Source organism: Mobula birostris, chromosome 8, assembly GCF_030028105.1.
Source record: "Mobula birostris isolate sMobBir1 chromosome 8, sMobBir1.hap1, whole genome shotgun sequence".
NCBI lineage: Eukaryota > Metazoa > Chordata > Chondrichthyes > Myliobatiformes > Myliobatidae > Mobula > Mobula birostris.
In genome coordinates this window covers 3,719,951-3,792,039 of record NC_092377.1, presented here as the reverse complement: position 1 = coordinate 3,792,039, position 72,089 = coordinate 3,719,951, and the positions used below count along the sequence as shown (strand labels likewise).

General features: G+C 43.5%; 2 long non-coding RNA genes across 2 annotated transcripts; one reads left to right on the top strand and one right to left on the bottom strand.

Annotated features, from left to right (window-relative positions):
• Positions 1–43,147: 43,147 nt before the first annotated feature.
• On the top strand, positions 43,148–51,279 carry LOC140202113 (uncharacterized). Its single transcript, XR_011886999.1, has 3 exons — positions 43,148–43,278; positions 47,573–47,616; positions 51,220–51,279. It is a non-coding gene; the product is annotated as an uncharacterized lncRNA (long non-coding RNA).
• On the bottom strand, positions 47,475–60,648 carry LOC140202114 (uncharacterized). Its single transcript, XR_011887000.1, has 3 exons — positions 60,428–60,648; positions 59,111–59,241; positions 47,475–47,795 (listed from the first exon to the last, which is right to left on the bottom strand). It is a non-coding gene; the product is annotated as an uncharacterized lncRNA (long non-coding RNA).
• Between the last annotated feature and the right edge of the window lie 11,441 nt (positions 60,649–72,089).

The window sequence follows — 72,089 nt, the reverse complement described above, 5'->3', positions numbered from 1 at the left end:
GATAGGACCACTCAAGCATAGAGGGAGCACATTCATGGAGTCAGAGGATGTTGGTGAAGTTTTAAGTGAGTAAGTTAAGTGAATATTAATCAAGGAAAAAGACATAGAGGAAACCGAGATCAGTGTGGAATAATCTGACATGATGAAGATGTCTCCTAAAGAACCATAAGTCCCCAGGACATGACAGGATAGGTTTTTGAGGGAGGCAAGAGATGCGATTGTTGGGACCTCAACCAGTATCTTTCTGCCCTCTGCGGCCACTGGTGAGGCCCTGGACAACCGGCAAGTAGCTAATGTAGTTCCTTTGTTTAAAAAGGATAATGTTGGAAAATACTGTCTTTGCCGCAACCTGTGCACCCAATTTCAGGAAGCTTCGAATGGAAGGCATATGATATGCTTGCCATTATTGGTCAAGGAACTGAGGTCAAGGGTCAGGAATTTATGTTGCAGCTTTATATAATTCTAGTGAGGTCGTATGTGGAGTACCCATCCTTCATTTCTCTGTCTCCATCGCTGGATACTGACCATTTGCTGATATCTTTTATAAACCTCCTGACTCTCACAGCTATCTTGACTTTGCTTCCACCCACCCTGTCACTTGTAAAAATACAATTCCCTTCTCTCATTTCCTCTGACTCCATTGTATCTGTGCTCAGAATGAGATTTCTCATTGTTGAACACCTCAGATTTACTTCTTTTTGAAAGAACAGGGTTTATCTTCCTCTTTCATTGTCCTCACCTGCATCTCCTCTATTTCCTGCATATCTGCCCTCACCCCATTCTCCCACTGCCATAACAGGGATAGGATTCCTCTTCCCCTTACCCACCACCTCACAAACCTCGGTATCCAGCTCACCGTTCCCAATAACTTCTACCATTTACAAAGGGGTCCTACCTAAATACATCTTTCCTTCCAAAACACTCACAATCTCTGTTTTTGATAAGGATTGCTCACTATGTGACTCCATTGTCCACTCATCCTTCACCATTGATCTCCCTCCTGGCACTTATCTCTGAAAGCAAGACAAGTGATACACCTGCTCCTACACCTAAATGTGGTGACACATATTGTACTTTGACAATCAATTTACCTTGAACTTTGAAATCTTGGCTGACAATGATTCAGTTCAGACATTGCTAAACCCGTGAGTACTTCCTCTTTTACTGCGCTAACTCACACAGCTTCTCCAAATTGATGTCAACATCATTATCATCACTTTCAGGGAAGATCTGTAATATGCTGATGGAAGACGTTGTCTGAGTGACAGAGGAGTTCCCTCGGCTGCTCACAGCTCCAGTGACCTGAATCCAACTGGAATCTGGAAACCATCTTCGTGTGGAGTGTTTGTGTTCACCCCATCATCAGATTTCTGAATGGTCCATGAACACAACCTCACTATTCCCCTTTGTTCTGTTTATATTGAATTGAATTGTGCGCTGTACTGATTTGTGAGTGAAAGTAAAATGATCATCACATGTCTCCACAGTTGGAAATAATGCCAGACATATGAGCTCAATACATTCTATTCTCACTTTGACCACCAGAACAGGGAGGAACCACCACGTGCCCTCATGTCTCCAAATGATCTTTCGGTCCCACCATCTTAAGATAATGTGGAGGCTGGTCGAGGTTAAGTATTTGGTAGCTTTTTCTCTTTCTGTTATATTTGTTCATCCTTATCTATTTGGGTACAGTAGTGTTGTGGTAAATAACTCCAGGGCCAGTGTCTTGTTCTGTGTGAGGCATGTGGGAAGTCTGGGAGATCGCCCCTCTCCTACATAAACACATCTGCACCAGGTGCACTGAGCTGATGCACTTTGGTAGGACCATCCAGGTTAGGTCTTACACAGTGAACAGTAGGGCACTGAGGAGTGCAGCAGAACAAAGGAATCTTGGTATACAGGTCCATAATTCCAGTTAAAGTCTGGCACCACCATGTTTGTAAGTAGTTACTTCCTCTTAATGATTCAGTTGTTGAATGTTGGTAATATCAAAGGTTCAGAAATTCCTTTTATTATGAAAGTATGCTTGCAGTTTTCAACTCTGATATTCGTCTTTTCCAGATAATCATGAAGCAAAGAAAACCATGAAATCATTCAAAGAAAAACATAAATTGATTCTCCACCCTTCAAAAACACATCTAATTGCCTCAAATTACATTGTGCAATGACATCATTGTAATTAGAATTCATTTTTCATTTCATCTGCGCATACATGGACTTGTGCATATGACAATAAACTCCACTTTGACTTTGAGAAACATATGAGATTGACAAAAGAGTGGAAAGGCTTAGTGACCTGGACATGCAGATTTACCTAACAATACATAGTGACACAGTTATTGTAGCAAGAGGGAAAGAGACTGGGAGAATGAAATCACTGCTTAAATCATTGGAGTACTGAGTCTCAGTGGACAGAGAGACTGATTTTGAAGCAAGCAGGGTAAAATGACACCTCACTTCACCTCCTAACTTCTCCCCTCAGAATGGACAGGGAATTCTTCAGGGGGAGTTAAAAGGAAGAGATGTAGAATCTCTGAAAGACACAGTTTGGAAATGGGACTTTTAAGTTGTGGAATATAGGTAGGAAGGAGAGGACATCAGAGAAATTGAAAGCTCCAGCCATCACTGGAGCAGGTGAGATTATTACACCTTTGCTGATTGATGCGAAGTAATAGAGCAGGGGCCCTATGGACATAGTGTTGGGTAATGAGTTTGGCCATAAAACTGACCTTTCAGTAGGAGACCACCTGCTTCCCTTCACCAGCATCTCCTCCATTTCCTGCACATCCGCTTTCAGGGACCACTGATCACAGCTCGTTAAGTTGTAAAATAGCCACTGAAAAGGATAAGCTTAATGTCTGAAGAAACACATTTTATTGAAAGGACAGGCAGAAAGGCAGAGGGGGCAGCGTTGCTCTATTGATGAAAAAATGAAATCAAATCATTAGAAAGAGGTGAGATAGGGTTGGGGGGTATTAAATCATTGTGGTTAGAGCAAGGAACTGTAGGGGTAAAAAGAGCCTGATGGGAGTTGTATACAGACCCCCAAAGAGTAGTAAACTGCATGCCAAATGGCAATGTTACATTCATCAGGAGATATTTCAACATGCACGTAGATTAGGAAACTCAATTTGGTGCTGGATTCCAAAACGGGGATTTTATAGAATATCTCCAAGGTGGCTTTTTAGAACAGTTCATGATTGAGCCCACTAGGGGAGCAACTATTCTATAAGAGACTTGGATGGCTCAGGGGCAGGAATGATTACTTCGAATGCCAGCGTTTAGACGTTTCAGGAAGGTCAGAGAGGGAGGCAAAAGAGGTGGGGGCATGGCGCTGTTTATCAGAGAGAGTGTCACGGCTGCAGAAAAGGAGGAAGTTATGGAGAGATTGTCTACGGAGTCTCTGTGGGTGGAAGTTAGGAATGGGAAGGGGTCAATAACTCTACTGGATGTTTTTTATTGACCACCCAATAGTAACAGGGACATCGAGGAGTACATGGGGAGGCAGATTCTGGAAAGGTGTAATAATAACAGGGTTGTCATGGTGGGAGATTTTAATTTCCCAAGTAACGATTAGCATGTCTCTGGAGTGAAAGGTTTAGCTGGTGTGGAGTTTGTTAGGTGTGCTCAAGAAGGTTTCTTGACACAATATGTAGATAAGCCGACAAGAGGAGAGGCTGTACTTCATCTGATATTGGGAAATGAACCTGGTCAGGTGTAAGGTCTCTTCAGTGGGAGAGCATTTTGGAGATCGTGATCACAACTCTTATCTCCTTTACCATAGCATTGGAGAGGGATAGGAACAGACAAGTTAGGAAAGTGTTTAATTGAGTAAGGGGAAATATGAGGCTATCAGGCAGGAACTTGGAAGCATAAATTGGAAACAGATTTTCTCAGGGAAATGTTTGGAAGAAATGTGGCAAATGTTCAGGGAATATTTGCGTGGAGTTCTGCACAGGTACATTCCACTGAGACAGGGAAAAGGATGGTAGGGTACAGGAACCATGGTCTACAAATGAAGAAGAGACTACAAACAGTTCAAAAAACTAGGTAATGATAGAGAGCTAGAAGATTATAAGGTTAGCAGAAGGGAGCTCAAGAAAGAAATTAGGAGAGCCAGAACAGGCCTTGAGAAGGCCTTGGCGGACAGGATTAAGGAAAATCCCAAGGCATTCTACGAGTATGTGAAGAGCAGGAGGATAAGACGTGAGAGGATAGGACCAATCAAGTGTGACAGTGGAAAAGTGTGTATGGAACCGGAGGAGATAGCAGAGGTTCTTAATGAGTACTTTGCTTCAGTATTCACTATGGAAAAGGATCTTGGCGATTGTAGACAAACAACAGGAATTCTGCAGATGCTGGAAATTCAAGCAACACTCATCAAAGTTGCTGGTGATCGCAGCAGGCCAGGCAGCATCTCTAGGAAGAGGTACAGTTGACTTTCGGGCCCAGACCCTTCATCAGGACAAACGGAAGCAAGAGTTAGTAAGAGATTTGAAAGTTGGAGGGGGAGGGGGAGATCCAAAATGATAGGAGAAGACAGGAGGGGGAGGGATGGAGCCAAGAGCTGGATGGGTGATTGGCAAAAGGGATATGAGAGGTTCATTGGACAGGAGGTCCGGGGACAAAAACAGGGGTGGGGGGGGAACCCAGAGGATGGGCAAGGGGTATAGTCAGAGGGACAGAGGGAGAAAAAGGGGAGTGAGAGAAAGAATGTGAGTACATAAATAAATAATGGATGGGGTACGAGGGGGAGGTGGGGCATTAGCGGAAGTTAGAGAAGTCGATGTTCATGCCATCAGGTTGGAGGCTACCCAGACGGAATATAAGGTGTTATTCCTCCAACTTGAGTGTGGCTTCATCTTTACAGTAGAGGAAGCCGTGGGTAGACATATCAGAATGGGAATGGGATGTGGAATGCACTGCCTAGGGTGGTGATACAGACAGAGGCATTAGGTATTTTTAAGAGACATTTAGATTGGTATATGGATGTGAGGAAAATAATTAGGCCTCACCAACATCTCACAAAACTTCAACATCTTAGAAAACTTCTTACTTCAGCAGATGGTAAGTTGAAAGAGAAGATCCTGAGAGGCAGGATTAACATTTGGAGAAGTATAATATGATTAGGACGGGCGCCTTGGTCGAGTGGTCGGCGATGTGGCCGGCTCCCCGACTGGACTTAGTCTGGTGAGGAGGGTGTGAGGACACCCAGCAGGACTGAAAAAAACAAGACCTGACAAAGGGTGGATGAGCTCCTTGTGAGCCAACGGCCATCTTCCGTGGAAGAGATTAAAACCTCACCACGTATCTACGAATTGTATGCATTGAAAAGGATAGAATCAGAGAGGACAGGAAAATTTTTAATTGGGGAAGGGCAAATTATGAGGCTATAAGGCTAGAACTTGTGGCTGTGAATTGGGATGATGTTTTTGCAGGGAAATGTACTATGGACATGTAGTTGATGTTTAGAGATCTCTTGCAGGATGTTAGGGATAAATTTGTCCCGGTGAGGAAGATAAAGAATGGTAGGATGAAGGAACAATAGACAATAGACAATAGGTGCAGGAGTAGGCCATTCGGCCCTTTGAGCCAGCACTGCCATTCACTGTGATCATGGCTGATCATCCACTATCAGTATCCAGTTCCTGCCTTATTCCCATAGCCTTTGATTCCGCTATCATTCAGAGCTCTATCCATCTCTTTTTTGAAAGCATCCAGAGACTTGGCCTCCACGGCCTTCTGGGGCAGAGCATTCCATAAATCTACCACTCTCTGGGTGAAAAAGTTTTTCAACTCCGTTCTAAAGGACCTACCCCTAATTCTTAAACTGTGGCCTCTGGTTCTGGACCCACCCATCAGTGGGAACATGCTTCCTGCCTGCAGCGTGTCCAATCCCTTAATAGTCTTATATGTTTCAATAAGATCCCCTCTCAGCCTTCTAAATTCCAGAGAATACAAGCTCAGTCGCTCCAATCTTTCGATATATGACAGTCCCGCCATCCTGGGAATTAACCTTGTGAACCTACGCTGCATTCCCTCAATAGCAAGAATATCCTTCCTCAAATTTGAAGACCAAAACTGCACACAATACTCCAGGTGTGGTCTCACCAGGGCCCTGTACAGCTGCAGAAGGACTTCTTTGCTCTTATACTTAATTTCCCTTGTTATGAAGGCCAGCATGCCATTAGCTTTTTTCACTGCCTGCTGTACTTGCATGCTTGCTTTCAGTGACTGATGTACAAGAACACCCAGATCTCATTGTGCTTCCCCTTTTCCTAACTTGATTCCATTTAGATAATAATGTCTTCCTGTTCTTACCACCAAAGTGGATAACCTCACACTTATCACACTTATCCACATTAAACGACATCTGCCCAGCCTGTCCAAGTCACCCTGCATTCTCATAACATCCTCCTCACATTTCACACTGCCTCCCAGCTTTGTGTCATCGGCAAATTTGCTAATGTTACTTTTAATTCCCTCATCTAAATCATTAATATATATTGTAAACAGCTGCGGTCCCAGCACTGAACCCTGCGGTACCCCACTGGTCACTGCCCGCCATTCCGAAAGGGACCCGTTAATCGCTACTCTTTGTTTTCTGTCAGCCAACCAATTTTCAATCCATGTCAGTACTCTGCCCCAATACCATGTGCCCTAATTTTTCCCACTAATCTCCTATGTGGGACTTTATCAGAGGTTTTCTGAAAGTCCAGGTACACTACATCTACAGGCTCTCCCTTGTCCATTTTCATAGTTACATCCTCAAAAAATTCCTGAAGATTAGTCAAGCACGATTTCCCTTTCATAATTCCATGCTGACTTGGACCAATCCTGTTACTACTATCCAGATGTGTCGTAATTTCATCTTTTATAATTGACTCCAGCATCTTTCCCACCAGCAACGTCAGGCTAACCGGTCTATAATTCCCTGTTTTCTCTCTTCCTCCCTTCTTGAAGAGAGGGACAACATTCGCCACTCTCCAATCCACAGGAACAGATCCCAAATCTATAGAACTTTGGAAAATGATTACCAATGCGTCCACGATTTCTAAAGCCACCTCCTTAAGTATCCTGGGATGCAGACCATCAGGTCCTGGGGACTTATCAGCCTTCAGACCCAACAGCTTATCCAACACCATTTCCTGCCTAATATAAATTCCCTTCAATTCATCCATTACCCTCGGTCCTTTGGCCACTATTACATCTGGGAGATTGTTTGTGTCTTCCCCAGTGAAGACAGATCCAAAGTACCTGTTCAACTCGTCTGTCACTTCCTTGTTCCCCATAATAAATTCACCCGCTTCTGTCTTCAAGGGCCCAATTTTGGTCTTAACTATTTTTTTTCCTTTTCACATACCTAAAGAAGCTTTTACTATCCTCCTTCATATTCTTGGCTCGTTTACCTTCGTACCTCATTTTTTCTCCACATATTGCCTTTTTAGTTACCTTCTGTTGCTCTTTAAAAGTTTCCCAATTCTCCGGCTTCCCACTCGTCTTTGCTATGTTATACTTCTTCTCTTTTATTTTTATACTGTCCATTACTTCCCTTGTCAGCCACAGTCACCCCTTACTCCCCTTAGGATCTATCTTCCTCTTTGGAATGAACTGATCCTGCACCTTCCGCCTTATTCCCAGAAACACTTGCCATTGTTGTTCCACTGTCATCCTGCTAGCATATTGTTCCATTGAACTTTGGCCAGCTCCTCCCTCATAGCACCATAGTTCCCTTTGTTCAACTGTAATACTGACTCTTCCGAGTTTCCCTTCTCCCTTCCAAATTGTAGATTAAAACTTATCATATTATGGTCACTACCTCCTAATGGCTCCTTTACCTCGAGGCCCCTGATCAAATCTGGTTCATTGCACAACACTAAATCTAGAATTGCGTTCTCTCTGGTAGGTTCCAGTACAAGCTGCTCTAAGAATCCATCTCAGGGGGACTCCACAAACTCCCTTTCTTGGGGTCCAGCACCAACCTGATTCCTCCAGTCTACCTGCATGTTGAAATCCCCCATAACAACTGTAGCATTACCTTTGCGACATGCCAATTTTAACTCTTGATTCAACTTACACTATACATCCAGACTACTGTTTGGGGGCCTGTACATAACCCATTTGGGTCTTTCTACACTTAGAATTTCTCAGTTCTATCCATACTGACTCTACGTCTCCTGATTCTATGTCCCCCCTCACAAGGGACTGAATATCATTCCTCACCAACAGAGCCACCCCACCCCCTCTGCCCATTAGTCTGTCCTTTTGATAGGACGTATACCCTTGAATATTCATTTCCCAGGTCCTGTCCACTTGAAACCATGTCTCTGTTATTCCAACAACATCATACTTACCAATTTCCAACTGTGCCTCAAGCCCATCCACTTTATTTCTTATACTCCGTGCATTCATATACAGTACTTTTAATTCATTACTCCCTCACCTCCCATATCAATTCCTATATCACTTGGCCATACTGTACGATCCCTTCTTGAGCTTTCCGCTCTGTTGATTCTGCTGTCATTCTGAACTTTTCTTATTCTCACTTTCCCTTTATCTCCATCCTTATGTTTCCAGTTCGTCCCCCCCCCCCCACTACTTAGTTTAAACACACCTGTGTTGCAGAGGCAAACCTGCTTGCCAGAATGCTGGTGCCCCGCTTATTAAGGTGCAACCCGTCCCTTTTGTACAATTCATCCTTACCCCGAAACATAACCCAATGGTCCAAGAATGTAAATCCTTGCTTCCTGCACCAGTTCCTCAGGCACACATTCAGATCCATTATCTCCCTGTTCTTGACCACTCCAGCACGGGGAACTGGAAGCAAACCGGAGATAACCAACCGGGAAGTCCTGCTTTTCAGCCTTCTTCCGAGTTCTCTGAAGTCGCGCTGTAGAATGTCTTTCCTCTTCTTCCCCACGTCATTTGTGCCGACATGCACCACCACTTCCGGAAGTTCACCTTCCCTCTTGAGGATTCCCTGCAATCGGTCCATGACGTCCTGGATCCTGGCACCAGGGAGGCAAAACACCATCCTTAAATCTCACTTGTTAGAGAGCCATAGAAACCATAGAAAAACTACAGCACAGAAACAGGCCTTTTGGCCCTTCCTGGCTGTGCTGAACCATTTTCTGCCTAGTCCCACTGACCTGCACACGGACCATATCCCTCCATACATCTCCCATCCATGTATCTGTCCAATTTATTCTTAAATGTTAAAAAAGAACCCGCATTTACCACCTCGTCTGGCAGCTCATTCCATACTCCCACCACTCTCTGAGTGAAGAAGCCCCCACTCATGTTCCCTTTAAACTTTTCCCCCCTCACCCTTAACCCATGTCCTCTGGTTTTTTTCTCCCCTTGCCTCAGTGGAAAAAGCCTGCTTGCATTCACTCTATCTATACCCATCATAATTTTATATACCTCTATCAAATCTCCCCTCATTCTTCTACGCTCCAGGGAATAAAGTCCTAACCTATTCAACCTTTCTCTGTAACTGAGTTTCTCAATAACCGGCAACATCTTTGTAAACCTTCTCTGCACTCTTTCAGCCTTATTAATATCCTTCCTGTAATTTGGTGACCAAAACTGAACACAATACTCCAGATTCGGCCTCACCAATGCCTTATACAACCTCATCATAACATCCCAGCTCTTATACTCAATACTTCGATTAATAAAGGCCAATGTACCAAAAGCTCTCTTTACAACCCTATCTACCTGTGATGCTACTTTTAGGGAATTTTGTATCTGTATTCCCAGATCCCTCTGTTCCACTGCACTCCTCAGTGCCTTACCATTAACCCTGTATATTCTACCTTGCTTTGTCCTTCCAATGTGCAATACCTCACACTTGTCTGTATTAAACTCCATCTGCCATTTTTCAGCCCATTTTTCCAGCTGGTCCAAGTCCCTCTGCAGGCTCTGAAAACCTTCCTCACTGTCTACTACACCTCCAATCTTTGTATCATCAGCAAATTTGCTGATCCAATTTACCACATTATCATCCAGATCATTGATATAGATGACAACTAACAATGGACCCAGCACTGATCCCTGTGGCACACCACTAGTCACAGGCCTCCACTCGGAGAAGCAATTCTCTACTACCACTCTTTGGCTTCTTCCATTGAGCCAATGTCTAATCCAATTTACCACCTGTCCATGTATACCTAGCGACTGAATTTTCCTAACTAACCTCCAGTGCTGGACCTTGTCAAAGGCCTTACTAAAGTCCATGTAGACAATGTCCACTGCCTTCCCTTCATCCACTTTCCAGGTAACCTCCTCGAAAAACTCCAATAGATTGGTCAAGCATGACCTACCACGCACAAAGCCATGTTGAATCTCCCTAATAAGTCCCTGTCTATCAAAACGCTTGTAGATTCTGTCTCTTAGTACTCCCGCCAATAACTTACCCACTACCGACGTTAAACTTACCGGCCTATAATTTCCCGAATTACTTTTCAATCCTTTTTTAAACAACGGAACAACATGAGTCACTCTCCAACCCTCCGGCACCTCACCCGTAGACAGCGACATTTTAAATATTTCTGCCAGGGCCCCTGCAATTTCAACACTAGTCTCCTTCAAGGTCCTAGGGAACACCCTGTCAGGTCCCGGGGATTTATCCACTTTAATTTTCCTCAAGACAGCAAGCACCTCCTCCTTTTCAATCTGTACAATTTCCATGATCTCACTAATTGTTTCCCTTAATTCCATAGACTTCCTGCCAGTTTCCTTAGTAAATACAGACGCAAAAAACCTAGTTAAGACCTCCCCCATTTCCTTTGGTTCCGCACACAGCCGACCACTCTGATCTTCAAGAGGACCAATTTTATCCCTTACAATCCTTTTGCTCTTAATATATCTGTAAAAGCTCTTTGGATTATCCTTCACTTTGACCGCCAAGGCAACCTCATGTCTTCTTTTGGCCCTCCTGATTTCTTTCTTAAGTGTTTTCTTGCACTTCTTATACTCCTCAAGCACCCTATTTACTCCCTGTTTCCTATACATTTCATACAACTCCCTCTTCTTCTTTATCAGAGTTGCAATATCCCTTGAGAACCAAGATTCCCTATTCCTATTCACTTTGCCTTTAATCCTGACAGGAACATACAAACTCTGCACTCTCAAAATTTCTCCTTTGAAGGCTTCCCAACTACCGATCACATCTTTACCAGAGAACAACCTGTCCCAATCCACGCTTTTTAGATCCTTTCTTATTTCTTCAAATTTGGCCTTCTTCCAGTTCAGAACCTCAACCCTAGGACCAGATCTATCCTTGTCCATGATCAAGTTGAAACTAATGGTGTTATGATCACTGGAACCAAAGTGCTCCCCTACACAGACTTCCGTCACTTGTCCTAACTCGTTTCCTAACAGGAGATCCAATATTGCAGCCCCCCTAGTTGGTCCTTCTATATATTGATTTAAAAAAACTCTCCTGAACACATGTTACAAACCCTAAACCATCTAGGCCCCTAACAGTATGGGAGTCCCAATCAATATATGGAAAATTAAAATCCGCTCCCACCACAACTTTATGTTTCCTGCCGTTGCCTGCCATCTCTCTGCAGATGTGCTCTTCCAATTCTCGCTGACTATTGGGTGGTCTGTAATTCAATCCCACCAATGTGGCCATACCTTTCCTGTTTCTCAGCTCCACCTATAAGGACTCAGTAGACAAGCCCTCTAATCTGTCCTGCCTGAGCACTGCTGCAATATTTTCCCTAACAAGCAATGCCACTCCCCCACCTTTCATTCCTCTGCCTCGATCACATCTGAAACATCGGAACCCTGGAATATTAAACTGCCAGTCCTGCCCCTCCTGTAGCCAAGTTTCACTAATTGCTATGACATCATAATTCCACGTGTCAGTCCAGGCTCTCAGCTGATCTGCCTTTCCCGCAATACTCCTAGCATTGAAATGTATACACCTCAGAAGATTTTTACCACAACTCACAACCTTTCTATCAGCGGATTTGCTTGAACTTTTAACATCATTTATTTTCACCCCAGCCACACTGTCAGCTCTGGCACTCTGGTTCCCATCCCCCTGCAAACCTAGTTTAAAGCTTTCCCAATAGCACTAACAAACCTCCCTGAAAGGATATTGGTCTCCCTGTAGTTCAAGTGTAACCCGTCTCTCTTGTACAGGTCCCACCTGCCCCAGAAGAGGTCCCAATGATCCTGAAATCTGAAACCCTGCCCCCTACACCAGTTCCTCAGCCACTTGTTCATCCTCCGGAGCATCCTATTCCTACCCTCACTGGCACTTAGCACAGGTAGCAATCCTGAGATTACCACCCTCGAGGTCCTGCTTTTCAACTTCCTACCAAGCTCTCTATACTCACTCTCCAGGACCTCCTCACTCTTCCTTGCTATGTCATTGGTACCGATGTGCACCACAACATCTGGCTGATCACCCTCCCACTTCAGAATGTCATGCAATCGATCAGAGACATCCTTGACCCTGGCACCCGGGAGGCAACAAACCATCCTGGATTCTCTGTCACGACTACAGAACCTCCTATCTGCACCTTTAACTATCGAGTCCCCTATCACTACCACTCTCCTCTTTTCCCCCCTCCCTTCTGCACTGCAGAGCCAGACTCAGTTCCAGAGATCCGGCTACTGCAGCTTGTCCCAGGTAAGTCATCCCCCCCCAACAGTAACCAATGCGGTATACTTGTTGTTGAGGGGAATGGCCACAGGGGAACCCTGTTCTGCCTGCCCTTTCCTCTTCCCTCGCCTGACAGTGACCCAATTTCCTGTCCTCTGCTCCTTTGGCGTAACTACCTCCCTATAGCTACTATCTATAATCTCCTCATTCTCCCGAATGATCCGCAGGTCATCCAGCTCCTGCTCCAGTTCCCTAACGTGGTTTGCTAGGAGCTGCAGCTGGATGCACTTCTTGCAGGTGTCGTTGTCAGGGACACTGGAGGGCTCCCTGACTTCCCACATCCTGCAAGAGGAGCATTCCAACATCCTGCCTGGCATTCTCTCTACTCTAAACAATCTGAACAAAAAACTTACTGGAAGCTACCCTGGCCTCTGCCGCAGAAACCCTTTTCCGTACCTGTCACTATGGAATCCCCTACTACCATGGCTCTGTACGAACCATGAACCATGGGGGACAAGTGAGGTGGAAAATCTAGTCAGGTGGAAGAAGGCAGCATACATGAGGTTTAGGAAGCAAGGATCAGATGGGTCTATTGAGGAATATAGAGAAGCAAGAAAGGAGCTTAAGAAGGGGCTGAGAAGAGCAAGAAGGGGGCATGAGAAGGCCTTGGCAAGTAGGGTAAAGGAAAACCCCAAGGTATTCTTCAATTATGTGAAGAAAAAAAGGATGACAGGAGTGAAGGTAGGACCGATTAGAGATAAAGGTGGGAAGATGTGCCTGGAGGCTGTGGAAGTGAGCGAGGTCCTCAATGAATACTTCTCTTCCGCATTCACCAGTGAGAGGGAACTTGATGATGGTGAGGACAATATGAGTGAGGTTGATGTTCTGGAGCATGTTGAAGTTAAGGGAGAGGAGGTGTTGGAGTTGTTAAAATACATCAGGACAGATAAGTCCCCGGGGCCTGACGGAATATTCCCCAGGCTGCTCCATGAGGCGAGGGAAGAGATTGCTGAGCCTCTGACTAGGATCGTTATGTCCTTGTTGTCCACGGGAATGGTACCGGAGGATTGGAGGGAGGCAAATGTTGTCCCCTTGTTCAAAAAAGGCAGTAGGGATAGTCCGGGTAATTATACACCAGTGAGCCTTACGTCTGTGGTGGGAAAGCTGTTGGAAAAGATTCTTAGAGATAGGATCTCTGGGCATTTAAAGAATTGTGGTCTGATCAGGGACAGTCAGCATGGCTTTGTGAAGGGCAGATCGTGTCTAACAAGCCTAATAGAGTTCTTTGAGGAGGTGACCAGGCATATAGATGAGGGTAGTACAGTGGATGTAATCTATATGGATTTTAGTAAGGCATTTGACAAGGTTCCACACGGTAGGCTTATTCAGAAAATCAGAAGGCATGGAATCCAGGGAAGTTTGGCCAGATGGATTCAGAATTGGCTGCCTGCAGAAAGCAGAGGGTCATGGTGGAGGGAGTACATTCAGATTGGAGGATTGTGACTAGTGGTGTCCCACAAGGATCTGTTCTGGGACCTCTACTTTTCATGATTTTTATTAACGACCTGGATGAGGGGGTAGAAGGGTGGGTTGCAAGTTTACAGACGACACAAAGGTTGGTGGTGTTGTAGATAGTGTAGAGGATTGTCAAATATTACAGAGAGACATTGATAGGATGCAGAAGTGGGCTGAGAAGTGGCAGATGGAGTTCAACCTGGAGAAGTGTGAGGACACTTTGGAAGGACAAACTCCAAGGCAGAGTACAAAGTAAATGGCAGGATACTTGGTAGTGTGGAGGAGCAGAGAGATCTCGGGGTACACGTCCACAGATTCCTGAAAGTTGCCTCACAGGTAGATAGGATAGTTAAGAAAGGTTATGGGATGTTAGCTTTCATAAGTCGAGGGATAAAGAGTCGCGAGGTAAAGACACAGCTCTATAAAACTCTGGTTAGGCCACACTTGGAGTATTGTGTCCAGTTCTGGTCACCTCACTATAGGAAGGACGTGGAAGCATAGGAAAGGGTACAGAGGAGATTTGCCAAGATGCTGCCTGGTTTAGAGAGTATGCAATATGATCAGAGATTAAGGGAGCTAGGGCTTTACTCTTTGGAGAGAAGGAGGATGAGAGGAGACATGATAGGGGTATACAAGATATTAAGAGGAATAGATAGAGTGGATAGCCAGCGCCTCTTCCCCAGGGCACCACTGCTCAATACAAGAGGACATGGCTTTAAGGTAAGGGGTGGGAAGTTCAAGGGGGATATTAGAGGAAGGTTTTTTACTCAGAGAGTGGTTGGTGCGTGGAATGCACTGCCTGAGTCAGTGGTGGAGGCAGATACACTAGTGAAGTTTAAGAGACTACTAGACAGGTATATTGAGGAATTTAAGGTGGGGGGTTATATGGGAGGTAGGGGTTGAGAATCGGCACAACATTGTAGGCCGAAGGGCCTGTACTGTACTGTACTGTACTATTCTATGTTCTATGTTCTATGTAAAAGAAATGAGGTGAAAGAAATTTAAAAATTAGTGTGAGGAGAGCTAACGCTAATGACAAAAGAATTTACAGAAAGAAAATGGATCCGGCCAATGTGGGCAGAGTGAAGAAACAAAGTACCAGAGAGGCAGAAAGAAAAAGAACCCAAAATCTGGAAGTTCTCAGCAAATCAGAGCACCATGTGGAGAGAGAAGCAGCGTTTCAGGCTGATGAACTTTCATCACCGATCAGCAAGTCCAATTGCAGTGAAGATTATAAAATATCTTCAGGAAATGACAGATCACAGGTGAAAAATCTGCATTCTCAGACCATAAGAGCATAAAGCATAGGAGCAGAATGAGGCCATTCAGCCCATCAAGTCTGCTGTACCACTCAATCATGGTTAATTTAGTTTCCCTCTGAGCCCAATTCTCCTGCCTTCTCTCCATAACCTTTGGCATCCTGACTAATCGAGAACTTATTGACCTCCATTTTAAGCATACTCAATGACAGGGGTGATTTGGGGAAAAAGAAGTATATTCACGACCATTTATTCTGTATTTGTACGGCGGCCACGCTCTCTCCCACTGCTGTCTATGACGCCTGCTGTGCCGGCAGCTTGTTGTGTGTACCTAGAAAACAATTAACCAGCCGCTGTGCGTAAGCACCTACCACCCAGCACTGAAGACCACTAGGGCCCCACTTACATCGTCAGACACAGTATAAGCACACAGAGTACTCAGGTAAGTAACACCTGTAGCAAGGCTGAGAATGTTTGCTGCTGTGGTTCAAAATGCTTTCCAAGAAAAGAAAAATTGACGTCGAAGGTCGGATATTCAATGATAATTGGACAGATCGTTTTTCCTTTTGTGAGGTCAACGGCAAACCTGTGCGTCTGATATGCTCGCAACAAGTGGCTGTGGCAAGAGAACAATATCAAACGACACAGAGACATCACACGGAGAAAAATATGACAAGTACACAGGACGACTCAGAACGCAAAAGGTAAACGAGCTTGGAGCAGCTCTGAAAAAACAGCAATCAGTGTTCACCAATAGTCGAGAGACTCATGATGGAGCTGTCAAGGCCAGCTATATTATTGCCAACAAAATAGCTGCTGCGTCGAAGCCATACTCAGAGGGGGAATTCATCAAAGCATGCATGCTGACGGCGGCTGAGCTGGTGTGCCCTGAGAAGAGACAGGCTTTTGGTAATATCAACTCGTCAGGAAATACTGTGGCAGAGAGAATCAGGGATCTTGCAGGAGATTTGAACAGTCAACTAATACAGAAAGTGAAGTCATTTATTGCCTTCTCTATTGCAATTGATGAGAGCACCGACGTGACTGATGTAGCTCAATTGGGAATACTTATTCGTAGTGTTGATGCATCTTTGACCGTCACCGAGGAGTTTGTGGAGATGGTGCCCATGGCAAACACCACAACGGCGAACAACGTTTTCTCCAGCCTCGTCAAGGCCTTGGACAGACTGGGGGTTGACTGGAGTCACGCTGTCAGCGTGGCAACAGATGGCGCACCGTCCATGGTCGGGAAAATGGCAGGTTTTGTTGTGAAACTCAGAGAGAACGTTTAGACAGAGAATCCAGAGCAGGAATTCTGGAATTTTCATCGTATTATACACCAAGAGGCATTACGTAGCAGGAGACTGAAAATGGACAATGTCATGGATGTAGTGATCAAAACGGTTAATTTTATTAGAGCCAAGGGACTCAACCATTGGCAATTTGACACTCTTTTGTCCGAAAGTAATATTAGGCACGACCTACCCTACCACACTGAAGTCCGCTGGTTGAGCAGAGGGGTTGTGATCAAATGTTTGTTTCAATTACATGCAGAGATTGGACTATCCATGAACGAGAAAGGGAAGCCAGTGGCAGAGTTGGATGACCCAGACTAGCTTCATGATCTTGCATTTTTGGCGGATATAACAGAGCACTTAGATGTGCTTAATGTTAACATGCAATGCTGCAGCAAACTTGTTACGGAATACAACGACAGCATTCGTGCCTTTCAAATTAAATTAGGCCTGTGGGAGATGCAACTGTCCCGGAGCAACCCAGCTCATTTCCCCTCTTTGCAGTCTGTGCGTGTCACTCCTGGGAATAATGGCAACATGGACAAGTACAAGGACAAAATATCATGGCTGAGAAGTGAATTTCAGAATCGTTTCCAAGTCTTCACTCAGCTCGAGAAGGAATTCTCACTATTTTGCTCGCCATTTGCCATCAACGCAGCATCCGATGTGCCGGAGGAACTCCAAATGGAACTAATTGAAATTCAGTGTAATTCAGCTTTGAAATATAAATTTGAGACTGTGGGTCTGGACTCATTCTATCAATACCTGGGACCAATGTACCCCAAGATGACAGACTTTGCCTCAAAGATCACTCTCCATAATGAACATTAACAAATTTTCCATAATGAACATTAACAAATCCAAACTGTGCTCACAGCTGTCAGGGAAAAATGGGATAAAAACACTCATTAGCTGAACGGAAAAGTAGGAAAAACACTCGTTAGCTGGTTGGAAATGTGGAGAAAACACACATTAGCTCAATGGAAAAGTGGGAAAAACACTCATTGGCCGAATGGAAAAGTGAATGTAACAGAAGGAAAAATATCCATTAGCCGGATGGAAAAGAAGGAAAACACTTATTCGCTGGATGGAAAAGTGGGAAAAACACTCATTAGCTGTATAGTAAAGCAGGAAAAATCTCGTTAAGTGATTGGAGAATTGGATAAACAATCGCTAGCTGGATGGAAAAGTGGAACAGTAGGTCTAATTAGCTGTAACAAAAAATAGGAAAACTCTCATTAGCTGGATGTAAAGATGTAAAAGACACTCGTTAACTGGATGGAAAAGTGGATAAAACACTCATTTTCTGGATGGAGTAAGTGGAAAAACGCTTGATAGCTGGATAGAAACGTGGGAAAAACACTCGTTACCAGGTAAAAATATAAGTACTTGGTAGTTGGATGGAAAAGTGGGAAAAACAGATGCTAGCTGGATGGAAATGCAGAACAAAAGGCCTCATTAACTGGATGGAAAAGTGGATAAAACACTCATTATCTGGATGGAGTAAGTGGAATAACACTCGATAGCTGGATGAAAAAGTGGGAAAAACACACACTAGCTGGATGGAAAAGAAGAACAAAAGGCCTCATTAGCTGAATGTAAAAGTAGGAAAAACACTCATTTGCTGGATGGAAAAGAGGGAAAACACTGGTTAGTTGGACAGAAAAGTGGGAAAAGCTGTCAGTAGCTGGATGGAAAAGTGGGAAAACGCTGGTCAGTTGGATGGAAAAGTGGAAACAACAGTCACTAGCTGGATGGAAAAGTGGAACAAAAGGCCTCATTAGCTGTAAGAAAAAATGGGGAAAACCACTTGTTTTGCCAGGATGGATGCTGAGTACGTGAGTGAGCTACTTCTCGAATACTCTATGTATCAAGGAAAAGGGTATGGAGAGCCAGATCAGTGCTGAGTTTTTAAATACCTTCAGGTGTTTAGAGGTCGAGGAGGAGGAAGTGTTGGACATCCTCAGGAGTACTACAGTGGATAGATCACCAGGGCCTGAGAGGATTACCACACGGTATTGAAGGAGGCAAGAGATGAGATTGATGGGCCTTGTCCAGTACCTCTGTGTTGGCCGGTGGTGAGGTAGAGTTTGAGTCAAATGGTCCCAGCTTTGAATCCAGTTTGGTCCTGGCTTTGAATCCTTGCACACTTCCTTTCATCAGTTTTCAGTGTGGAAGACACTCGCAGAATGCTGGACATGCGTAAGTGTCAGGGGAAGAAGGGAGTGTCATTGTCATTAAGGAGAAGACGTTGGGGAGATGAAAAGTCTGAAGGTAGATAAGTCAGCTGAACCAGATGGAATACATCCCAGACTTCTGAAAGAGGGAGCTGACGAGATTGTGGAGGTATCAGTAATCATCCTTCAAGATTCACTAGATTCTGAAATGGTTCCTGAGAACTGGAGAATTGCAAATGTCACTTCACTCTTTAAGAAGGGAGGGATGCAGAAGGAAGGAAATTATAAGTCAGTTCACCTCACATCAGTGGTTGAAAAAAGTGTAGGAGTCCATTATTCAGGATGAAGTGAACAATCCTGAATTATTAACCTCATCCAGAATATTAGGCTCAGGATGAAATAGGGAAAAGTCAACAAGGTTTTCTCAAGCAGAAATCTTGCCTGACAAATCTGTTGGAGTTTCTTGAGGAAATTACTCCTCATCTTTTTTTTTCCATTCCTGCTGATGGGACTTGGCCCAAAATATCATCTGTACTCTTGTCCATAGATGCTGCTGGGCCTGCTGAGTTCCTCCAGCATTTTGATGTGTTGCTACGAGTCAGTCGTTGTTGCCCTTTGGATTTCAGAAGGCTTTTGACAAGGTGCTGCACATGAAGCTTAACAGGTTAAGACAAGAGCCCATGGTATGACAGGAAAGACACAAGCATGGAGAAAAGATTGGCTGAATGGCAGTGCCGCTCGTTCAGAGATCCTTGTGTTGATCTAAGTGACTCACTCTTGGTAATGCAGTCTCCCGTTGCTGTCAGTTTAAGCTTGTTAAGTTTACTTTGATCTACTCGGAGATTCTGCGTTACTTGTGTTATCTAAGCCGATGCTCTATGGGCGCTGATTGCAGGGTCCTAGTTTTGAGAATGTTACGTCTCACAGTGTCACTCAACTGAGCTCCTATGTTCCTTTGGAATTATTTTGTGAGTTCCAAGCTTTTCGCAACTACCAATGTTCCCAGCTTCAGGGTCCCAACACTCAGGTCTGCATAAAAATTGACGGCTTCGAGCAAGCACATTGATAAAGTTGGTTTGTTTCAACAAATCAATATTCAAGTCAATAGTGTAAATTTTGAAATAACCCTGCTCCAAAATTGGATCCATGACTGGAGTGTGCAAACACACAAGTAAAGTCACCCTATCAAGAGTAAGCGACCCTACACTTGAAATCTTGATGAAAATCATGGCACAGACCATGACAATTGAACGTTCATGTAACAAATGAAACAGATCTTCAGGGACCTGGCTAGCTCAGTAACAAGAAGAGACTGTCTGTGCTATCTCAGTTTGTAAAATTAAGAGTACGGCCTTCTGCATGCTAATTGCCTCTGGAAAAATAGTGAAGAGTAAAACATATCCTTCCAGGATCCTTCCCCAGCTTTCAAGGACTCAATTCTCTAAGTCTCAAGGCTTTTCTCCAGGTCTAAGCATCCTTGTCTAGGTATTCCCATGGTTCCCAAAGTTCTTAAGGTTCTCCAGGTTTCCCATGGCCCTCCAGGTTTCCAAGATTTTTCAAAGGTTTCCAAGGTTTTTACAATGTTCTCTCCCACCTTGGGAACTACCAAACCTCCATCTCAGGACCGCACTCGAGGTTACCTGTTCTCATTCAAGGTTTCCTTCCAGGTGCCCCTCGGGGGTGTGGGGGGTTCCCTGGTCTCTTGGTCCCTCAGATTTAGATAGGCACAGAGATGCAAGGAAGATGGAGGAATATGGATATTGTGTAGGTAGGAGGAATTAGTGCCTGGTTGCTTTTGGTTTGCAATTTAGCTGGTTTGGCACAATATTGTGGGTCGAAGGGTCTGTTTCTGAGCTGTACTGTTCTATGTTCCCTCTCGAGTTCCCCAGGTCTCCCAGTCAAATTCTCCATGCCTCCCTCTTTAGTTCTCCAGGCTTCCCCCTCAAGTTCCCCAGGTCTCCCTCTCACGTTCCCCAGGTCTCCCTCTCACGTTCCCCAGGTCTCCCTCTCAAGTTCGCCAGATCTCCCTCTTAAGTTCTCTATGCCTCTGTCTTGAGTTCTCAGGTCTCCCTGGGACATCGGGAGCCAGCCATAGGAAGGGGAAGTCTGTAATGAGTCCTTTGGGCCTGTTCGGAGCAATGGGTCTCCGAGGTTTTTAGACATCCTGAATTACTTAATTGTTGTTTGATGATAGTTATTAATTGTTTAGAATTCCTTGTGATTTTCTCTGCCACTCGCTCTTTGTAATGCGTTCTGATGCTTTCTGTTTAAACTTGCTGAGTTTATTCTGATAGGCTCAGGGGTTCCTGTGAGCAGACACTCGATCAGCACTAATCACAGAGTCCTGGTTTTGGGAATGTTAATTCTCATGGTGTCACTCAGCCGAGGCACTGATATTCTTTTTGAATTATTATGAATAAACTCTTGTTACCGTCTCTAATCAGAGTCTGTCTTTCCTCCACACTTGGGTTCCAATATTGTCAGCGCACATCGTGATGGTCAGTTTGTTTCAAGCTGATCGAGGGCAGGAGACTGACTGGATGTGTACCTGAACAGTTCAGCAGCCGGGCAGAGGGAGAGACCAGTATCTGTGTAATATTCAGGTAATGGGTGTGCCAACTTATAAACTCGTTGCTTCCTTTTCAGGTAAATTGCTGAAACATTTAGTATAAAACCAGAATTCCAACAATATTTGCATTGTACTTCTACTTTCTGATAAATATTTCTGGACTGATGACACAATTGCTTGCTGGAGGCACTTCCTGAATTATTTTCATGCATAGTGCAGATGAGGTTAGAAAACATTAACCTGCTATTTTATCAAGTGTACACATCTCACGTACGTCATCAAAGCCTCAATGCCAACATTTAAAAATAGCATCTGCAAAATAAGCAGATGTGGTTTGATTTGGGGCTGACTTCCACTTTCTCTGCTTCTATTGATTTCCCAATGTGAATAGATTCTGCTTTTGTTATCATGACATTTATTTATTGATCCAGATGCAGTGCGGTACTCAATTTAATCCTAGCCTAATCGTGGGACAATTTACAATGACCAATTAACCTACCTACTGGTAAGTCTTTGGACTGTGGGAGGAAACCCACTGAGTCACGAGGAGAACATACCAACTCCTTACAGATAGGGATGGGAATGGAACCCCGATCATCTGCACTGTAACACATTGTGCTAATCACTACTCTACCACGTACCATGAGCTATAGAGTCCTTGAAAGTGAGCCCATGGTTTGTGGAATCAGTTCAGTGTTGAGGTGAGTGAAGTATTCCACACTGGTTCAGGTGCCTGATTGTTGAGGGGTAATGACCATTCCTCATCTTGGTGGTGTGGGACATAAGACTCCTGTACCTTCTTTCTGATGGTAATAGTGAGGAGAGAGCATGGGCTGGATGGAGGTGGTCTTTGCTGGTGAATGCCGCTTTCTGGTGGCAGTGCTCCTTGGAGATGTGCTCAGTGGCAGGGAATGTTTTTTCTATGATGGACTGGGCTGTATCCACTACTTCTTCTGGACCTTCCATTTTTGGATATTGGAGTTTCCATCCAGGCTGTGTTTCAACCAGTCAGGATGCTCTCAACTGTGGGTAGTGTTGAGGAAACAGAGAGCCTGCAGAGAGACTTAGATAGTCTAGGGGAATGGGCAAAGAAGTAGCAAATGAAATACAATGTTGGAAAGTGTATGGTCATGCACTTTGGTGGAAGAAATAAACAGGCAGACTATTATTTAGATGGGGAGAGAATTCAAAATGCAGAGATGCAAAGGGACTTGGGAGTCTTTGTGCAAGATACTTTAAAGGTTAACCTCCAGGTTGAGTCGGTTGTGAAGAAGGTGAATGCAATGTTGGCATTCATTTCTAGAGGTATAGAATATAAGAGCAGGGATGTGATGTTGAGGTTCTATAATGCACTCATGAGACCACACTTGGAGTATTGTGTGCAGTTTTGGCCTCCTTATTTTAGAAAGGATATACTGACATTGGAGAGGGTTCAGAGAAGATTCACGAGAATGATTCCAGGTATGAAAGGGTTACCATATGAGGAACGTCTGGCAGCTCTTGGGCTGTATTCCCTGGAGTTCAGGAGAATGAGGAGGATCTCATAGAAACATTCTGAATGTTAAAAGGCTTGAACAGATTAGATATGGCAAAGTTATTTCCCGTGGTAGGGGATTCTAGGACAAAAGGGCATGACTTCAGGATTGAGGAACATCCATTTAGAACTGAGATGCAGAGGAACTGCATTAGTCAGAGGGTGGTAAATCTGTGGAATTTCTTGCCATGAGCGGCTGTGAGGCCAAGTCAGTGGGTGCATTTAAACCAGCGATAGATAGGTTCTTGACTAGCCGGGGCATCAAAGGATATGGGGAGAAGGCAGGGAAGTGGGGATGACTGGAAAAATTGGATCAGCCCATGATTGAATGGCAGAGCAGACTCGATGGGCTGAATGGCCTACTTCTGCTCCTATATCTTATGGTCTCAAGTGACCTCCAAAAGACCATTACATCATTCTCACAAAAAAAATCACAGATCTCCTTGAGGCATGTAACACCTCCCTCCAAAAAAAATTGGTCTTTTAAAGAACAAAGTTTTAACAATTAACAATTTACAAAAAAAAAATACTAAAGTATAAAATTTACAAAATACACAATATATACAGTCTTATCTTTCAGCTCTTTACAAACTAATATACAGTAGGAGTGTTACAAATGTGAAAATACCACTCCAAAAAAAACAAATTTTCATCGTATATTTAACATCTAGATAAACAATCAGCGATCACGTTATCCTTACCTTTAATATGAGTGATCAAGATATTGTATTCCTGTAACATTAGACTGTGTTATTAAATTGGAGTCTAATTTCCTTAACCCTTTTCCTTAACGGTCACCGTGGCATGACCAAATTCACTTTTAGCGATGTTAATAGTTAAGATAGCTTTTGAAAGTCTCTCAAATAGTTTCTCCACCGCAGTAATATGTGCTTTCCATGTATTATTTCCTGTAACTAAATCATCAATATAAGCATCTGCATCTTCTAACCCCTGAATCACGCTATTAATCATCCTCTGAAAAGTACCTGGTGCACTCTTCATCCCAAATGGAAGAACATTATATTCATATAACCCGGCTGGGGTTACAAATGCTGAAATCTCTCTACCTCTATCCATGAATGAAACACACCAATAACCTTTTAACAAATCAATTTTTGTAAGGAATTTGTCCTGTCCAACTTTATCCACACAATCATCTACCCTGTGGATTGGATATGCATCAGTTTTTGTCACAGCATTCACCTTTCTGTAATCCATACAAAACCTAATACTATGGTCTGGCTTAGGCACTATAACACACGGTGAACTCCAATTCGAATTAGAATGTCTAATAATAACATTCTCTAACATATACTTAATTTCTTGTTCAGCAAGTTCACAATTTTCCCTGTTCATTTGATACGGATGTTGCTTTATGGGTTTTGCTTCTCCGGCATCTACATCATGCGTAGCCACGGTGGTTCTTTTAGGGACGTCTGGAAATAAATCTCTATATTTAAAAATCAACTGTTTCATCTGCTCTCTCTGCTCTGGCTGTAAATGAGCTAATTTCTCATCAATATTTTCCAGAATTTTTGAATTTGGTAACCTGGCTGAAATAATGTTGGGTTTAAAATGAGTTTCAGCTGAATCCTCCATGAAGTTTTTATCAAGATCAGACTCATTATTGATCACAACAGTCATAGTAGCAGCTTCTCTCCCATAATACGGTTTTATCATATTTATATGACACAGCTGTGTTGTCTTTCTCCGATCTTGGGTTTTTACCTCGTAATCTACATCATTTACCTTAGATTTAATCTCATAAGGACCATGAAATTTGGCTTGTAATGGGTTCATTTGCACTGGGAAAAGAACCAACACCTTATCTCCAGGCTTAAATGACCTTATCCCAGCTTCCTTATCATACCACGTCTTCATCTTCTCTTGAGCTAATTTTAAATTTTCCTTGGCCAATCTACAAACTTTATACAATCTTTCTTTAAATTTCAAAACATAATCTAGCAAATTAGTGTGTACTTCTTTATTAATCCACTGTTCCTTCAACAAGGCCAAAGGTCCTCGAACTCTATGCCCAAACACAAGTTCAAAAGGACTAAAACCTAATGATTCCTGTACTGCCTCCCTTACTGCAAAAAGTAGTAAATGTATACCTTCATCCCAATCCTTTTCATTTTCCACACAATACGTCCTAATCATAGTTTTTAGTGTAGAATGAAATCTTTCTAAGGCTCCTTGTGATTCTGGATGATAGGCTGAGGAAATAATCTGTTTTGCTCCCAGTTTATAAACTACCTGCTGAAACAACCCAGACATAAAATTACTACCTTGATCTGATTGTATTTCCTTAGGCAACCCAAAATAAGTAAAGAATTTTATAAGAGCCTTTGTCACAGTTTTGGCTGTTATATTCCTAAGAGGTACTGCCTCTGGAAACCTAGGCGCTGTGCACATAATAGTTAACAAATATTGATGTCCAATTTTAGTTTTTGGCAAAGGACCTGCACAGTCTACAATGATTTTTGAGAATGGCTCACCGAATACTGGAATTGGTTGCAGTGGGGCCACTGGAGTAACCTGATTAGGTTTATCCACAATTTGACACGTATGACATGTTCTACAAAATGTCGCCACATCTTTTCTTAAACTAGTTCAATAAAAATGTTTAGAAAGTTTGTTCATAGTTTTCTTTACACCTAAATGACCACCCAAAGGAATACTATAAGCCACAGTTAAAATCTCATTTCGATAAATTTTAGGAACTACTACCTGATGATTAACTTCCCATTCCTCACTAGCAGGGATGTAGGCGATCTCCACTTTCTCATTAATACCCCCCTTTTCAAAATAGTATCCTACTGGTACTTTTTCAATTTCACTATCTGGAAGAGTTTTTTCCTTTAATTTAACTATCTCAGGATCTCTACCCTGCTCTGCTATCATCTCCTTCCGAGATAAAAACAAATCTTCCTGATCAGACTTACCAACAAAATCCTGATCAAATAATGTAGGTAAGAAAGTTTCTGATACATCCTCAAAATTCGAATCTTGATTTAAACTGTCATGAGTAACAACCTCATCCTTTACATCAGTCTTTTTAGCCATAGCTCTTGTTACAAGATTCTGTGTTAGAATCCCTCTGTGGTTCCTCAGAATTTGAGTTTATTGTCAAATGCACTTCAGGAAAAACTCGTCTACCTGCTAAATCATTCCCTAACAAAAAAGAAACATCATTCACAGGTAAACTGAATGGTAGTCCTACTTTAACAACCCTTGTAACTAATCCTGACCTTAAATTTACTCTATGTAAATCTACTGGCATAAGGGCACTCCCAACTCCTCTTATATAATTTACCTCACCAATGTCAGACTCATCACTAAACGTTAGCACACTGACTAATATTAGTGATTGAGAAGCTCCAGTATCTCTAAGTATTCATATTGGTACTGAATTGGATCCCTCTTTCAAAGATACAAATCCTTTTGTTAAAAAAGTTTCATATCCCTTCTTAACTTGGTCAGACTCTGACACATCTTCATCAATATTTTCTGAACCCTGTGGCTTTACAGATTTTTCAATATGCTGCACACAAGCATCTGGAGCCACTTCTTTCTCTTTCCGTTTCAATCGGAAGCAATTAGCTACTACATGTCCAGGTTTCTTACAATAAATACAAATAATACCAAAATGTCTTTCCTTCACATGTCTCCCTTCATCCTTATTTTTCTCACTAACGTCAGATTTAATTTCTGGTTAACCTTGACTCTCTGTGCTATTTTTCCTTTTAAAAATTTTACCTGGAGAGAATTTATTCTTGTGAATTAAAACATACTCATCAGCTAATTTAGCAATCTCCTGCAATGTAGCAGTGTCCTGTTCATTTAAGTATGTTCTCACTTCAACAGGAATGCTTCTTTTAAATTTCTCCTGCAAGATCAACTCTTTCAATTTATTATTCTCCCCATTCACACTTTTAGAGGAAACCCACCTCTCAAAACACACAGATTTCTCATAGGCGAATTCCACATAAGTTTTTTCCACTGATTTCTTCAAATTTCTGAATCTTTCTCTATACGCTTCCGGAACCATCTCATATACCTTTAATATATGCTGCTTAACAATATCATAATCCAGTGCTTGCTCAGCATTTAAAGCTGTATAAACTTGTTGTGCCTTGCCTTTAATTACACTTTGTAACATCACTGGCCATTGGTCTTTCGGCCACTTTAAACTCAGAGCAATAGTTTCGAAATGCAGGAGCAAGCTGAGACAATAGGTCTGCCAGGATAGGCAGGTTTGTGGATCTTGGGTAGGAGGTAGAAACGAGAAGTGCGAGGTGTGGAAACTACAAGGTTGGTAGCAGTGGGTGGGAGATCCCCTGAGCGGATAAAGTCGGTGATGGTGTGTGAGACAATGGCTTGGTGCTCCTTAGTGGGGTCACGATCGAGGGGTAAATAAGAGGTATCCGCGAGTTGTCACTGTGCCTCGGCAAGGTAGAGGTCAGTACGCCAGACTACATCAGCACCCCCCTTATCGGCGGGTTTAATAATAATGGTAGGATTAGTGTGGAGGGAGTGGAGAGCAATCCAAAGAGCTTTTCCAAGTATATTAAGAGCAAAAGAATTGTAAGGGATAAAATTAGTCCTCTTGAAGATCAGACTGGTCGGCTATGTGCAAAACCAAAGGAAGTGGGGGGGATCTTAAATAGATTTTTTGCGTCTGTATTTACTAAGGAAGCTGGCATGAAATCTATGGAATTGAGGGAATCAAGTAGGGAGACCATGGAAACTGTGCAGATTGAAAAGGAGGAGGTGCTTGCTGTCTTGAGGAAAATTAAAGTGGATAAATCCCCGGGACCTGACAGAGTGTTCCCTCGGACCTTGAAGGAGACTAGTGTTGAAATTGTGGGGGCCCTGGCAGAAATATTTAAAATGTCGCTGTCTACGGGTGAAGTGCCGGAGGATTGGAGAGTGGCTCATGTTGTTCTGTTGTTTAAAAAAGGATCGAAAAGTAATCCGGGAAATTATAGTCCGGTGAGTTTAACGTCAGTAGTAGGTAAGTTATTGGAGGGAGTACTAAGAGACAGAATCTACAAGCATTTGGATAGACAGGGACTTATTAGGGAGAGTCAACATGGCTTTGTGCGTGGTAGGTCATGTTTGACCAATCTATTGGAGTTTTTCGAGGAGGTTACCAGGAAAGTGGATGAAGGGAAGGCAGTGGATATTGTCTACATGGACTTCAGTAAGGCCTTTGACAAGGTATCGCATGGGAGGTTAGTTAGGAAAATTCAGTTGCTAGGTATACGTGGAGAGGTGGTAAATTGGATTAGACATTGGCTCGATGGAAGAAGCCAGAGAGTGGTGGTAGAGAATTGCTTCTCTGAGTGGAGGCCTGTGACTAGTGGTGTGCCACAGGGATCAGTGCTGGGTCCATTGTTATTTGTCATCTATATCAATGATCTGGATGATAATGTGGTAAATTGGATCAGCAAGTTTGCTGATGATACAAAGATTGGAGGTGTAGTAGACAGTGAGGAAGGTTTTCAGAGCCTGCAGAGGGACTTGGACCAGCTGGAAAAATGGGCTGAAAAATGGCAGATGGAGTTTAATACTGACAAGTGTGAGGTATTGCACGTTGGAAGGACAAACCAACGTAGAACATACAGGGTTAATGGTAAGGCACTGAGGAGTGCAGTGGAACAGAGGGATCTGGGAATACAGATACAAAATTCCCTAAAAGTGTCGTCACAGGTAGATAGGGTCGTAAAGAGAGCTTTTGGTACATTGGCCTTTATTAATCAAAGTATTGAGTATAAGAGCTGGAATGTTATGATGAGGTTGTATAAGGCATTGGTGAGGCCGAATGTGGAGTATTGTGTTCAGTTTTGGTCAGGAAATTACAGGAAGGATATAAATAAGGTTGAAAGAGTGCAGAGAAGGTTTACAAGGATGTTGCCGGGACTTGAGAAACTCAGTTACAGAGAAAGATTGAATAGGTTAGGACTTTATTCCCTGGAGCGTAGAAGAATGAGGGGAGATTTGATAGAGGTATATAAAATTATGATGGGTATAGATAGAGTGAATGCAAGCAGGCTTTTTCCACTGAGGCAAGGGGAGAAAAAAACCAGAGGACATGGGTTAAGTGTGAGGGAGGAAAAGTTTAAAGGGAACATTAGGGGGGCTTCTTCACACAGAGAGTGGTGGGAATATGGAATGAGCTGCCAGACGAGGTGGTAAATGCAGGTTCTTTTTTAACATTTAAGAATAAGTTGGACAGATACATGGATGGGAGGTGTATGGAGGGATATGGTCCGTGTGCAGGTCAGTGGGACTAGGCAGAAAATGGTTCGGCACAGCCAAGAAGGGCCAAAGGTCCTGTTTCTGTGCTGTAGTTTCTATGGTTCTATGGTTCTATGGAAGCTTTTTCTCTTCCTTTTGCCCCCCCCCCCCCCCCCCCCGTCCACACTGAGCCGGCGTTTTCAGCCCCCAAAAATGGAGATTTTCGAAAACATTCTCCAGAGTGAATAAATCTGAAAACGCTTAATATCCGGCGTAGTGTGTATGGGGTAAACGGAGAGATTTTAAAACGTTGTCATGACAACACCACAACAACAATGCTTTTTCTGCTTCTGCTTGGTACTGCGCAAGCTGTTATAACGTGCAGTCGGTGTGAACAGCGTGAGAGTTAAATTGTACAGTGAGCTTTTTTGACTATGGTTCTATGGTTCAGAGTGTTCGGAAGGAGTGAGGTTGGAATGGGAACAAGGTGCGGGAACAAGGTCTCTAACTTCCGCTAATGCCCCACCTCCCCCTTGTACCCCATCCGTTATTTATTTATATACACACATTATTTCTCTCACTCTCCTTTTTCTCCCTCTGTCCCTCTGAATATACCCCTTGCCCATCCTCTGGGTTCCCCCCAGCTCGTCTTTCTTCCCGGACCTCCTGTCCCATGATCCTCTCGTATCCCTTTTGCCTATCACCTGTCCAGCTCTTGGCTCCATCCCTCCCCCTCCTGTCTTCTCCTATCATTTTGGATCTCCTCCTCCCCCTCTCACATTCAAATTTCTTACTAGCTCTTCCTTCGGTTAGTCCTGACGAGGGGTCTCGGCCTGAAACGTCGACTGTACCTCTTCCTACAGATGCTGCCTGGCCTGCTGCATTCATCAGCAACTTTGATATCCAATTCTTTTGTTTGATTAGTCTGTGTGTGGTATTCAACAAGAATGAATATTGACGAGTTTATTGGATCGCCAGACCTGGAGGTATTAGTGAAGGTGAAAAAGGGTGATGTATCCGAGACTGCTAGAAGGTTAGACCTTAAAGGAATTATGAAGTTTACAAAGCCAGCAATTCAGAGAAAAATCGTGGCATACTATAAAGAGTTGAGTGTTTTTGAATGAAGAAGTGTTAGATATGTTTCCACTGAGTAATCTACAGATGCAGTTACATATCGAACAAATAAAGTTAAAGCCATTAGAAGCTGATTTGGAACGTTGTCAGTTAGAAGCTGCAGATAAACAAAAGGAATTCAAAGCTAGAGAAGCCCATAGGAAAAGGGAATTTGAAGAAGGAGAAGCAGAGGAACAGAGGAAATTTGATCTAGAGATGGAGAAATTAAAGCCCTAGAATCAGTTCTCTGTTTCTAGAAAACTGTTTGTTGCTCATCAAGAAGTTATATTGGCTCCTCTATTTAATGAAACAGGTGAACAAATATTTCCAACATAGTAATAATTTATTAATAATAGTAATAATAAATTACTAACATGGTAGTAATTTTATGTCTGGATTGTTCCAGCAGATAGTTTATAAACTGGGAGCAAAACAGATTATCTCGTCTGCATACCATCCACAGCCGTAAAGAGCCTTGGAGAGTTTTCATTCTACCCTTAAAACTATGATTAGCACGTATTGTGTGGAAAATGAAAATGACTGAGATGAGGGCATACATTTACTTCTTTTTGCAGTATGGGAGTCAGTGCAGGAACCATTAGGTTGTAGCCTATTTGAACTTGTGTTTGGGCATAGAGTTAGAGTACCTTTGGTCTTGTTAAAAGAACAGTGGATTAATAAAGAGGTACATACTAATTTGCTAGATTATGTTTTGAAATTCAAGGCAAGATTGCATAAATCCTGTAGCTTAGCCAAGGAAAATTTAAAATCGGCTCAGGAGAAAATGAAAACTTGGTATGATAAGGAAGCTAGAATGAAGTCATTTAAGCCTGGAGATAAGGTGTTGATTCTTTTCCCAGTGCAAACAAACCCATACAAGCTAAATATCATGGTCCTTATGAAATTATATCTAAAGTTAATGATTTGGATTATGTGATAAAAACACCAGATCGAAGAAGGCCAACACAGCTTTGTCATATAAATATGATTAAACCATATTATGAGAAACAGTCTGCTACTATGACTGTTGTAGTCAATAATAATGAGTCTGTTCCCACCAGGAACTTAATGGATGATTCATCTGAAACTCATTTTAAACCCAACATTATTTCTGCCAGGTTACCAAGCTCAACAATTCTGGAAAATATTGATGAGAAATTAGCTCATTTACAGCCAGAGCAGAGAAAACAGATGAGGCAGTTAATTTTTAAATATCGGGATTTATTTCCAGATGTTCCTCAAAGAACCACAGTTGTTTCACATGATGTAGATGTTGAAGATTCTAAGCACATAGAGCAACATCCATATTGGATGAACAGGGAAAAATGTGAACTTGCTGAACAAGAAATTAAATATATCTTAGAGAATAATATTATTAGACCTTCTAATTCGAATTGGAGTTCACCGTGTGTTATGGTCCCTAAGCCAGACAATAGTATTCGGTTTTGTACAGATTACAGGAAGGGGAATGCTGTGACAAAACCTGAAGCGTATCCACTCCCTAGGGTAGATGATTGTGTGGATAAAGTTGGAAAAGCAAAGTTCCTTACAAAGATTGATTTGTTAAAAGGGTATTGGTGTGTTCCATTGACAGAGAGAGGTAGCGAGACTTCTGCATTTCTAACCCCATCCTGGTTATATGAATATAATGTTCTTCTGTTTGGGATGAAGAATGCACCAGGTACTTTCCAGCAGATGATTAATTCTGTAACTCAGGGGTTAAAAGATACAGATGCCTATATTGATGATTTAGTTACAGGAAATGATACTTGGAAAGCACATATTACTGCGGTGGAGAAACTATTTGAATGGCTTTCAAAAGCTAACTTAACTATTAACTTAGCTAAAAGTGAATTTGGTCATGTCACAGTGACTTACCTCGGTTATGTTGTGGATCAAGGAAAATTAGCACCTGTTCAGGCAATTTTAGAGGTTCCCATTCCAACTGGTAAAAAGACTGTAAGAAGATTTTTGGGAATGGTAAGTGATTACCGTAAATTTTGTAAGAATTTTGCTAATGTTGCCCTTCCATTAGCTAATCTCTTGAAGAAAAGTGAAAAGTTTGTTTGGACGGAGCCTTTTCAGCAGGCATTTGAAAAATTGAAAACTATGATATGTCATCAACCTGTGCTCAGGTCACCTGACTTTAAAAAACCATTTTCATTAGCTGTAGATGCCAGTGATGAGGCTGCAGGAGTAGTGTTACTTCAGAGGGATGAGGGTGATGAGGCTGATCGTCTAGTAGCTTACTTTTCTAAGAAATTTAATTTGCATCAAAGAAATTATTCAACCATAGAAAAGGAATTATTATCTCTTGTTTTGGCTTTACAACATTTTGATGTGTATGTTGGTATTACTCAGAAACCACTCATAGTTTACACTGATCATAATCCATTAGTGGTTTTGAGTAAGATGTTACTGAATTGGAGTTTGATGTTACAGGAGTATAATATTTTGATAACTCATATTAAAGGTAAAGATAATGTGATTGCTGACTGTCTACCTAGATGTTGAATGTACAATGTAAATTTTTTTTGATGGAGTGGTATTTTAACATTTGTAACACACCTACTGTACATTATTTTGCAAGGTTCTGTATCATAATACTGTGTATATTGTGTATGTTGTAGATTTTATACATTTGTATTTTTTGTGTAAATAGTTCTTAAAATTTTGCTCATAAAAGAACAAAATTTTCCTTTTTTGGAGGGAGGTGCTACATACCTCATCGGCATCTTGTGACTGTCTTATGACCATGATGTGATTGAGTATCTTGTTAGCATGATGTAAAGGTTTTGTGATGGTGGGGTGATGTAATTTTCCTGCCAGTGTGAGCTCCCATGATGACATGTTCCCAACAGGTATAAAGGGAAACCCTATTATGACGTGGCTAGTTTCAGTTTAGTTTTAGTTTAGTTCGTCAGTTACTCCATTATGCTGCGTATTCGTCTCACAACACAGTTTCGTTTTAAAGTGGAGTTCTACTTTCTATTGTAAGGTAAAATCGTTGTGCCGGCAGTTTCACCAATCGCTGCCAGCTTTGTTTGGTGTATCTTTGATTTACCCTTACAGTAGTATTGGAGAGTGAAGACCTTACTAAAGTACGGGAACCTGAAGGATCGAATAAAGTTGGAGTCATTTGTCGTTTTATAAAGGATCGACCTTATTGGGACTTCATTCAGAAATAGTAACCTGTATCTGAGATACTCCTGCAAGAGCTGGGAAGTTTGTGCAGTGTTCACTCGCCAGAAAAAGGTCAGTTCCTTTAAGCTGTTTTATTTCCTTCGTCGTGAATCCTTTGGAGAATCAGCAGTAACATCACATCTTCGAAGAAATCCAGTTCCAGAGAAGTCTCTCCTTATTGACTGTGAAAATCACTTGGACTTGCGAATTTACCATTTTAAGACTGTGTTCGAATTTACCACTTTAAGAATTGTTTTCAAATTTACCCTTTTAAGAACTGTTCTAGAGTTGCCGTGTAGCAGTTAACTTTTGGTTAAGTTAGTCGTTTGAATACTTCTCACTATTGTTGAGCAGAGTTTAATAAATATTTATGTTTGTTTCTAAAACTTGACTCAATTCTATATTCATTGTTGCTGATGCCGTAACACCTGACTGAGCACTGCCATAACATTTTCCCTGTTTGGAATAATAAGCTGCCAGGCTTGCCCCTCCTACAACTACTGTAAGTCTCAGATACAAACTTGTATTTTCCAGCGAATAAAGTCCAAACCTGTTCAATCTTTCCTTTTCACTCAGGTCCTCCAGTCCATCTTTTAACCATATTTACATCTTTCCTGTAGGTAGGGGACCAAAACTGCACGCAATACTCCAAATTAAACCTCACCAATGTCTTATACAACTTTGCTGGTTATGGACATTGTGTAGGAAAAAGAGCTATGTTTAGTATCTTCTGAGGTGTATATATTTCAATGCTAGGAGTATTGCGGGGAAGGCAGACGAGTTGAGGGCATGGATTGACACATAGAATTATGACGTTATAACAATTAGTGAAACTTGGCTACAGGAGGGGCAGGACTGACAGCTTAATATTCCAGGGTTCCGATGTTTCAGATGTGATCGAGGCAGAGGAATGAAAGGTGGGGGAGTAGCATTGCTTGTCAGGGAAAATATTACAGCAGTGCTCAGGCAGGACAGATTAGAGGGCTTGTCTACTGAGTTCTTATGGGTGGAGCTGAGAAACAGGAAAGGTATGGCCACATTAGTGGGATTGTATTACAGACCACCCGATAGTCAGCAAGAATTGGAAGAGCAAATCTGCAGAAAGCTAGCAGGCAACTGAGGGAACATAAAGTTGTGGTGGTAAGGGATTTTAATTTTCCATATATTGGTTGGGGCTCCCATACTGTTAGGGGTCTAGATGGTTTAGAGTTTGAAAAATGTGTTCAGGAAAGTTTTCTAAATCAATATATAGAGGTACCAACTAGAGGGGATGCAATATTGGATCTCCTGTTAGGAAACGAGTTAGGACAAGTGACGGAAGTGTGTGTAGGGGAGCACTTTGGTTCCAGTGATCATAAAACCATTAGTTTCAACTTGATCATGGACAAGGATAAGTCTGGTCCTAGGGTTGAGGTTCTGAACTGGAAGAAGGCCAAATTTGAAGAAATGAGAAAGGATCTAAAAAGCGTGGATTGGGACAGGTTGTTCTCTGGCAAGATGTGCTTGGTAGGTGGGAAGACTTCAAAGGAGAAATTTTGAGAGTGCAGAGCTTGTATGTTCCTGTCAGGATTAAAAGCAAAGTAGATAGGAATAAGGAACCTTGGTTCTCAAGGGATATTGCAACTCTGATAAAGAAGAAGAGAGAGTTGTATGACATGTATAGGAACAGGGAGTAAATAAGGTGCTTGAGGAGCATAAAAAGTGCAAGAAAATACTTAAGAAAGCAATCAGGAGGGCTAAAAGAAGACATGAGGTTGCCTTGGCAGTCAAAGTGAAGGATAATCCAAAGAGCTTTTACAGGTATATTAAGAGCAAAAGGATTGTAAGGAATAAAGTTGGTCCTCTTGAAGATCAGAGTGGTCGGCTGTGTGCGGAACCAAAGGAAATGGGGGAGATCTTAAGTGGGTTTTTTGCATCTGTGTTTGCTAAGGAAACTGGCATGAAGTCTATGGAATTAAGGGAAACAAGTAGTGAGATCATGGAAACTGTACAGATTGAAAAGGAGGAGGTGCTTGCTACCTTGAGGCAAATTAAAGTGGATAAATCCCCAGGACCTGACAGAGTATTCCCTCGGACCTTGAAGGAGACTAGTGTTGAAATTGCAGGGGCCCTGGCTGCCTATCTGATGCTCTGTGCCTGATCTGCAAGCGTTTCATTGCATCTGTCCTGATACATACTTGTGCAGAGGACAATAAGCACAACACTCAAACACGAGGAATCCTGCAGATGCTGGAAATTCAAGCAATACACATCAAAGTTGCTGGTGAACGCAGCAGGCCAGACAGCATCTTTAGGAAGAGGTACAGTCCACGTTTCAGGCCGAGACCCTTCGTCAGGACCTTCCTGATGAAGGGTCTCAGCCTGAAACGTCGACCGTACCTCTTCCTAGAGTTGCTGCCTGGCCTGCTGCGTTCACCAGCAACATTGATGTGTGTTGCATAAGCACAACACTAATGCTTTTAAACACGATAAAAGCCATTTCTGTACAATTAATAATTCTCAGCAAAGTGCTTCCATTTGCATCATACAGTGCAGCTGAAACAATTCTAAAAATTTAATATTTCAATCTGTTTACTCTTTTAGATGTAGCTATGCAGAAAGATTTTTAAGGTAATTGATATCTTCCCTTTAAAGTTGCCAATCCTCCAGTCCTGATCCTGTCCTGATCCAGTCCTCAAGTCAGGAGAGCATCACCGAGGGGCAATCGGCACGGTTATGGTGCACCATGAAGAACGCCAGAGTGGGAAACACTGATGTCCACTGGTATCGGAGGCTACCCGGGCAGGACATGGAGTGGGTCTTAACACACAAGGCAGGAGGGAGCGTACGAAGGAGACCAGGTTTCACTGAGAGGTTCCAGTCCTCCAGGAACTCCTCCAGGAGCAGTTTCATCCTCATCGTCACAAAGGTCGAGGTCAATGACTCTGCCGACTATTACTGCAGAGTGTGGGGAGACATCAGTGGGAATGGAAACCGGCGCATTGTCATTAGTAAGTTCAGTTTACACAATGTGAACTGATTTCTAGTTCTGGAGGAATTGAGCATGTATGGGCCAGGACAACAAGTTTGTAAATTCATTTCTTTAAGCTACAATGTGCTTATTTCTAAACGTCTTCCAGATCTTAAATCTTTTAGTTTTCTTGAACACATCTGACAACAATTTTTTGGAATATTGCTTTTCAATCTGAGATCCTGACTGGATATTATAGCCCAATGATATGGACATAGAATTTTCCAGTTTCTGATAACCCAACCCCACCACCTTCCTGCCTGCTTTTCATACTCATACCGTCTCTCACTCCATCCAGACCCGTTACCCAGTTCCATTCCTGTCACCCACCTGCCTGTCTCACACAAACTTAAACTTCTGGGTGTCCTACCTCTTTCCCCTGACGAGTTTAGGTTGGCACAGTAGTGTACAATGCTTTTCAGTACCAGTAGTGTACAATGCCTTTCAGTACCTGCGGTGTGGGTTCAATTCCCACTGCTGCTGATAGAAGTTTGTACATTATTCCAATGATTGCGTAGATTTCCTCCGGGTGTTCCAGTTTCTTCCCACAGTCCAAAGACATACCAGTTGTGAGGTTAATTGGTGATTGTAAATTGTCCTGAGATTAGGCTCAGATTAAGTCAGGGGATCACTGGGTGGTGCGGGTCAAAGGCCGAAGGGCCTATTCCACGTTGTATCTCAATAAATAAATAAATTCAAATAAAAGTTCTATCTACACATAATTCCTCCGCTGTTCCCTTCCTTATCAGATTCCGGGTGGCAGGTGGTGATACGTCTCTACCAAAGGAGGCGTAAGGTGCTCCTCCCCTTGCTAGCCTGGACAAGGTGGACTTGCTCACCGTACCCACTTCCTGCCCATTACACCACTGGCATTTGGGGCAGAATGAAGGTCCTCCATCCCTGTGGTCAATGTGTAGCACCCGCTTAGCCCCCCACCCTGATCAGCGTCACGAGCAGCCGGGGAGCAGGTGGTGAATGGTCGTATGTGCAACTGGTGCATATCACAGCTCCTGGTTATGTGACCACTGATGCCAGGCAGACAGTCTCTGGAGAGTATTGATAATGGCTGGGTTCACCCATCTTGTAAAGACACTGCCCAGAAGAAGGCAATGGCAAATCACTTCTGTAGAAAACTTTCCAAGAACAATGATTGTCATAGATCATGATCGCCCACGTCATACGACATGGCATATTGTGATGATGATGATCAGATTCCAGTGTGTGCAGTCTCAATCTGTCACCACCTCTACCTACCACTCTCTGTAACTGTCTCAGAGACGTTTCATTGAGATGTTTATTTTATATGTTTTTAAAATAATGTTTGATTAAAAATTTTGTGCTTTTTATGTAAGGTTTTATTTAATGTAGAATGTAACGATCACATGACCAGAGTTTAATAAGAGCGTGACTGTGGCATTATGGGTCAGAACCAACATGGAGGCACAGAAAGACATATGGCCCTAAAATAATCTTATTCTGCATGTGGTCTAAGAGGCACATACAATAATTGTTTTTTATTTGTTTTATATTGTGTATAATGTTGTTGATGTGCCTTTACATGGACAGAGTGATACGTTTTCAGTGATTTTATTTGATTTCAGCACACTTCTGTTGTGCTGACGTTTTGGGGCTGTTTATTGGCAGACACTAGCATGAGAGACTTTAGACTGAGAGATGTGTGTTTCAAACCGTTTGTCTTTTATTTTCTTAGTTTTCACGGTGTCTGCTGAAGAAAGAGAAAGGGAAATAAAATAAATCTTCAAGGACATCTGTATGATGCGTGGCCATTATTTCATTGGACCAGTGTAGTTACACTCTCTCCACCTGTCCTTTCCATCTCTCCTTGTCTCTCTCTACCCTTCTCCCATCTCCACCTCTCCTTCTCCTCCACCTGTTCATCACTTTCCTTCTCATCAGGTTCCAGCTTTCCCTACCAGCCACTGTCTCACATTCACCCCCACCCCTCTCTGCTACAGACCAGCATCTCCTCTCGGTATTGACAGAGCTGTGCAGGATCATGATCCTTCTGCCTCCATGGATGCTGGCTGGCCTGCTGTGATCTCCTATTTCTCCTAATCAATGAGCGAGAACAGAAAACAAAATAATACAGAGAATAGTGAGAGAGTCGAGGACCAGAGGGCACATTCTCAAAACAGAGACGTCCATTTAGGACAGAGATGTAGAGGAATTTCTTTAGCCAGAAGGTGATAAATCTGTGGAATTCATTGCTACGGACGGCTGAGGTTGACAGGCTCTTGATTATTCAGGGTGTCAAAGGTTATGAGATTTCTAAAGTCGGGACATGTTGGGCACAACTTTGTGGGCCGAAGGGCCTGTATTGTGCTGTAGGTTTTCTATGTTTCTATGTTACAGGGAATAGGCTGGAGAAAGGGGCTGAGAGGGATAATAAATCAGCCATGATGGAATAGCAGAGTAGACTCAATGGGCTGAATGGCCTAAATCTGCTCCTATGTCTAATGGTCTAAAAAGAATGTCGGAGAGTGAAAGCCAGAGGCGGAGGACATGCCTGTCAGATTAGACTGGCCATGTCCTCCACTCCCAGAGGGGAAAAAGCCAGACTGAAAGGTAAAGTAAAGCAAAAAGCTGAGCCAATACCACAGATGAATGACAGAGACAGACTGCGAAATCAGGTTACACTAAGCTGTGGAATTCAATTGCGAGTCCCGAATGCTGCAATGTGCCCAATGGAAAGATGAGGTGTTGTTACTGAAGATTGCTCTGATCTACATTATAACAGTGCAGGGGGCTACAGACTGAGCTCCCAGTCACGGCTTCTGGTTTTTATTTCAATACTCACACATTCTTCTCTACGTTGTCACTCTCGAACTGATTCCACTCAATAACTGATCACATAACAGTCACTGACACCCCCTCTCCCTCATCCTCACGGCAGCTCCACCAGTCCTCATTGCTTCCTTCCCAGTCATGACAAATGGTCTCAAATGTGTCTCTGCTCACAGACCTGCCGAGAATGGCTAACATTTTCTGTTTTCATCCTGCCCTTGACACTTTCTTCAACCCAGTACCGTAATCAAAACAGAAACCATTCTGAGCAACGCACACAAAATGCTGGAGGATCTCAGCAGGCCAGGCAGCATCTACGGAAATGAATAAACAGTCAACGATTCAGCCTGAGACCCTTCATCAGGACCATAGTCACTTCCAAAGATACAGTCTGACCTGCTGAGATCCTCCAGCACGTCGTGTGTGTTACTCTGGATTTCCAGCATCTGCAGCATCTCCTGTGTTTCTGAGAAACCATTCTGAGCTCTGTAATGGGTGAAGATTACAGATGAACAAAGGACAGAGAATCGAGAATGTACTCAAACCACCTGGTAAAGTGCAGCATCCCCACTGACTGCAAGGAAGCCACTGACAGATGACTGGTCAAAGTGGAGACAGAGAGACAGTTAGAACCTTCAGTCCATGCAGAGGAAAAGTACAAATGTCTGTGTAAACAGAGGAAGAAACACACAACCTGAACTGACCATTTTCCCCTCCCCATCAGTGGCAGAGTGTCAGCAGTCACCTCACAACCCACAATGTTACAGTGAGTAGAACCATAAGACCATAAGATATAGGAGCAGAAGTAGGCCATTTGGCCCATCGAGTCTGCTCCGCCATTCAATCTGGGCTGATCCAATTCTTCCAGTCATCCCCACTCCCCTGCTTTCATCCCATACCCTTTCATGCCCTGAATAGCGGCCTCACGGTTCCAGTGTCCTGGTTTGAACCGTGACCTTCAATGCAGTCAGGGTAGTGTTTGCATGCTCTCCCTGTGGTCACAATGGTTTCCTCTCACTGTCCAAAAACATGCTGGTTGACAGATTACCGGTTAGTGAGGTGCCAAACCTTATTTATTGACATACAGAGCATGTCACCCAGCAATCCCACAACTTAACCCTAGCCTAATCACAGGACAATTTACAATGACTAAATTAACCCATCAACCAGTATGTCTTTAGACTGTGGGAGGAAACCGGAGCACCCAGAGGAAACCCACGTGGTCACAGGGGGAACTTACAATCTCCTTACAGGCAGCAGCGGGCATTGAACCCAGACCGCTGGTACTGTAAACCATTGTGCTAACCACTATGCCACCTTGCTGCCACAATGTACTTCGAGAATAAATTTATTTTGAACTTTGTTTTACATCGTTGTGTCAAATCAGGTCGGTCAGCATTTTGCTAGGCTCCTGCATTGCTACAGGGGCGATGCATGCTGAGGGACAACAGGTCGATCATCCAGACACATCACAATCTGCAGGACTCATAATGAACTTCAACAACTTCAGATAATTTACTTTCTTTCTTTTTGAATCAGGTCTAGTATTGTGTCACCATTCTTTTCTTTCCTTTGTATATTTTGGGCATCTGCACCCGACCAGTAGACCAGACTGTAAAACACCAACAGACTTTACAACATTAGCAACACGTTACACAAAGTAGCTTAACTCTCCATTGCCAAACACACAAATAGCTGGAGGAACTCAACAGATCAGACAGCATCTATAGAAATGAATAAACACAAGAGATTCTACAGATGTTGAAAATCCAGAGCAGCACACATAAAACAGTGGAGGAACTCAGCAGGTCAGACGATGGAAGTGAAGAAAAAGCAGTCAATGTATCAGGCTGAGACCCTTTTACAGGACTGGAAAGGAAGGGGGCAAATGGCAAAATAAAAAGATGGACGTGGGAGGGAAGGAGAACAAGCTAGAAGGTGATAGATGAAGCCAGGTGGCGAGGGGGTAGCGGGAGGGTCAATGAAGTAAGAAACTTGGAGGTGATGGTTGGAAAAGGTGAAAAATCATCTATCCATTAATGGCTGTGTCATTATTTCACTCGATGGCAGACATTCTATTTGACCCAGTCCTTTCTGCTGTTCAGACATTCTCTCTGTTTCCTTTCCAGTTCTGATGAGGAATCTTCAACCAGAAACTGAGTCAAAGAGTCAGAAAAGTACAGCACAGAAACAAACCTTTTGGCCCATCTAGTCCATTCCGAACCACTCAAACTTCCTACTCCCATCAACCAGCACCAGGGCCATAGCTGGCCATGTACTTATCCAATCTGCTCTTAAAAATTGAAATAGAGATCGCATCCACCACTTGTACTGGTAGCTCCTCCCACACTCTCATGACCCTCTGAGTGAAGAGGTTTCCCTTCAACTTCCCCTTAAACTTTCACCTTTCATCCTTAACCCGTGACCTCTGGTTATAGTCCCACTGGACCTCAGTGGAAAAGGCCTGCTTCCATTTACCTTATTGAAACCACATAACCATATAACAATTACAGCACGGAAGCAGGCCATCTCGGCCCTTCTAGTCCATTCCGAACTCCTACTCTCACCTAGTCCCACCGACCTGCACTCGGTCCATAACCCTCCATTTCCTTCCTGTTCATATATCTATCCAAATTAATTTCAAACAACAACATCGAAACCCCTGATAATTTTGCATACCTCCATCAAATCTTCTCTCAATCTTCTATGTTCCAAGGACTAAAGTCCTAACTTATTCAATCTTAAGTGAAATTTCAAAATATTGACTGTTTTCCTTTCCATTGAGGCTGCCTGAATGACTAAGTTTTTCCAAAGTCTTCTATTTTTATCCCACTCTGTACTGGTCAGTGCTGGAGGCCACCAGGGAATTCATTGGTGAGCAAACATTAACATCACTGTCCTTGGAGTTTCACAACCTGCACCTTCGATTAAAATTAGAGCAATAAACTTGCAGGTCATTATAGAAACTAGCCCGCGTTATTAATGTTCACACTTCAACTCATTCAGAACACTACTGCTGAGGGAGCATATCACCGCCGTCCTAGCTACTCAGCATTGGCTTCCTGGACGTTTAAAAATTGATTTTAAGGTTCTCTTATTTGTTTTTAAAACTCTTAATAGTCTGGGAGCGGAGTACATCACAGAGTCATTTTTGTTTTATAATCCTGATCGAGTTCTCTGGTCTTCTTCCGCCAGCCTCTTAAATGGAAGGATAATTGGCAGATCACCTTTTTTGAATTATGCTCATAAACTGTGGAATTCAAAACCTAAACTGTAAGAGACACAGACTCAGTTGACACTTTTAAACACCAGATCAAAACCCATTTATTTAACCGTGCTTCTAATCTATTTTCATGATTATATTTATTTTTTTATTTGGGAAGAACAAATAAACTTTGTTCCCAGAATTGAACTCCGAACCCTGGCCCAAGTTGTAATAGTGTTGCCCTACCCACTGCGTTACCACAGCACCCCAAGCTAGAGGCTGACAGATCGGAACATTAGCTCTTCCTCTCCCTACAGACGCTACCTGACCTCATGCTTGCACTTTATCTCATTGTCTACATTGTCTGTATGAAAAGTGCTCTTTAAATAGGTTATTATTATTAATAACCTTCATATCTTTCCTTCGGTACAATAGCAGCACAGTAAGTCCATCCTTCACACGGCACTCTCTCCCTTACTGACTGTTAATGAGATGTCTCAGGGAGAACTATCAGCCTCCAGTGTTCACATATTAAACCTGTCATTCAAAGGACAATTCACATTACCAATGTTAAACTCTACCTCAATCTTTACTATCTTTCAAATGAAGGTGGGTCTTCGAAAGTCTTGGCCAGTATTCTCGTCAGTATCCTCGTACTCGTCCTCTTATTCTGCATCTTAGTAACAGCAATATGCTATGTGAAAAAATGGGCATGTTTTCAACAGAGATTGAAGCCAGAAGGGTAAGTAACATTTTATTTTGTATCTTGTTTATCTCCACTTTCTTATGTTCTTATGAATCCCTGAGCCTATCAAAATGAACTTAACAAGCTTAAACAGAAAGCACCAGGAGACTGCATTACAAAGAGCAAATCACTGAAGAAAAACACAATTGTAACACTCGTTTCGCCTAGCGGCTTAATCTAGGGGGTGATAACACCCCCCCCCACCTGCCCAGACAAACTTAAGAAATCTCGTTTGGGTGGATGTTGCGCGATGTGTCCCCTGTTACAAATCAGCACCCCAAAATAAGAAACAGTACACAACATGTGATTAAATTATTAAGCTTTATAACTCTTACTTTGACTATATAGTTAGTAGAAAAACAAAATATAAAAGAAAAAGGGCCCAGATCTTATAGATTATTATTATGATTAACCAGCCTGTGCACAAAGTTGGAGCTCACACAGTCGTTCTTCTTCCAGCACCGGTCTCCTCCAAGCATCGCCGACCTTCGGACCCCTGCTCCAAGTCCACCCGGTCCGGTGATCTACCAAATCTCTCAATTCGCATCTTCTCTCTCTCTCTCTCTCTCTCTCTCTCTCTCTCTCTCTCTCTCCCCCTGGCAAAAACCCACGAAATCAACTGCTTTCAGAATCACAAGACAGGGCAACAAAATCCTGATTGGCTAACATGCAGCCAAAATCCTGTTATCTCCAACCATAACCCAAACATTGCTGCTACAAAAAAAAACCAATACATTAGCAGTGAACCCTCACAGCGCGTTGCACAAGGAACTCTAAATTATTAAAAAATCTCACTAAACAACAATTAACAATTCAGTTGTTTGAAACCTCAGAGCCCAGCAGTCTCCAGCACTCCACACAGGCCTGAAGAACTCATTAGAGGATGTAGTACAAGAGCCTGAAGACACACACTCAACATTTCAGGATCATCCTCTCCTCCACCATTTGATTGCTGAATGGACAATGAACCCATGAACAATAGCTGACTATTTATTTTTGCTTTCTTTTTGCATTACTTATTTAGCCTAAAATGTTACACATGCAAGCCTCTCACCAGGGTCATACACCAACTTGGCTCGTTCGCTGACTCCGCTAACAGCCACGTGATGCAGCGATGAGACGGCCATCTTTCATAACCAATGCACGTCGAGGGTTGGTACGATTTGGGGTTCAACCAAAGAGGAACGTCGAGATATTCTGATTCCAGGAGCCTCGATTTGAGTGAATGCTTGTAAATACTGTCCACACACAGTTATCGGTAGCCCAGAAATGACAGATCATACACCAACATAAAATTATGAAATGTATATTTCCCAATTTTCAACTTTATCAAACAGTTATACACAAACACACACACACACACACACACACAGTGTATATATGCACTTATTGTACTTTATAGTTTATGATTATTATTACGTATTGCAATGTACTGCAGCCACAAAACAACAAATTTCATGACATATGCCAGTGACATTACACTTGATTTTGATTCTCCCTGACGGTAGTAACAAGCAGGGGCATGTCTGGATAATATATGCCAGTGACATTAAACCCGATTCTGATTCTCCCTGACGGGAGTAACAAGCAGGGGGATGTCTGGGTGGTGAGGGTCCTGAATGGTGGATGCCGCCTTCTTGAGGCACTGCCTCTGTAATAGTTCTCGATGATGGGGACGGTTCTGTTCCCCAGCTGGCTGAGTCTACAACCCTCTTGCAATGTGTGTGTGTTAGAGCCTCTCTATCAGGCTGTTGTACAGTGAGTCACAATGGTCTCCACCGTCCATCTGTAGAAATTCGCAAGAGCTTTTGGTGACGCACCAAATCTCCTCAAACTCCTATTTTTGCTGAACTGTTGGCATTTCCACTTCATGACTGAATCAATGTGTTGCACTTCGGATAGATCTTTCATTTATTTATTTATTAATTGAGATACAGTGTGCAGTCGGCCCTTCTAGCACTAAACCGTGCTGCCCTGTTATTCCCCAACTCAACCCTAACCTAGTCATCGGATAATTTACAATGATGATTACCTGACCAACCGGTACGTCTTTGGACTGTGTGAGGAATCAGGAACGTCTGGAAGAACCCACGCCGTCACAGGGAGATCTTATGAAGTCTGTACAGCCAGCAGTGGGAATTGAACCTGGGTCACTGGTACTGTAAAGCGTTGTGCTAACCACTACACTACTGTGCTGCCAGCTTCTGAAATGTTGACATCAAGGAACGGAAAGCTGCTCACTCTTTCCACTGCTGATCCCTTCATCACTTCCTTTGAAAGCTCTTGTGTAAAGCCCTGACCTCTATCACCCAGAAGGACACGGAGCACGTGGAATGCCAGCAGAGGGCCAACACAACCCTCACTTGGAGATACGGTATCACTCCTTCATTGTCGATGGCTTTGAACCCCAGATCACATCACACAAAATGAATTGTTTACTTGACAGACTATAGCAATTGAAGGAGACAGTGAACTCCCTTCACAAGGTCTATAAGAATGAATATTTAATACAGGCATGTCTGATTTAAGGACATTTTTATTAATTTTGTTTATTTAGAGACAAGGTGAAAATGAGTAAAATTCAGTGTGTCCCTGTGAGGATCATCACTCCCTAAAGCCGGTCAGTCAGGCTGTTCTGCTTCTCAGCTTCCTCCTCTTCTCCAACATACCAGCGTGTGTCTCAGTCCCATCATTATCAATGCTGCTTTACCTTTGACATCCTGTGCTGAACAGAAACTGGTGGAATTTGCACTTGACTCAAATTTGGCAGTGTGGAAGGTTAGGAATATTGATCAGCAGGTGGTCTGGGCAGTGCCATGGTAGATGAAATGAATGCTGCATTTTGGAACATCAGGAGAAGGGTGGGGCACACATAATGAATGTGAGGACACTAACAAGTATTGAGGAATGGAGGGACATTGATGTAAAAAGTGCAGAGAACGTTCACCAGGATATTACCAGCAATGGAGCACCTCAGTTGTGGGGTAAGAATGGAAAGTCTAGATCTGTTTTCCCTTGAGCAGAGAAGGTTGATGAGTAACCTGAGAGACAGACAATGATTTGTGTGACAGAAAGAGGGGACACAAAATGCTTCGACGAACTCAGCAGGTCAGGCAGCATCTATGGAGAGGAATAAACAGTTGACGTTTCCAGCTGAGACAGTTTAGAGGGATATAAAATCAACTCTTCCTCCCAGAGGGTAGCTGGAGACGGGAATGCTCTGCCTGAGAGAGTGGTGGAGGAAGAGACTCTCACAACATTGTATTTATTTATTGAGATACGGAACAGAATAGGCCCTTCTGGCCCTTTGAGCCATGCTGTGCAGCAATCCCCTGATTTAAATTCCTCCCTAATCATGGGACGATCACCAATTAACCTCCCAACCAGTCTGTCTTTGGACTGTGGGAGGAAACAGGAGCACCTGAAGAACACTCACGCAGTCATAGGGAGAATGTACAAAGTCCTTGCGGGCAGCGACAGGAATTGAGCCGAGGTCACTGGTACTGTAAAGCGTTGTGCAAAGCATTACACTCCCACTGAGAAGTATCTCAATGAGTCTTTGAATTACCAGGACCATCAACAAAGGGCTGGAAATGGAATTGATGAAGAGGTGGGTCAGTATGTACAGGGTGGGCTAACGGACCTGTTTCTGTACAGTATGACTCCATCCAATATACCCATATTAACATCAGCCTCTGTGCTGACCAGGTACCTGAGCTGACCTGCTTATACCTTGTCTCTACTATCAGGATGAATGTCCGCTCGCAATTGAATGTGAGCCCCTGTTTATGCATTAGCAGATCCAGGATATTTTCACATGCAAAAATGGAACTGGGCATGGAAACCACTTTCTACTTTGTCCTCCTTCCCCACTCCTCACGTTTTTATTCTGGTGTCTTCCCCATTCCCTTCTAGTCCTGAATAAAGCTCTCAGCCTGAATTGTCAACAAGTTCTTCCTCTTCATAGATGCTACCTGACCTGAGTTCCTCCAGCATTTTGTGTGTATTACCTTGGATTTCCATCATCTGTAGTATCCAGTGTTATTGAAATCATCTAGTCCATTCCTATCTTAATCCTGGCAATCCTGCTGTGTAGTGTATTGAGGATGAGAGTAATCCAATCCCATCAAGAGTACTAGTACATGAAACAGACAACTGTTATCTTCACAAGACTTCATTATACCAGAAAAAATAATCTGACTAATTTCTCATAAAGCTGTTAAGTTGTTTCTAAGACATTAACATCTATCATATAACTAATTCACTAACATGATCTTCACCATTTCCTCAGGTGCTCTACTGAAGATTTGAACACAGTGTATGCCACAGTTACAGGTAAAAAGTTCATTTCAGTGATCATATTGAGAATTACTTCACATGATAGTTATGTTCAACAATGATTCCCAATGCAGGACAAGGGAGTAATCAATTGTTTCATCATCCTCAACAGCAACTCCAGTCCTGCCTTTTCACTCCTCTTCAATATATGCAGACAAATAAACATTCCTCATCCTCTGAAATAGAGAAGAATAAAGATTCACAAGCCTCATTAAAGCAAATTCATCATAACTTTGTCCTAAATAACAGACACCCGTACACGCAGACCATACCAAGAGGTAGACATGAAGCAAAACTCTCTGCTCTTTTAAGGCCTCAATTCCAATCAGGTCCTGTATCCAAACAATCCAAATTTAAGCACTCAACATCTGCACCAAATCAGAGGACAGCCTGCTACAGGGCACTGACACTGACTGGCTATCATTAGCTTTGAGTTAGCTTTAAAAAATTCTCAATTCATGCTCATTTTCTAAAGTTAGTTACTATCATTGCAAAATTAATAACAGAAATTTACCAAGACCAATAACATAAGACCATAAGATATAGGAGCAGACATGTCCTGACTAGTCAAGAATCTATTCACCTCTGTCTTAAATATATAGTAGACAATAGGTGCAGGAGTAGGCCATTCGGCCCTTCGAGCCAGCACCGCCATTCACTGTGATCATGGCCGATCATCCACAATCAGTACCCCGTTTCTGCCTTCTCCCCATATCCCTTGACTCCACTATCATTAAGAGCTCTATCTAACTCTTTCCTGAAAGCATCCAGAGAATTGGCCTCTACTGCCTTCTTAGATAGAGCATTCCAGAGATCCACAACTCTCTGGGTGAAAAAGTTTTTCCTCAGCTCCGTTTTAAATGGCCTACCCCTTATTCTCAAATTGTGGCCTCTGGTTCTGGACTCACCCAACGTCGGGAACATGCTTCCTGCCTGCAGCGTGTCCAATCCCTTAATAATCTTATATGTTTCAATCAGATCCCCTTTCATCCTTCTAAATTCCAGTGTATACAAGCCCAGTCGCTCCAATCTTTCAACATATGACAGTCCCACCATCCCAAGAATTAACCTCGTGAACCTACACTGCACACCCTCAATAGCAAGAATGGCTTTCCTCAAATTTGGAGACCAAAACTGTACACAATCCTCCAGGTGTGGTCTCACCAGGGCCCTGTACAACTGCAGAAGGACCTCTTTGCTCCTATACTCAACTCCTCTTGTTATGAAGGCCAGCATGCCATTAGCTTTCTTCACTGCCTGCTGTACCTGCATGCTTACTTTCAGTGACTGATGAACAGGGACACCTAGATCTCGTTGTACTTCCCCTTTTCCTAACTTGACACCATTCAGATAGTAATCTGCCTTCCTGTTCTTGCCACCAAAGTGGATAACCTCACACTTATCCACATTAAACTGCATCTGCCATGCATCTGCCCACTCACCCAACCTGTCCACGTCATCCTGCATTATCACAACATCCTCCGCACATTTCACACTGCCACCCAACTTTGTGTCATCGGTAAATTTGTGAATGTTACTTTTAATCCCTTCATCTGAATCATTAATGTATATTGTAAACAGCTGCGGTCCCAGCACTGAGCCTTGCTGTACCCCACTAGTCACTGCCTGCCATTCTGAAAGGGACTCGTTAATCCCTACTCTTTGTTTCCTGTCTGCCAACCAATTTTCTATCCGTGTCAGTACCCTACCCCCAATACCATGTGCTCTAATTTTGCCCACTAATCTCCTATGTGGGACCTTATCAAAGGCTTTCTGGAAGTCCAAGTACACTACATCTACTGGCCCTCACTTGTCCATTTTCATAGTTACATCCTCAAAAAATTCCAGAAGATTAGTTAAGCATGATTTCCCCTTTGTAAATCCATGCTGACTCAGACCAATCCTGTTACTGCTATCCAAAGGTGCCACTATTTCATCCTTTATAATTGACTCCAGCACCTTCCCCACGTAAAGATTTGGCATCCACAGCTGCCTTTGGCAACAAGTTCCACAGATTCACCACTCTCTGGCTGTAGAAATATCTCCTCATCTCCGTTCTAAAAGAACGCATGAGCAAGGACTTTCAAATTCTCATCCACTTGACCTTGGTTGAACTCAGACCTGTGGTCATGAGTAAACTAAAGAGCATACAGTAAGTTCTTTGATTAATCCTTTACTCCCAATTGAAAAGTTTATGGAATAGCCAGCTGAAAGCAGCTTTGCATTGAAGCATTAGCCTGCAAGGTGCTGCACACAAGCCAAACAAGATGAGAGCCCGTGGTCTTACAGGACAGATACGGACATGGGTAGAGCATTGGCTGACTGGCTGGAGGCAGAGTGAGAATAAAAAGGGCCTTAACTGGTTGGCTGCCAGTGACGAGTGGTGTTCTGTAGGGGATGGTGTAGGACCACTTTTTTCTCAGTTTGTGCCAATGATTTGAGTGACGGAATTGATGCCTTTCTGACCAAGTTTGTTAATGATATGAAGTTAAGTGGAGGGGCAGGTAGTATTGAGGAAGCAGGGATTCTGCAGAAGGACTTTGACAGATCAGGAGAATCGGCAAAGAAGTAGCAGATAGGAAGTGTATAGTCATGAACTTTGGTGGAAGGAATAAAGGTTTATACTATTTTCTAAATGGGGAGAAAATTCAGAAATCAGTGGTGAAAAGGGACTTGGGAGTCCTCATGCAGGATTCCCTAAAGGCTAACTTGCATGATAAGTTGGCGGGGAGGAAGTCAAATACAATGTTAGTATTCATTGGTAAGACCAGGTTTGGAGTATTGTGAACAGGTTTTGGCCCTTTGTCTAAGACTTGATGTGCTGGCATGGGAAAGAGCCACGAGAAGATTCACGAGAATGATTTCAGACATGAAAGGTATAATGTATGAGGTGCATTTGATAGCTCTGGGCTTGTACTTGATGAAGTTTAGAAGAATGAAGTGGAATCTCATTGAAACCTATCAAATATTGAAAGGCCTGGACAGAGTGGATGCAGAGGGGATGTTTCCTACTGTGGGGGGAGCCCAGGCCCAGAGGGTACAGTCTCAGAATAGAAGGAAGCCCCTTTAGAAACAGACATGAGGAGGAATTCCTTCAGCAGAGGGTGATGAATCTGTGGAATTCATTGCCACAGATACAATAGCTGTGGAGGTCAAGTGCATTTAAAGTGGAGGTTAACATGTTCTTGGTTAGTAATGGGATCAAAGGTTATACAGAGAAGACAGATGAACAGAGTTGAGAGGGATAATAAATCAGCCATGATGGAATGGTGAAGTAGACCTGATGAGCTGAATAGCCTAATTCTGCTCCTCTGTCTTACGGTTTACACTTTTGGTGTTAATTCCCCAAATAAGGCTTGATGCAGCTTGAATAACACAAAAGCAATGAATTCTGGCCTTTGAGTCACGTGTGAGTCTTGCTTGCCATGCCCCTGTGGAGGCTCCGATGGGAAATGCTTCACATGGCATGTTCTGCAGTTTGCTGTCCCTGTCTGAATGCACCTGATAAGGGTGAATGGAGGACTTTTCATCACAATGTGATTTCAGTTCAATTATCATTCTTGTGTTGCAACTCTCAAACAAATTCTCATTTTATTTCAGCTGAAACCGAGGTGAATACACAGGCAGCCACAAATATTACTGCAGTAAGTAACCTTCTTCAATATAACATTGAGGAATGTTTTCCATGAACACTTTTACTCCCTAATAAATCAGGTATTGAAAGTCTGTTTCACGAAGAAAAGGGGTCCCAGAACAGATTCCTGAGGTTCGCCACTGGTCACCGACCTCCATGCAGAATAAACAGCATCACTTACTTTAGAAATTACCTTGGGTTACCTATAGCCCTCTATTTTTCTAGGCTCCATGTACCTGTCTAGGAGTCTCTTAAAAGACCCTATCGTTTCCACCTCCACCACCGTCGCCGGCAGCCCATTCCACGCACTCACCACTCTCTGGGTAAAAAACTTATCCCTGATATCTCTTCTGTACCTACTTCCAAGCACCTTAAAACTGTGCACTCTCGTGTTAGCCATTTCAGACCTGAGGAAAAGCCTCTGACTATCCACATGATCAATTCCTCTCATTATCTTGTACACCTCTATCAGGTCACCTCTCATCCTCCATCGCTCCAAGGAGAAAAGGCCGAGTTCACTCAACCTATTCTCATAAGGCCTGCTCCCCAATCCAGGCAACATCCTTGTAAATCTCCTTTGCACCCTCTCTATAGTTTCCACATCCTTCCAGTAGTGAGATGACAAGAACTGAACACAGTACTCCAAGTGGGGTCTGACCAGGGTCCTATATAGCTGCAACATTACCTGTTGGCTCTTAAACTCAATTCCACGGTTGATGAAGGCCAATACACTCTGTGCCTTCTTAACCACAGAGTCAATCTGCGCAGCAGCTTTGAGTGTCCTATGGACTTGGATCCCAAGATCCCGCTGATCCTCCACACTGCCAAGAGCCTTACCATTAATACTATATTCAGCCATCATATTTGAGCTACCAACATGAACCACCTCACACTTATCTGGGTTGAACTCCATCTGCCACTTCTCAGCCCAGTTTTGCATCCTATCAATGTCCCGCTTTAACCTCTGACAGCCCTCCACACTATCCATAACACCCCAAAACTTCGTGTCATCAGCAAATTTACTAACCCATTTCTCAACTTACTCATTCAAGTCATTTATAAAACTCACGAAGAAAAGGGGTCCCAGAACAGATTCCTGAGGTTCGCCACTGGTCACCGACCTCCATGCAGAATATGACCCATCTACAACCACTCTTTGCCTTCTGTGAGCAAGTCAATTCTGGATCCACAAAGCAAGATTCCCTTGGATCCCATGCCTTTTTATTTTCTCAATAAGCCTTGCATGGGGTACCTTGTCAAATGTCTTGCTGAAATCCATATAAACTACATCTGCTGCTCTACCTTCATCAATGTGTTTAATTACATCCTCAAAAAATTCAATCAGGCTCGTAAGGCACGACCTGCATTTGACAAAGCCACGCTGACTATTCCTAATCATATTACGCCTCTCCAAATGCTCATAAATCCTGCCTCTCGGGATCTTTTGCATCAACTTACCAACCACTGAAGTAAGACTCACTGGTCTATAATTTCCTGGGCTATCTCTACTCCCTTTCTTGAATAAGGGAACAACTCCTGCAACCCTCCAATTCTCCGGAATCTCTCCCGTCCCCTTTGATGATGCAAAGAGCATTGCCAGAGGCTCAGCAATCTCCTCCCTCACTTCCCATTGTAACCTGGGGTACATCCTGTCCGGTCCCGGTGACTTATCCAATTTGATGCTTTCCAAAAGCTCCAGCACAGCCTCTTTCTTAATGTCTATATGCTCAAGCTTTTCAATCCACTGTAAGTCATCTCTACAATCGCCAAGATCCTTTTCTGTAGTGAATACTGAAGCAAAGTATTCATGAAATACCTCTGCTATCTCCTCTGGTTCCACACACACGTTTCCACTGTTACAATTGATTGGTCCTATTCCCTCAGGTCTTATCCTCTTTCAATGAGATCCCCACACATTCGTCTAAATTTCAGTATACTTCATTCCCACAATCATTATAGGATCATATATTCCTCTGCCTCCCTTCTATCTTTTTAACTCTGGCTTCTGCCTTCTTCCTTTCCGGCCCTGATGAAGAGTTCATGACCCAAAACATTGACTGTCCATTCACCTCCATAGATGCTGCCTGAGCTATTGAATTCCTCCAGGATTGTGTGTGTTGCTTCAAACTAATCGCATCGTCAGTATCTCTGGTGTCTAAGATCCCTGAGGTTACAACAGGGACTGTGTGTTTAGTAGCCAAATGTATCAATGTCCTGTGGGGATGGGTCAGATATAAACCAGGGGTGAGTGGTTAATTTCAGTACTGTAAACGTCTGTGTTTTTCTGTTCCAGTCAGAGCAATCAGAGATGTGTTATGCTGATATTCAGTTCCTACGACAGGAGACAGCTCCAAAAATTAAAGTCACCGAGGAAACAGCTGAATATGCCGTCATCAAACGTGCCCAGTGACTAAAAATAATTCTTCAGCAGCAGCAGCTTATTAAATATGTGTGTGCTTCTCGCTGGTAAAAATTAGCGCACGGGACTCCGGAACGTCACAACTTGCAACTCCCACCAACTACAACGTGATCCTACAATCACCACATCTTCTGCTCCCCACTCCTTTCTGCTTTCTACAGTGATCACTCTGTCTACAACTTCCTGGTCTGCCATCTCTCCCCACCCATTTCTTCCCATCCCCAGGGACTTTCCCCTGCAACTGCAGGAGATCAAACCCATATCACAAATTCACAGTCAAACAGAATGGAAACAGGCCATTCAGCCCATCTGGTCCATGTTGACCAAAATTCCCATTTAACCTCGTTCCACTTGTCCATGTATGGCCCAAATCCATCCAGACCTGTCCAATCCACATACCTGTCCAAATGACTTTTAAGTATTATTAATGTATCTACCTCAACCACTTGCCCTGGCAGTTCATTTCATATACTGGCCATTTTCTGGCTAGAAACATTGCCGTTCAAGTTCCTATTAAATCTCTCCCCTCTCACATTGAAACCTGTACTCTCTAGTTCTGGGAAAAGGACTCAGCACATTGAGTATCTTTGCCCCTTGTGATTTTATACAGCCCTCAGTCTCCTACACTGCAATGAATAAAGTTCCAACCTGCTCAACATCATGAGGAACATCTGGCAGCTCTTGAGCTGTATTCCCTGGAGTTCAGGAGAATGAGAGGGGATCTCATAGAAAGATTCCAAATGTTAAAAATTAGATATGGCAAAGTTATTTCCCATTATAGAAACATGTAAAATTTTGAAAGGGATAGATAAGATAGAAGTAGGAAAGTTGTTTCCATTGGTAAGTGAGACTAGAACTAGGGGATATTGCCTCAAGATTCAGGGGAGAAGATTTAGGATGGAGATGAGGAGAAACTGTTTTTCCCAGAGAGTGGTGAATCTGTGGAATTCTCTGCCCAGGGAAGCAGTTGAGGCTTCTTCACTAAGTATATTTAAGAAACAGTTAGATAGGTTTTTACATAGTAAGGGAATTAAGGGTTATAGGAAAAAGGCAGGTAGCTGGAGCTGAGTTTACGGACAGATCAGTCATGATCTTATTGAATGGCAGGGCAGGCTCGATGGGCTGAATGGCCTACTCCTGCTCCTATTTCTTATGGTCTTATAACTTGGACCCCTGAGTCCCGACAATATCCTCCATCTCCTCTTTTCCATTGAATGATATCTTTCCTGCAACAAAACTGATGACCAAACTCCAAATGTGGCTTCACTTCCACGTCCACCCTCAGCAGCATCCAGGGCCTGAAACAGCCCTTCCCCTATGAGGTGGGCATTATTGCCTCTCCTCCACCATTAGTGGTTGCACCTGGGCCTCCTCTACATCAGTGAGAACAGGTACAGACGGGGCAATCGCTTTGTTCAACACCTACATTCCTTCTTCCAGAAATGACCCATTTATGTCTGTCTCCACTACCTGCCAATCCTTTAAAATTGTGCAGTATCTGTGCTTATTGAATGGCTTCTGAAACTCCAAATACAATGAATAGACAGGGTCAGATTTACCCTGCTTCCTACATCCATAAAGGATGGACTGAAACATTTTCTAAATGTCCTGATCCGACTTGGGAAAATGGAGCCCCCCATCCGTTGATCTGGGTCGACCATGGATGTTGCATTCCAGCTGTCTACGTTGGATACACACGCCAGTCAGTAAGCCACGGCAGTACGACATGGAGAGTAAGTTGTTGCCTGGGCAGCGGGTTCCCCCTTTCCACACAGCGGATAAATCCAAAGCTATGGCCTTCCACCCTATTGTCTGCCTGCACTGCACTCTCTCTGTGACTGGCACACTTAATTCTGCACTCTGTTATTGGTTTATTTTGTCCTACCTCAGTGCACTGTGGTAATGATTTGATCTGTATGTACAGTGTGTAAGTTCTTCACTCTACCTCAGTACATGTGGTGACAATAAACCAGTTTAACAATTTACCCTCAGACCTGCCCTGTTGTTTATTAAGGTCACGGTGGTTCAATTGTAACTGCAACTCCATAATCCCATCCCCTCCAGTGACTTTTCTTCCTTTTGCTGATCAAGAGATCATCTCTTTCTGTTTTAAAGACTGAAAGGCTCTACTTCCAGTCTCCTTTGAGGAAGAGAGATCCAAAACCTCAACCATCAGAGAGAGAAAAAATCACCTCCTCTCCAAATAAAATGGACGACTCTTATTTTTAACCAGTGATGCTAATTCTGGATTCTCCTGCAAAGCTAAAGTAAATTTATTATCCAAGTACATGTTTACCCTGACCCTGGCCCCCCTCTCTCTGCAGATAACTGCCCTTGCCCCTTCTCCTCTCGGTAGAAGCAGTTCCGCTGGGCTCAGTAGCTCAGCCACAGGTGAAGACCAGAAGTTGGACTTGGTTGTCAGAGGCTGTTTGAGACCTTAAGACATTGGAACAGACTGAGGCCATCTGACCCGCCAAGTCTGCTCTGCCATTCAATCATGGCCGATTCTTTTTCCCCTCCTCAGCCCCACTCCCTGACCTTCTCCCAGTAACCCTTGATGCCGTGTCCAATCAAGAACCTGTCAAGCTCTGCCTTAAATACACCCAATGACCTGGCCTCCACAGCGGCCTCGGTAACAACTTCCACAAATTCACCACCCTCTGGCTAAAGAAATTTCTTCTGTAACTGAGTTTCTCAAGTCCCGGCAACATCCTTTTAAACTTCTCTGCACTCTTTCAACCTTATTTATATCCTTCCTGTAATTTGCTGACCAAAACTGAACACAATACTCCAGATTCGGCCTCACCAATGCCTTATACAACCTCATCATAACATTCCAGCTCTTATACTCAGTACTTTGATTAATAAACGCCAATGTACTAAAAGCTCTCTTTATGACCCTATCTACCTGTGACGCCACTTTTAGGGAATTTTGTATCTGTGTTTCCAGATCCCTCTGTTCTACTGCACTCCTCAGTGCCTTATCATTAACCCTGTATGTTCTACCTTGGTTTGTCCTTCCAACGTGCAATGCCTCACACTTGTCTGTATTAAACTCCATCTGCCATTTTTCAGCCCATTTTTCCAGCTGGTCCAAGTCCCTCTGCAGGCTCTGAAAACCTTCCTCACTGTCTACTACACCTCCAATCTTTGTATCATCAGCAAATTTGCTGATCCAATTTACCACATTGTCATCCAGATCATTGATATAGATGACAAATAACAATGGACCCAGCACTGATCCCTGTGGCACACCACTAGTCACAGGCCTCCACTCAGAGAAGCAATTCTCTATCACCACTCTCTGGCTTCTTCCATCGAGCCAATGTCTAATCCAATTTACCACCTCTCCATGTATACCTAGCGACTGAATTTTCCTAATTAACCTCCCATGCGGGACCTTGTCAAAGGCCTTACTGAAGTCCATGTAGACAATATCCACTGCCTTCCCTTCATCCACTTTCCTGGTAACCTCCTCAAAAAACTCCAATAGATTGGTCAAACATGACCTACCACGCACAAAGCCATGTTGACTCTCCCTAATAAGTCCCAGTCTATCCAAATGCTTGTAGATTCTGTCTCTTAGTACTCCCTCCAATAACTTACGTACTACCCATGTTAAATTTACCAGCCTATAATTTCCCAGATTACTTTTCAATCCTTTTTTAAACAATGGAACAACATGAGCCACTCTCTAATCCTCCGGCACCTCACCTGTAGACAGTGACATTTTAAATATTTCTGCCAGGGCCCCTGCAATTTCAACACTAGTCTCCTTCAAGGTCCGAGGGAACACCCTGTCAGGTCCCAGGGATTTATCCACTTTAATTTTCCTCAAGACAGCAAGGACCTCCTCCTTTTCGATCTGTACAGTTTCCATGATCTCACTACTTGTTTCCCTTAATTCCATAGACTTCATGCCAGTTTCCTTAGTAAATACAGATGCAAAAAAACCTATTTAAGATCTCCCCCATTTCCTTTGGTTCCGCACATAGTCAACCACTCTGATCTTCAAGAGGACCAATTTTATTCCTTACAATCCTCTTGCTCTTAATATACCTGTAAAAGCTCTTTGGATTATCCTTCGCTTTGACTGCCAAGGCAACCTCATGTCTTCTTTTAGCCCTCCTGATTTCTTTCTTAAGTATTTTCTTGCACTTCTTATACTCCTCAAGCACCTTATTTACTCCCTGTTTCTTATACATGTCATACAACTCCCTCTTCTTCTTTATCAGAGTTGCAATATCCCTTGAGAACCAAGGTTCCTTATTCCTATTCACTTTGCCTTTAACCCTGACAGGGACATACAAACTCTGCACTCTCAAAATTTCTCCTTTGAAGGCTTCCCATCTACCAATCACATCTTTGCCAGAGAACAACCTGTCCCAATCCACGCTTTTTAGATCCTTTCTCATTTCTTCAAATTTGGCCTTCTTTCAGTTCAGAACCTCAACCCTAGGACCAGATCTATCCTTGTCCATGATCAAGTTGAAACTAATGGTGTTATGATCACTGGAACCAAAGTGCTCCCCTACACAGACTTCCGTCACTTGTCCTAACTCGTTTCCTAACAGGAGATCCAATATTGCATCCCCTCTAGTTGGTCCCTCTATGTATTGATTTAGAAAACTTTCCTGAACACATTTTACAAACTCTAAATCATCTGGACCCCTAACAGTATGGGAGTCCCAATCAATATATGGAAAATTAAAATCCCCTACCACCACAACTTTATGTTTCCTGCAGTTGCCTGCTATCTCTCTGCAGATTTGCTCTTCCAATTCTCGTTGACTATTGGTTTTGTCTGATGGTCTTAAGAACATGCGGAGCCCTGTTGGCAGCTGATGGAGAACATCGTTTCAGATTCCTCCTACCCTATTTACTTTATTGTCTCCTACCTTTTTTTTGAAACCTTGTTATACTGTTTTACGATGGCTGGGAAAAGAACAAAAGCTTCTGCAAAAGGAAGAGAAACAGAAGATGAATCCCCAGTCACTGTGGAATCAATCAGTGACTTCCTTAAACGGCAAAAATCCGAATTCTCCGAGGAGTTTCAACGGATTAAAGGCAAATTAGATACAATCCAACAAATTTTAACTGAGCACGGGAACCGAATTCAGGAAAACACTGCGGATACACAGAAAACAACACAGCCGGAAAAGCGACCTATCCTTAGGCATCTAATAACGACGTTCAACACCTATATGATCCTAAAGATAAGGGGACATTCATCTCAGCTAGATGTCAACAGAATTACACACCGCACCTCCGTTTTGTAACAACTTGAACCCCTGCCAGCTGCTCGAGAAATCCTTGGTGATTTTCCTCATGCTCAGCACAGACCCCTGCTAATAACGGTTGGATCCCAACTACTTACTCATCCCTCTATCCCCAATCCCATATGGAACTTCAGAAAAGCAAACGGAGGAAAAATTCACCTGGCAAATCGACAATACGTGTAGAATGCCACTCACCGCCGAAAATGTCCACCGAATTCATAGATTCATGCTAAAATGCGCGAAAGAGGCAAAGTCGAGAGGCTATCGACAAGAATACATTCCGTGTTGCTCTAAAGAAAGCGAAGAACTTATTCAAGAGTTTTAAACAACAGGTTTACGACATACGACAACTTATGCTTTATTCAAATCGCGCCACAAAGACGGACGAAATACTGTCGATGGATGGAAATTGTAGAAAACATGGACTTCACTCCCTCCAGCAAACCTGTATGGATCCTCAAAAAACTAGACCCCAACACAGCACGAAAGCAAGAAACCAATTATCCAGTCAGTGCAGACACAACATATCAGACAAAGAGTAAAGCACACTTCTAATCATGAATTCGAAACACAAGACAGACACAAATACCAAAAACTTTACAAAGAGCGCGCCGAAAGATACCTTTACATTTCGAACAACACCAGCCGAAGTAAAACCCGGCTAGCAAAGCATTAAATCAGCAGAAACCGCCGGCAGCGACGGTATCGATGCAGAAATGCTGAAACATCTCAGAGGAGAGAGAATCAAGCGGCTGACTAGCGCTCTCACTGCTGTCAGAACAAAAGGGAAAATACCCCGAAGCTTGGAAACGTGTGAAAATCATTGCCATTCCTGAACCAGGAAAGGCTGCAGACGATCCCGCAAACAAGCGAAATTCTGCAGATGCTGGAAATCTAAGCAACAAACACAAAATGATGGAAGAACTCAATACTCAGAGTATCGTCGGAGTTTCGGGCCGAAACCCCTTCGGCAGGCGATCCAGCAAGTTTCCACCTGTTTCACTGCTCTGCAGTGCCTACAAACTTCTTGAGCGTGTTATTTTACCCAGAATGTTACCTCTGATAGATCTAGACACTAGAATACTACAGCACAATACAGGCCCTTCGGCCCTCGATGTTGTGCCGACCCATATATTCCTTAAAAAAGTCCTAAACTACCCCGTAATCCTCTATTTTTCTTTAATCCATGTGCCTGTCCAAGAGGCTCTTAAATACCCCTAATGTTTTAGCCTCGACCACCATCCCTGGCAAGTTATTCCAGGTACCCTCAACCCCCTGTGTAAAAGACTTACCCCTGATGTCTCTCCTAAACTTCCCTCCCTTAACTTTGTACATATGCCGTCTGGTGTTCGCTATTCGTGCCCTGGGAAACAGGTACTGTCTACCCACCCTGTCTATGCCTCTCATAATCTTACAGACCTCTATCAAGTCCCCTCTCATCCTTCTACACTCCAAAGTGAAAAGATCCTTACATACCGATCGAGCACGCCGGCTTCAGACAACACAATACCAGTGAACAAGTTCTCGCGCTCACATCGTACATCGAATCAGACTTTGAACTCAAAAAGCAGACCGGAGAGGATTTTCCGCTGCATACGACACCGTTTGGAACCAAGGCTTAATGTTAAAGCGAGCCCGAATCATCCCAGGTGAAAAGATCCTATCTCTCCTTCATAGAATGACTGGCAGCCGTTCTTTCTTCTGCCGAGGAAGTCACACCAGTCGCATATTGAAATTCCGCAATGGCGTCCCCAGGGGTCAGTTCTGACTCCAACCTTGTTCAATCTGTACCTCAGTGACCTCCCTGAAACCAGATCTGCTAAATTTGGATACGCTGATGACTGGACCATAGCCTTCCAACCGAACGATATCAAATCTGTTGAAAAAAAACTTTACCCACTATATTGTGACGCTCTGGGTGTGCGTGGTCGACAGTCCGCTCCTGCATCTCTAATGACCAGCACTGTTTATTGTTCTTGTGTTAAAATGCTTCTGTGGGATTATGGTGGAAAGTTATTTGCCTGTGTATTTGTGGGTCACCCCTACTCTAACCGGGGTGTGTGATGGTCACCTCCTCGTCTGTATGGGACTGGTGGGGTTCACTCTCCGGGTCATGATGCCTGGTCTGTTTTGCGCTCATCACAATGAAACACTGTGGGTTCGCGGAGAAGATGGGGAGGGGGATGAAAGGGCTGCTGTTATGTTTCATTCCCAGCAGCTCCGTAACAGAGGACTCTCTGTTCCCGGGACGCACACGGAGGCAAACATCAGGTGCCGCTGGCTCTGTGAGAGACGCTCTTTGTTCGGCCCAAAACTTAAAGGTCCAGCAGCACATCGAGATGTCCGTGGCAGAATGCTGCCGACTGCAGAACTGCGTGCTAAAGGACGCACTGAAACTTGGAGCAGAGACGGCAACGGCCCGCTGTGGAAGGGGCACGGTTTAGAACATAGAACGTAGAACATAGAACATAGCACAGTACAGGCCCTTCAGCCCACAATGTTGTTCCGACCCTCAAACCCTGCCTCCCATATAACCCCCCACCTTAGATTCCTCCATATACCTGTCTAGTAGTCTCTTAAATTTCACTAGTGTATCTGCCTCCACCACTGACTTAGGCCGTGCATTCTGCGCACCAACCACTCTCTGAGTAAAAAACCTTCCTCTAATATCCCCCTTGAACTTCCACCCCTTACCTTAAAACCATGTCCTCTTGTATTGAGCAGTGGTGCCCTGGGGAAGAGGCGCTGGCTATCCACTCTGTCTATTCCTCTTATTATCTTGTACACCTCTATCATGTCTCCTCTCATCTTCCTTCTCTCCAAAGAGTAAAGCCCTAGCTCCCTTAATCTCTGAAATTAAGTTTAGGGTTCTTCCCACGAGGGAGTGGGAGGGGTTGGGTGGCGGGGAGTAAAACCCTCAACTACGGTTGTATTGTATAATGTGAACTACCAGAGTGCACGTGAGCGGCTGAAATATTTTAAACGGTATGGAATGTAATGGTAATGTCTGTAAAGACGTTAGAGTGATTTATTGTAAATAACTTTATTGGAAATAAAGTTTATTTTGATAATAACAAAAATAAAACCACTGTTCACTGGTGGGAAGCTACCAAGGAGAATTTCAAGAGGTTCTTCATCCGCAAGGCGCCCAGAAAGCAAAGCAGGGCCAGAGAGAACTGCGGAAACCCCTGACAGATTTGCAGTAACCCCTCCTTCTGCAGTTCAAGGGGGTAGATGTGAGGGAGGAATAACCAAAGGTGAAGAGCCGGCAAGCCCAGCACTTCGCCATTGAATCCTCCAAGATTATCTTCCGATGAAGCTCCAAACGTGGAACAGGACGCGACGTGCTCACGTTTCTTCCAAAATGTGCGCAGGGGAACTCTCTGGTCCACGGCCTTAAGAAAGAGGACGGGTCAGTCGCATCCTCGCAAACAGGCCGATTGATGATCTGTAGGTCCTGCTATGTCCCAGTCTGTATGACAAAAAGGCCACAAACACCACAGCCTCCCAGAACTGCCCCCTGTCGTCTATCACGCAGGTCTTAAGACAACGGCAAGCGGGAGAGTCTGTACCAGCCACTGATGCTGGACGAACTGACAGGCTCCATACGTTCCTTTGAGTCGAGTAGGGCTCCTGGAAGCGACGGCTTACCGGTTGAGTTGTGTTCGGCTCTGTGGAACTGGATGGGCCCTGACCTGCTGGAAGTGTACAACGCTATGCTTCTAGCTGGCAACATGTCGGAATCCATGAGGAAGGGCATCATTATCCTCATCTACAAGCAGAAGGGGGAAAGCGAGGACATTAGAAATTGGAGGCCCGTATCACTCCCGAATATGGACTACAAGATCCTGTCCAAGTCTATTGCCAACTGAGTCAAATGCGGGATCCACCCGGATCAAACCTGTGCTGTACCGGGCAGGAAAATCTCGGACAGCTTCGGGCAGCTGAGGGACACCATCGCTTACGTGCAGGACAGAGGGGTGGACACCTGCCTGGTCAGCTTGGACCAGGAGAAAGGCTCCGACAGGATATCGCACACGTAGGTTATTGACGTACTCTCCAAAATGGGAATCGGGGAGGGAATCAGGAATTGGATCCAACTGCTACACACCGACATCTGTAGTGCAGTCCAAGTCAACGGGTGGGAAACTGATAGCTTCCCAATCAAGTCTGGAGTCAGGCAGGGTTGCCCTCTCTCCCCCATCTTGTTTGTGTGACAAGCAAACTCCTCAAAGACTCTCAGATGATGTGTTGCCTTCCAGATGCCAGACATTTCGGATCAGGTCCACAACATTCTAAAGGGGAAGTGTGAACAGACACAAATTGTGCTATATATTAATACCAACATAGTTGTGAAACAGGATCAGTCCAGTGGAAGACAAGCTGGACTAGGACCATCAATCTACAGGCTATGCCACTCAGGGACTTGAGCTATATTGGACTGTATGTTGTTCTGCTACCATGACTATATGTGCTGTGTGCTGTTGGTACTATGTTCTGAGCCTTCGCCCCAGAGGAACACTGTTTCATTTGGCTGTTTTCATGTGTGTGAGTGAATGACAATTAAACTGGAACGTGAACTGAACAGCCGATATCGGGAGTTCGGAAGGAAACTGAAAAGTATTTCTCCATTCCCGGGGCGGTGATGTCATTGACATTGCTGATAATTATTCTCCAGGGAGTGAGGAAGGAAACTGAAAAGCAGGATCTCAGGGGTAGTGATCTCTGGATTGCTGTCTGTGGACTGGTGATATAGGATGATATGGCAGTTGAACACTGAACATCTACAACCATTTCTGTGACACCAGGGACACGTGGCGCAGGTGACAGAGCATTTAGTTCACAATGGGATATTAGACCACCCTGCATGACAATGACTGTGATGCCTCTCTGTCTGACTGGCAGAACGTCCTCTATGTATAAACCTTTAATGCACCATGCAATGTGCTGGCGAGAAAGGCAGCACCCTCTCCCCGAGGAGCAGGCACGACTAATGTGAGGAAAACCCAAGCAAGGATCAACCCACGCAAACCTGCAGGGTCTGACAACATACCTGTCTGTGTGCCCAGAGACTGTGCAGTTCAATTGTGATTGTGCAGAATACCAAAATTATCTTCTGATACATGAAGTGTAAAAGAGAGGCCAGAGTGAATATCAGACCACTGGAAAATGATGCCGGAGAGGTAGCAATGGGAGACAATGAAATGGTGGACAAATTGAATAAATATTTTGCATCACTCTTCACTGTGGAAGAAACTAGCAGTATGGTGGAAGTTCCAGGTGTCGGGGGTCATGAAATGTGTGAAGTTACCGTAACTAGAGAGAAGGTTCTTGGGAACTGAAACCGCTGAAGCTAAATAAGTCATCCGGACCAGATGGTGCACACACCAGAGTTCTGAAAGAGGTGGCTGAAGAGATCGTGGAGGTATTAGTAAAGATCTTTCAAGAATCACTAGATTCAGGGATGGTTCCAGATGACTGGAAAATTGCAAAAGTCAATCCACTCTTAAAGAAGGGAGAGAGGCAGAAGAAAGGAAACTTTTGGCCAGTTAGTCTAACCTCAGTGATTGCAAAGAAGTTGGAGTTGATTATTAAGGATGAGGTCTCAGGGTACTTGGAGGCACATGATAAAATAGACCGTAGTCAGCATGGTTTCCTCAAAAGAAAATCTTGCCTGACAAATCTGTTGGAATTCTTTGAATAAATAACAAGCAGGATAAAAAAAGAGAGTCAGTTGATGTTGTGTAGTTGGATTTTCAGAAAGCCTTTGACAAGGTGTCATACATGAGGCTGCTTAGCAAGCTATGCCCATGGTACTACAGGAAAGATTCTAGAATGGATAAAACAGTGGCTGATTGGCAGGAGGCAAAGGGTGGGAATAAATATGCCTTTTCTGATTGGCTGCCAGTGATTAGCGGTGATCCATGAGGATCTGTGTTGAGACCAATTCTTTTTACATTATATGTCAATGATTTGGATGATGGAATTGATGGCTTTGTTGTAAAACTTGCAGACGATATGAAGATAGGTGGAGGGGTGCAGGTAGTTTTGAGGAAGTAGAGAGGCTGTAGGAGGACTTAGACAGATTAGGAAAATGGGAAAATAAAATGGCAAATAGATATTGTGTTGAGAAATGTATGGCCATACACTTTGGTAGAGGAAATGAAAGGGTTGACTATTTTCTAAATGGAGAGAAAATACAAAATACTGAGGTGCAAAGGGACTTGAGTCCTTGTGCAGGATTCCCTAAAGGTTTATTTGCAAGTTGAGTCTGTGGGGAGGAAGGCAAATGCAATATTACCATTCATTTCAAGAGGACTAGAATATGAAAGTAAGGATGTAATGTTGAAACTGTACCTGTACCTGTCCAATCTTCTCAAATGTTGCCCTATGTTTACTGGCAGCTCATTCCACACTCTCACAACTCTGAGTGAAGATGTTACCCCTCATGTTCCTCTATGGGTAACCTTAGGTAATTTCTGAAGTACATGTTCGGCACAGCATTGTGGGCCAAGGGCCTGTATTGTGCTATAGAAAACCATAGAAACTACAGCACAGAAACAGGCCTTTTGGCCCTTCTTGGCTGTGCCGAACCATTTTTTGCCTAGTCCCACTGATCTGCACACGGACCATATCCCTCCATACACCTCCCATCCATGTATCTGTCTAATTCATTCTGAAATGTTGAAAAAGAACCCGCATTTACCACCTTGTCTGGCAGCTCATTCCATACTCCCACCACTCTCTGTGTGAAGAAGCCCTCCCTAATGTCCCTTTTAAACTTTACCCCCTTCACTCTTAACCCATGTCCTCTGGTTTTTTTCTCCCCTTCCCTCAGTGGAAAAAGCCTGCTTGCATTCACTCTATCTATACCCATCATAATTTTATATATCTCTATCAAATCTCCCCTCATTCTTCTACGCTCCAGGCAATAAAGTCCTAACCTATTCAACCTTTCTCTGTAACTGAGTTTCTCAAGTCCTGGCAACATCCTTGTAAACTTTCTCTGCACTCTTTCAACCTTATTTCTATCCTTCCTGTAATTTGGTGACCAAAACTGAACACAATACTCCAGATTCCGCCTCACCAATGCCTTATACAACCTCATCATAACATTCCAGCTCTTATACTCAATACTTTGATTAATAAAGGCCAATGTACCAAAAGCTCTCTTTACAACCCTATCTACCTGTGACGCCACTTTTATGGAATTTTGTATCTGTATTCCCAGATCCCTCTGTTCTACTGCACTCCTCAGTGCCTTACCATTAACCCTGTATGCTCTACCTTGGTTTGTCCTTCCAACGTGCAATACCTCACACTTGTCTGTATTAAACTCCATCTGCCATTTTTCAGCCCATTTTTCCAGCTGGTCCAAGTCCCTCTGCAGGCTCTGAAAAACTTCCTCACTGTCTACTACACCTCCAGTCTTTGTAACATCAGCAAATTTGCTGATCTAATTTACCACATTATCATCCAGATCATTGATATAGATGACAAATAACAATGGACCCAGCACTGATCCCTGTGACACACCACTAGTCACAGGCCTCCACTCAGAGAAGCAATTCTCTACTACCACTCTTTGGCTTCTTCCATTAAGCCAATGTCTAATCCAATTTACCACCTCTCCATGTATACCCGGCAACTGAGTTTTCCTAATTAACCTCCCATGCAGGACCTTGTCAAAGGCCTTACTGAAGTCCATGTAGACAATATCCACTGCCTTCCCTTCATCCACTTTCCTGGTAACCTCCTCGAAAAACTCCAATAGATTGGTCAAACATGACCTACCACGCACAAAGCCATGTTGACTCTCTCTAATAAGTCCCTGTCTATCCAAATGCTTGTAGATGCTGTCTCTTAGTACTCCCTCCAATAACTTACCTACTACCGATGTTAAACTCACCGGCCTATAATTTCCCAGATTACTTCTCGATGCTTTTTTAAACAATGGAAGAACATGAGCCATTCTCCAATCCTCCGGCACCTCACCCGTAGACAGCGACATTTTTGGCAAGGAGGGAGGACATAGAACATATAAATTTACTGCAGACAGAATCAGGTTTATTATCACTGGCATGTGATGTAAAATTTGTTAACTTAGCAGCAGCAGTTCAATGCAATACATAATGCAGAAGAGAAAAATATTAATAATAAATAAAATAATAATAATAAAACAAATAAATCAATTACAGTACATACATTTTGAATATGTCTTTAAAAATGTGCAAAAATCAGAAATACTGTATACTTAAAAAATGAGGAATCGGATGGCAGAGGGGAAGAAGCTGTTCCTGAATCGCTGAGTGTGTGCCTTCAGGCTTCTATATCTCCTACCTGATGGTAACAGTGAGAAAAGGGCATGCCCTGGGTGTTGGAGGTCCTCACCTGGAGTATTGTGTGCAGTTTTGGTCCCCTAGTCTGAGGAAAGACATCCTTGCCATAGAGGGAGTACAGAGAAGGTTCCGCAGATTGATTCCTGGAATGGCAGGACTTTCATATGAGGAAAGACTGGATGAACTGGGCTTGTACTCGTTGGAATTTAGAAGATTGAGGGGGGATCTGATTGAAACGTATAAAATCCTAAAGGGATTGGACAGGCTAGATGCAGGAAGATTGTTCCCGATGTTGGGGAAGTCCAGAACGAGGGGTCACAGTTTGAGGATAGAGGGGAAGCCTTTTAGGACCGAGATTAGGAAAACTTCTTCACACAGAGAGTGGTGAATCTGTGGAATTCTCTGCCACAGGAAACAGTTGAGGCCAGTTCATTGGCTATATTTAAGAGGGAGTTAGATATGGCCCTTGTGGCTACGGGGGTCAGGGGGTATGGAGGGAAGGCTGGGGCAGTGTTCTGAGTTGGATGATCAGCCATGATCATAATAAATGGCGGTGCAGGCTCGAAGGGCCGAATGGCCTACTCCTGCACCTATTTTCTATGTTTCTATGTTTCTATAATGGACGCTGCGAACACCACTCCCTAAAGGTGTCCTGGGTACTTTGTAGGTTAGTACCCAAGATGGAGCTGACTAGATTTACAACCTTCTGCATCTTCTGTCGGTCCTGTGCAGTAGCCCCTCCATACCAGACTGTGATGCAGCCTGTCAGAATGCTCTCCATGGTACAACTACAGGGAAGTTTTTGAGTGAATTTGTCAACATGCCAAATCTCTTCAAACTCTTAATTAGATTATGAAGGCACGTAGTCCTCTTTTATCAACACACATCAAAGTTGCTGATGAACGCAGCAGTCCTCTTTTATTGTCATTTAGTAATGTATGCATTAAGAAATGATACAAAGAAGTATAGCCGCTGCCATGCCTTCTTTATAACTACATCGCTATGTTGGGACCTGGTAAGATCCTCAGAGATCTTGACACCCAGGAACTTGAAACTGCTCACTCTCTCCACTTCTGATCCCTCTATGAGGATTGGCATGTGTTCTACCCTGATGGTGCATAGGAGACACGTCGATCTGAATCGCGGCATCTGGTGCGGAAGAGGTTAACCACGGTTCCGTGAAGGAAAGGACACACGCGGTCCTAATGTCCCTCTGGTTCAGCGCTTTGGCTCTGAGATCATCGATTTTATTCACCAGAGACTGCCCGTTCGCAAGCAAGTAAGTTGGTATTGGCAGTTTAAAACCCCGTTTCCTTAAATGCACTTGTAACCTCGCTTTACGCCAGCGCTTACTCTAAGGTGGGCAATTCCGATCACAAGCGGTGTTGTCTCCGTCAGTTTTAATAGCAATAGTTCGTTTAAATGCATGAAGACATCTTTGTTGACTGTACTGACCTTGGAAGCAGTTGTGCTTTTCAGCTGTATCGGGCTGAAACGGGAATATTTAATCGTATCCATTGAGAGTACTGCTGCTACTTCAGTTGCGCCTCGGCGCCCCAGAAGATATACCAGCACCACATTACAGGCCCTTCGGCCCACAATGTTGTGACGACCATGTAACCTACTCTGGAGACTGCCTAGGATTTCCCTGGCGCGTAGCCCTCTGCTTTTCTAAGCTCCTTGTACCTATCTAAGAGGCTCTTAAAGGGCCCTATTGTACCCGCTTCCACCACCACCGCCGGCAATATCCAAACGTTACTTAAAATGTTATGATGCTGTTGACTTATATAACCATATAATTACAGGACGGAAGCAGGCCATCTCTGCCCTTCTAGTCCGTGTCGAACGCTACTCTCATCTAGTCCCACCGACCTGCACTCAGCCCATAACCCTCCATTCCTTTCCTGTCCATATACCTATCCAATTTTTCTTTAAATGATAATATTGAACCTGCCTCTATCACTTCTACTGGAAGTTCGCTCAACACTTACTTCAGGCTCCCCTGTCCTCCCCTGATAATTGACTTCTTACTATATTCATGCGAGGAAAATATGCGCTGTGTGTTTAATATTAAATTCGTTAGATAAACCCTGTGAGACAAGGGATGAAGATTGCTGGGACCTTGACCATGATTCATTGGTGAGTAACTAATGTTATTCCATTGGTCAAGAACAGAAAGAAGAATAGTCCTGGAAACTACAAACAGGGGAGTCTCCTGTCACTGGTAAGGAAGCTATTGGAGAGAATAGCATTGGGATAGGATTTATCAGCACTTGGAAAACCATAGACTCCCTAGGGATAATCAGCAATGTTTTGTGTGGGACAAGACAGGTCTTGCTAACTACATAGGTTACAGAACAGTATAGTACAGCACAGGCCCTTCAGCCCAGAATGTTGAGCCAACCTTTTAATGATCAATCTTGTAAATGTCCCTAATGTATCTGCCTGTACCACAACCCATGGCAACACATTTCACCCACTCACCACTGAACCCGAGGGATACCAATATCCTTGCAGGCAGATTTGCTGGAGCTGTTGGGGAGGATTTAAATTAGTTTGTCCGGAGGGCAGGAACCGCAGTGATAGGTCAGATGATGAGGCAGTTGGTGTACAAGTGTATCCCCACTCCCTACTCTCTACAGCATGTAAATAGTCTGTGAGGAAGCAGAGGCAGTCGATAGGGCAAATTGATGCTACCGGACAGAAACTGGGAAGCATAAATTGGGAACAGATGTGCTCAGGGAATGCACAATGAAACTGTGCTCGTTGTTTAGGGAGTGTCTGCTGTGGCCTCTGGATAGGTTTGCTCCATTGAGGTATGGAAAGGATGGTAGGGTGAAGGAACCATGGTTGATGAGACATCTAGTCAAGAGGAAGAAAGAAGCTTACTTAAGGGTTTAGGGAGCAAGGATCAGACAGGTGTCTCGAGAGCTCGAAGGGAGCATGAGAAGGTCGTAGCAAGTGGGTTTAGGAAAACCCCCAAGTAATTCCACACATAGATGAATAACAGAGAGACAATCAGAGTGGAGATGGAACTGATTTGAGGGATAGTAGTGAAAATGAGCCTGTAGTTGGAGGACATAGGAGACATTGTTAATGAAAGCATTGCTTCAGTATTCATCAGAGAGAGGGAAATGACATCCATGAGGACAGTGTAAAAAAAGACTGATATACTTGAACAGGTCAACATTAAGGAAGAGTTTGCTGGAACTTTTGAAAAACCTGAGGATTGATGAGTCCCCAGAGCCAGACAGGATATACCCCAGATTACCATAGAAAGTGAGCAAATAGATTGCTGCATCTTTGGTGATGATCTTTGCATCCTCACTGGCCACAAGATTAGTACCAGATGATTGTATGGTGGCAAATGTTATTCCTTTTTTCATGAAAGGGAGCTGGGATAACTCTGGGAATTATTGACCAGTGAATCTTACTTCAGTGGTGGGCAAATTATTGGAGAAGATTCTTAGAAACAGGGTGTCATGGTCCAGTCCATGAAATTCGCATTCCGGTTCATGGTCCGGTCCATGGACATAGGACTCCGGGTCTTCCAGCTGTTTCTTGTTTTGATTGGGTTAATCATAGGCACCTGATTCCCATTTTGGAGCTTGGAATATAAGTGGCCTTGGGGTTGAGTATGAGCTGCTGGTTTGTCTTGTCAAGATTCCCTGGGAGCAGTCTGTTGCTGGAAGGCTAGATTGGCTACTTGCCTTCTTTAGGCCGTGTTGTGGAACCATCCCCTCATGGATCCTTGCTGTCAGTAGTTGGAGTGGTCTTTGTGGTATGGATTTGGCTGTTTCCTGGGCCAGCTGAGTGGCTGCCAACCACTCTGAGCTAGGTAGGGATCTGGCTGTTTCTGTAGCCAGCAGAGGTTGCTGACTGAACTGAGATATGGAGCAACCCTGATGCAGAGATGGAACTGTCTGTTGTTCTTTGATGTTTGTCTCTTCTTGTCCTCGCCTCTGTGGGGTAAGTATGATGTTGTGGGAATAACAGAGACATAGCTTCAAGTGGACAGGGCCTGGGAAAAGAATATTCAAGAGTATATGTCCTATCGAAAGGACAGACTAATGGGCAGAGGGGGTGGGGTGGCTCTGTTGGTGAGGAATGATATTCAGTCCCTTGTGAGGGGGGATATAGAATCAGGAGATGTAGAGTCAGTATGCATAGAACTGAGAAATTCTAAGGGTAGAAAGACCCTAATGGGAGTTATCTACAGGCCCCCAAACAGTAGTCTGGATGTAGGGTGCAAGTTGAATCAAGAGTTAAAATTGACATGTCGCAAAGGTAATGCTACAGTTGTTATGGGGGATTTCAACATGCAGGTAGACTGGAGGAATCAGGCTGGTACTGGACCCCAAGAAAGGGAGTTTGTGGAATCCCTCTGAGATGGATTCTTAGAGCAGCTTGTACTGGAGCCTACCAGAGAGAACACAATCCTAGATTTAGTGTTGTTCAATGAACCGGATTTGATCAGGGACCTCGAAGTAAAGGAGCCATTAGGAGGTAGTGACCATAATATGGTAAGTTTTAAAAATGCAAACAACAGGAATTCTGCAGATGCTGGAAATTCAAGCAACACACATAAAAGTTGCTGGTGAATGCAGCAGGCCAGGCAGCATCTCTAGGAAGAGGCGCAGTCGACGTTTCAGGCCGAGAGCCTTGGTCAGGACTAACTGAAGGAAGAGTGAGTAAGGGATTTGAAAGTTGGATGGGGAGGGGGAGATCCAAAATGATAGGAGAAGACAGGAGGGGGAGGGATGGAGCCAAGAGCTGGATAGGTGATAGGCAAAAGGGAT